The following is a 72,089-nucleotide window of genomic DNA, read 5'->3' as shown; positions in this document are numbered from 1 at the left end:
CCACGGGTGCAACGATGGCTGTGGTGGCAGCGTTGGAAAACATCATAGACAGCAGGGCGGTACCCACCATGAACACGAAGAGCAGGCTGTTGACAGCGTTACACGCATGTCAGTGTGGTATGATATATGGACCATCCAAAAGAATGACAATTCATGTTTTTTTAATGCTTTCTCGCAAATGCTTTACTGTTCACTGCATGGTGGCCATAGGGCGAAATTTCCGGAAGCGAGAAGTTTGCCGTGAAATTAAATAAAGAGCGCTGTTTAAGAGTGCTATGTACTTATTGGAGCGAGACGTACGTAACATCGTGAATTTCATACTGCATAGCGCACTGCTGTGTCTTTCTATGTATATACATATTGTCACAGGTAATGGGGTGTGAGCCATAACTGTAGCGTGAAATCTCTTGGAAGTAGAGAAAGAAGAGAACTTTGCTTCCTGGTCTGGGGGCGAGCAAGACATCGATTCGTCACTGTCTGTTATTTCGTTCAAGGCACTGGTAGAGGCGCTGGATAAATGCGCCTCGGCTGCAGATTTTCAGCCGATACACCAAGCTACTTGAAGACAGCTACAGCTCCCACGGCAAGAAGCAGTCGCCGCCTCCGAGGACTATCCCCCGAATACGGTCCTCTCTTTTAAGACGAGATTGCAACTTCGACTACCAACCAGGCGAGTCAAACCAACGACGGCTATTCTTTTCTCCCGCATGTTTTTCGTGCGCCGCAAAAACCACACTCATTTCATGGGGACATTTATGAGGATGTTGATAACTGGCTTGATCACCTCGATCGAGTTGCCAACATCAACGAATGGGATGAAGCTCGCAAGCTGCGGAGAGTTTACTTTGCGTTAGAAGATTCTGCCAAAACGTGGTATGAGAATCACGAGGGTTCCTTTGCAACGTGGCAAGAGTTCAGCCGACAGTTTCGGGATGCGTACCGCAGCAATGAAAGGAAAGAGAGAGCGGAGCAGGCCATCTCGTCTCGGAACCAATCACCTAACGAGAGAGTTTCGATGTTTGTCGAGGACATGCTTCGACTCTTCAAGCGTGCCGACCCTGCAATGTCCGAGGAAAAGAAGGTGCGGCATTTAATGCATGGGGTGAAATAGCAGCTCTTCGCTGGACTCATGTGCAATCTACCAACGACTGCGGCTGAATTCATAAATGAGGCAACCACAATGGAGCGTACTCTCCAGCATCGGTCGTCACAGTATGAACGCCACGACGTGACCACTGCTGCATGCTCTATTGGGGCTGACAGCGAAAGGCATGCCCTTGTAGAGTTCATAAGAAGCGTCGTGCGGGACGAGCTGCGCCAACTCCAAGCAGCGGGACCCCAACCACCCGTAAATGCTCTCGCAGACTTAATCCGAAACGAGATCCGACAGGTGGTCACCCCACTCGTGCCAAAAAGGCCTGAAGCCCCTGTGCGGACTTATGCGGCGGCTCTGCGATCTTCTGCACCACATGCTCCTCATCTCACCACGCGGACTATGGATCAAGCTAGCCATCGATTCCAGGGCGCCTCTTCGACTCTGCCACCCGCCTCAAGGTTTCCGAGTGCCCCAACTTATCATCCGTCTGGATCGCGACAGAACGCCACAAAGGCTAGCGTGTGGCGTACGTCAGATAACCGTCCACTCTGCTACCACTGTGGCGAAGCGGGTCACGTCTACCGCAATTGCCAGTACCGACAACTTGGTCTCCATGGCTTTCACTCTGATGTTCGGTGCCCGCGTTACGGTGAGCGTCCCCGGGACATCGAAGCGTACCTTACGGGCCAGCAAGCTCCTCGCCTTGGTCAATGACCCCAATCACGATCACCATCACCTCGCCGCCCCACGTCACCTAGCATTCCCTCGTCATCTTATGCTCCTTTCAGAGGCCGGTCACCGAGTCCCTACAGGGTAAACTTTAAACCGCGGCTCCTGGGGGTGATGCCGCGTACGTACCAACGAACTGTCAAAGAGCCTCCCTCGACGCGAAAACCCGACGAAGACCATTCTGACTTTCCAGTCGTTTCCGAAAGTCATAAGACTGTTTCCGCCGACATCACCGCATGCGTCGATAATCACGTCGTCACTGCCCTCGTCGACAGTGGCACCGATTATTCGGTTATGAGCAGCGCCCTGGCACTCCAACTGAAGAAGGTAATTACCCCTTGGCAAGGACCCCCGTTGCGCACGGCAGGGGGCCACCTTGTCACGCCGACTGGAATGTGCACAGCCCGTGTTCGAGTCCGTGCTTCGACGTTCAGAGGGTCTTTCCTCGTATTACCTATGTGCTCCCATCCACTCATTCTGGGACTGGGCTTTCTTCGCGAACACGGCGCAATTATTGACCTACGAGGCTTGCAAGTGTCGTTCGAGGACCCGTTTCATCCTGAACCTAAGAACACCCGCTTATCGAAGGCTTCCCTACGTGTATCCTCCGAATCTGTTACTATGCCTCCCCGCAGCAGCCTCTTTGGCAACGCTGAATGTGACCAAGACGTCCCCGATGTTGTAATTGCAGAAGGAAATTTCTCTCTACTTTTTGAACAACAAATCTGCGTTGCCCGAGGTATTGTTCAGCCTAGGAGGAAGCAGGCTTGCCTATTAGTCACGAATTTCAGCGAGGAGTATCGCCATCTTACCAAACACACTGCGATCACATACCTTTAAGATATTGCCGACGTCCCTGGTCTGTCAACATTACTGCTCTTTCGTCGTGTGACAATTCCGCCATGACATTCGCAAGCACTTTCGACGTAAACCAGGGTCTACCATCCGCACAACGGGAACGTCTTTTGAAGCTACTCGACTCATTTCGGGACTGCTTCTCTACGACTTTGAAAGTGAATCAAACACCGCTTGCCAAGCATCGTATCATCACCGAGCCTACCGAGAGACCCATTTGACAGCACGCCTACAGAGTCTCGCAAAAAGAACAAGACGTTATACGCCAACAGGTCCAGCAGATGCTCAAAGACGATATCATCAAGCCATCGACCAGTCCCTGGGCGTCCCCTGTTGTGTTAGTAAAGAAAAAAGATGGTACTCTGCGATTTTGCGTCGACTACCGAAAGTTGAATAAGATCACGAAGAAAGACGTGTATCCTTTACCACGAATAGATGATTCGCTGGAGCGCATTCGCAACGCTCGTTACTTTTCTTCCATGGATCCACGCAGCGGCTATTGGCGAATTTCTGTTGATGAGCGTGACCGCGAAAAGACCGCCTTCATTACTCCTGACGGACTCTACGAGTTCAAGGTCTTTCCTTTCGGCTTTTGCTCGGCGCCAGCTACTTTTCAAAGAATGATGGACACGGTTCTTTCTGGGCTAAAATGGCAATCGTGTCTTGTCTAACTTGACGATGTGGTCGTCTTCTCGGACACGTTTGAGCAGCACGTCCAGCGCTTACAGGCAGTTCTTCAGGCGATTCGAACAGCTGGACTTTCTCTCGAACCTGAGAAATGCCACTTTGCTTTGGAGGAACTGAAGTTTCTTGGTCACGTTGTCAGTCACGCTGGTATACACCCAGACCCTGAGAAAACGAAAGCTGTTGCCGCATTTCCTGTCCCAACGAACAAGCCCGATCTCCGCCGATTTCTGGGATTGTGCACATATTACAGACGCTTCGTCAAAGGCTTTTCTAAAATCGCTGAACCACTAAATGAACTTACAAAAGATGGCATACCGTTTGTTTGGGGTCATGATCAGCATCACGCCTTTGACATGCTACGAAACCATCTCCAAGCCCGACCTGTACTCGGTCACTTTGACGACAACGCTGCCACAGAGCTATGCACAGACGCCAGCAACGTCGGACTTGGAGCTGTATTGGTTCAATGGCAAAATGGTGTAGAGCGCGTGATTGCCTATGCAAGTCGAACACTATCATCCGCAGAGAAAAACTACTCTGCAACAGAAAAAGAATGCTTAGCCGTTGTTTGGGCTATAACAAAGTTTCGCTCTTATTTGTATGGTCGACCATTCAGGGCAGTTAGCAACAACAATTCTTTATGCTAGCTCACCAATCTCAAAGATCCTTCCGGTCATCTAGCACAGTGGAGCCTTCGGTTGCAAGAATTTGATGTTACAGTCATTCACAAGTCAGGACGCAAACACACTGATGCTGACTGTCTTTCACGTGCGCCATTTGGAAGTACGAACGCGGACGTTGAAGAGAATACATTTCTTTCCTCTGTATCAGCAACCGACTTGGCTCAACAACAGCGCGACCACATGGAGCTAAGCCCGCTGATTGACTACTTCGAAGGCCGAAAACGCAGCCTTCCTCGAAACTTCGCACGTTCGCTGGCCTCGATCTGCATCAGGGATGGAGTCCTCTATAAGAAAAATTTCGACCATATCCAGGTTACTTACCTACTGGTTGCGCCGACCTCGCTTCGGGACGATATTTTACATGCTTGTCACGACGAACCATCATCTGGACACCTTGGCTACACGTGCACATTGGAAAGAATTTGCCGCTCATACTACTGGCAACGCCTCGCGAAGACAGTCAAGCAGTACGTCCACACATGCCGCGACTGCCAACGCCGTAAAACTCCACCTGTCCAACCAGCAGGACTGCTACAGCCTATCCCCACGCCAAAACCGCCATTCCATCAAATTGGCATTGACTTGCTTGGATCGTTTCCCACGTCTTCGTCTGGAAACCGGTGGATTGTGGTTGCCACCGATTATTTAACGTGTTACAGCGAAACAAAGGCCTTGCCCTGAGCTACCGCAGCCGAAATCGCCCAGTTTTTCGTCACCAGCATCGTACTTCATCACGGAGCGCCAGCTGTAATAATTACTGATAGTGGTATAGCTTTCATCGCAAACATGCTTCAAGAAGTGCTGAGACTAAGTGGTACAGAACATCCGAAAACCACGGGTTATCACCCCCAAACAAACGGACTCACTGAACGGTTGAACAAGACCATTGCAGATATGCTGTCAATGTACGTGGCCGTTGATCACAAGAACTGGGATGATATACTCCCTTACGTAACTTTCGCTTACAGTACAGCAGTCCAAGAGAATACAGGTTTCACCCCATTTCGCTTAGGTCATGGTCGAGAGGTCACTAAAATGCTCGACGCAATGCTCCTTCCCAACCACCTGGGCATGTTCAATGCGGACGCTGCCTTGTTCGCTCAACGTGCCGAGGAGGCCCGTCAACTCACCCGACGCCGTATTCAGGCTTGCCAAACTGCCGACGCATGCCGCTACAACCTTACACACCGAGAGGTTACCTTCAAACCAGGCGATGAAGTTTGGGTGTGGACCCCCATCCGACAGCGTGGTCACTCTGAAAAGTTGCTGCGGCACTACTTTGGCCCGTACAAAGTTCTACGCCGACTCAGTGACGTTATATACGGGAACGTCTTGAGGTGCCCTGAGGGCACCTCAAGACGTTCCCGTAGGTTTTCACAAAGTGATGTGGTGCATGTGTCAAGGCTCAAGCTTTATTTCTCCTGTCAGCAATCATACCTGGACGGACTTACGACTCAATGACTATTTTTTGTCACCTTTGATTCTTTTTGTTTGTCTTGTGTCCTAACTGCTTTCTTTATTGAGTACTTCTATGACACCAGCCCATTTTTTTTTGCCTTACGACGCAGTTAGATTCCATGGTAGCGCTTTTTCTTTCTCATTTTGTTTTCAACGCTCATCACCAGCATCGAGACGATGCTTTTCGAGGAGAGGGAATAATGTCTCAAGTAATGGGTATGAGCCATAACTGTAGAGTGAAATCGCTTGGAAGTAGAGAAAGAAGAGAACTTTGTTTCCTGGTCTGGGGGCGAGCAAGATGTCTTCCTCGCTGTCTTTTATTTCGTTTGTGGCAATATTCTTTTTACAACTACGCCATGCAATTCAATGTGTTTATCTTTGTATTTTTTATAGATTTCTGCATGTGCCGAGAAAGGCCTGCCGTATTTATAATTAAAAATAACGGCAAACAGCCAGCCAGCTTTAGCATTAAGCTGTGCATATATAGGGCATCATTTACTACAGAGGAAGCATCCCCCTTCTTTAGGACATGCCCGCAAGTTGCAAAAGGTATAGAATTCTCCCGTTATCCCCCCCCCGCCCCCTGGCCGCATGCTTCAGCAGCCCCCAGTTGGCAGCTGCACTTGGTTATGACATATCGTAAAAAAAGGCAACACTTGTCCCCTAAAGAATGTCCGCGAACCATGACACCACCGCCGGTCCACACTGCTGCACTGCCCGGCTCGACGATTTCACCTCAGTACCGGTCCCGCAACGGCAACGTTGCCGTCGGCGCAATGAACCATTACTCGCGTCGATACGTCTTCTGGTTGCGAACAGCACTCACAAGGGCGCCGGACTGCAGGCAGCTGCGCAGGTCCCAGGCATGTCCATCGCCCGATGCTTCAACCGCATTCCTAGCCAGCGGCGCTCACGAATGTGCAGAATACAGGCAGCCGCCAGTTACATTACTCCCGCTGCGTACATTCGAAACACTCGAAAGAACAATGCAGCAGGTCAAAGGGCTTCGGGCTCCAAGACTCATTTCACAAATTTCGTGCCGACCGGTGGTGCCCCCGCTATCTCCGACGACATCGTAGCTCTGGCCGACTGGCTCGCCCTACGCCGTCTCCTGACGCCGACAAGAGCTGTCGCCGAGTGATGCCCCGTCCTCAGACTCCTGCGACCGTGTCCATCTTCCCTAACTTCTCCTTACTTCCGTATGTGGCTGTACCTGTGCCTCTCTCTTTTCGCTCTCTCTATCTCTATACATTTTAATCCTATCCTTTTAATCCTTCCTTACCCCCATCCTTCATGGACTACTGTTGAGGTGTCCTCCCCCTGAGATACAGTTACGGAGCTCACTTTTTTTTTTCATTTAAGAATCACCCCCCCCCCTTCGGGCTTCTCGCCCACGTGGTACGATGGTCAGTACTGCTAGCAAACACATCGGTGGCGGCCGAGACGCCAAGCAAAAATCACAGCATATCCACAGAGTGAATGATGAGGAGCGAGGTGAAGCATACGTCAGTCTGTCCAGGCTTCCGTCCATCCGTTCGTTCTTGCTTCCGTCCGTCCACGTGACCATCCATGCACCAATTCATGCATCAGTCCGTTCGTGCGTCCATCCGTCCGTACGGCCCGCGTGTCCATCCACCCGTCTGTCCATCTGCTAGCCTGTCTGTCCATCCGTCCGTCCGTGTATCCATCTAGTGAACAATCCAAGTACTGCCATCTCCAATCTCGCAACACCTGTGGCACACACCCGCTCTAGAGTGGGTATGTGCCATTGGTGGCTACATACATACATACATACATACATACATACATACATACATACATACATACATACATACATACATACATACATACATACATACATACATACATACATACATACATACATACATACATACATACATACAAGGGATAGACAGACCCACGCCATAAAAAGCTTCGCCCCTAAAATGAATGGTGCTTTTTTTAACTCATGCTTTGCAAGATAAAAAAACGGCAGCATATCCACGGAGTGAATGATGGAGAGTGGGGCGAAGCATTCATCCGTCCATTCGTTCTTACTTCCATTCGTCCATGCGTCCGTCTGTGTGACCGTCCGTGCGTCCATTTGCCCGTCCATGCGTGCGTCTATTCATGCGTCCGTCCCTGCGTTCGTCCATGCATCCGCCCCTGCGCCCGCCCATGCGTCCAACCGTCGATGCAGCCATCTGTGAGTCCGTCCATGCATCTGTCTGTGTGTCCGTTCGTCCATCTATTCAACACTCCAAGTACCACCATCTCTCATCTTTTCAACATATATTCCCGATATAGAAGCACCGCCATCCAGCGGACATTCCAAGGACTAAACTAGAGGTGGCACACGCACACTTTCTTACGGCTTGCGGTTCTTGTCTATTTACCACCTTTAAGTATCTCGATTTCATGGTATATACTAGTTCACTGTATTCATGACACTGTGGCCTAACGCTCGCTAAACCTTTTTAAAACGAAGGAGGTTACGCCCAGCAAGTATAACGTAGCAACCCTTTCTTGTCAGATGTTTCTCAATGTACATACCAATGTCTGCTAATAGGGAATGAGAGACAGGAGAATTCGGCTTTTAGTTAACGCGCACGCTAAGAATTTTTTATTGTTCAACAACGCACAGGAGGAATCTCCCACCGGCACCACCTAGCAAGTCAAAACGTAAGACTGGTTACACACTACGACTACGACTACGAGGGACGAACGGGTGCCGCTATAAGGAGCTCCAGCCCTAAAAAAGTGAGGAACACAGAGTGCAACACCTGAACGTCACGATCCTCCAGTTGTACCACGTGCGACAGGTGGCTGCGCAGAGCTTTAGGCCTAATGAGTCGCTTGACAACTACCGACATTCACCCAGCATCCTGCCTATAGGCTCAGAAGAGGCAGTTGCAAGGAGACATCAGCTCAAGAAGGTGGCCCTATACTCACTCGCCGCACACAACAGCTTACCGAGCGATTGGCACCCACCGTCCCGGACGGTGTCACGACGCCTTGGCGTCGAGCCGCAAGACAAGATAGCAATGACACTTGACTACCTGAGCCCAAAGAGATAGAAGAAGGCATTTACAGATAATCGGACCACCCACGAAGCTCCCGTACTCGCTCGCTTCGGGCTTGGCCTGCAAATCCCGTGTTCTAAGCTTTGCTCACCCCAGAATGCAGACCATATGGCTCTCGTTCGTACTGAAGAACGTTTTTAAAACCACACACACACACATACACACACACACTCACTCACTCACCCACCCACCCACACACACACTCACTCACCCACCCACCCACACACACACACACACACACACCCACACACACATCACTCGCGAGCAGAAGAAATCACAGCATATCCACAGTGAATGATGATGAGTGGGGCGAAGCGTCCATTCATCCGTGCATGCGTCCGTGCGTTGGATCGCGTTCGAGAATGCAGACGGTGCGCGGGTAACACCGACGAGACGCGAGCCAAGAAAGCCGAGTGCAAGTGTCTTCAACGCACCCACCACTCTGGTCCGTCCATGCCCCACCATCGCTCCGCCACGTACGCCGACTGTCCAGGAGACTGAGAGTCAGAGAGGCACTCGTTCGCACACTCAGGCAAAGCGCGTGCACGGCAGCCAATCGGAGAGTAGCGGCACTTCGGAGAGTAGCTAAAAGCCACTATAACTTTAAAAGAGTGGCGACAAAGTAACGCCATCTAGGAAATAAGACGAGAAATGGTCATACATGTGTAAAGAGGTTTATTGGGCGAACCAAACGGGCAGGTCGGAGATTGGAGATAGCGACAGGACGAGGAAGATGGAGGAGCTCGAGCGCCGATCTCGTGGTGCCTTACTCTGCGATGATGCTTGCTGTTTCCTTTTGTTATCATCATTCCTTCATTATAATTGCCCCCGTCGAGAAAGATCAAGCCATCCTGGCGATCTAACAAGTAGGAACGAGCGGGTCGAAGTACGGCTTCAAGCGGTCCACGTGAACAATATCGTGTCCACGCCGACGATGGTCACCGGGTGGCGTAAGCGGTTCGATGGCGTAATTGACGGGCGATGTGCGCTCTACCACGCGGTATGGGCCATGGTAATTTGAAAGTAGCTTGGTAGACAAACCAGGTGCACAGGGTGGTACATACAGCCATACAAGGGTTCCAGGGGCGAACTTGGCGGCAGGAGGGTGGTCGTCATCGCGGGCCTTTTTCTGGCGTTGCTGGTCAGCCGTAGTAAACTGCTTCGCTAGTTGGCGGCATTCTTCGGCGTGACGGGCGGCTTCAGACACGGTCGTGCACTCAGATACATCTGGTGCGTATGGCAGCAAAGTGTCAATTGTGTGCGATGGTTGACGTCCGTATAGAAGGTAGAATGGAGAAAAGCCGGTGGTGACTTGGGTAGCGGTGTTGTACGCGTAGGTCGCAAACGGAAGAACCAGGTCCCAGTTCGTTTGGTCAGATGCCACATGCGTCGCGAGCATGTCACCCAGGGTCCGATTAAACCGCTCAGTCAGGCCATTCGTCTGAGGGTGGTAAGCAGTACTCATCCGGTGTACAATATGGCACTGACGGAGAAGTGCTTGGATTACGTCGGATAGAAATACACGGCCCCGGTCACTGAGGAGCTCGCGAGGAGGGCCGTGACGCAACACAAACCGATGGAGGATGAAAGATGCGACGTCCTGAGCGGTCGCCGTAGGAAGAGCAGCGGTTTCGGCGTACCGTGTCAGGTGATCTACAGCAACGATAGCCCACCGGTTACCTGCTGTGGTCAATGGCAGTGGTCCATAAAGGTCGATTCCGACGCGATCGAATGGGCGGTCAGGGCACGCAAGCGGCTGGAGTGGAGCTGCTCCTGCATTCGGTGGCTGTTTTCGTCGCTGACACTCGTGGCAGCCGCGAATAAACTGTCGAACAAAAGTAAACATCCCACGCCAGTAGTACCGCTTCCTTAAACGCTCGTAGGTCTTGAAGACACCGGCGTGAGCGCATTGCGGGTCGGAGTGAAATGATGCACAGATTGTAGAGCGCAGCTTTCGGGGAATAACGAGCAGCCACTTCCTGCCGTCTGGTGAGTAATTGCGCCGGTACAAGAGGCCACCTCGAATGGTGAAGTGCGAAGCCTGGCGTCGCATTGCTCGAGTGATGGGAAGTGTCGGTACCCCAGATAAGACGTCCAGAAGCGAAGTTATCCATGGATCGTCGCGCTGTGCAGAGGTCATTGTGTCGATGTCAAGAGCGGACAGCGCGTGTTCCATAGAAGATATAGAGGCAGCCTCAGTCGACAGTGGTGATCGCGAGAGCGCATCAGCATCAGCATGTTGGCGGCCGGAACGGTACACGACGCGGATGTCATACTCTTGAAGTCGCAGAGCCCAACGAGCAAGGCGACCTGATGGATCCTTCAGCGACGACAACCAACATAAGGCATGATGGTCTGTAACTACAGCAAAGGTGCGGCCATATAAGTATGGGCGAAATTTCACAATTGCCCAAAGTATGGCTAAGCACTCTTTTTCGGTAACACTGTAGTTTACCTCAGCCTTGTTGAGCGTTCTGCTGGCGTAGGCGACGACATACTCAGGGGATCCAGGCTTGCGTTGAGCGAGAACTGCACCAAGACCGACACCGCTGGCGTCTGGTTGGATTTCAGTTGCAGCCGTGGGATCATAGTGGCGCAATATAGGCGGTGATGTCAGGAGACGGCGAAGAGTGGTAAATGCGTGATCACATTCGGAAGACCATGATGAGATGTCGTTGGCACTGCTTAAAAGTTGGGTCAAAGGGGCAATTATGGAGGCAAAGTTGCGCACAAACCGACGAAAGTAGGAGCACAATCCTACGAAGCTGCGTAACTGTTTTACAGTCGTTGGTTTGGGGAATTCAGCAACAGCGCGTAGTTTAGCCGGGTCGGGAAGAACACCATCCTTTGATACGACGTGACCGAGAATGGTGAGCGTCCGAGCAGCGAAGTGGCATTTCTTTAGATTCAGTTGGAGCTGCGCATTCTTCAGACACGTGAGGACATGTTTCAGGCGTACAAGGTGTGTTGCGAAATCGGGTGCAAAGACGACGATATCGTCGAGGTAGCAGAGGCATATGTTCCATTTCAAACCCCGCAGAACCGAGTCCATCATGCGCTCGAATGTGGCCGGTGCATTGCAGAGGCCGAAGGGCATGACATTGAACTCATATAGCCCGTCCGGTGTCACGAATGCTGTTTTTGGACGATCACCATCTGCTAAGGGCACCTGCCAATACCCCGAACGCAAATCTAACGACGAAAAAAACTCGGCACCTTGTAAGCAATCAAGGGCGTCATCAATCCTGGGCAAAGGGTATACGTCTTTGCGAGTGATCTTATTTAAGCGCCTGTAATCAACGCAGAAGCGAATTGCACCATCCTTCTTCTTAACAAGAACGACAGGTGATGCCCATGGACTTTGGGAAGGTCGGATAACGTCGCGCTTGAGCATATCGTCAACGTGTTCGGTGATAACCTGACGTTCTGTGGCGGAAACACGGTATAGTCGCTGTCGTACTGGCGCGTTGGGACCTGTGTCGATGCGGTGGAAAAAACTGGGAGTTCGGCCAAGGGTAGGTTGAGCAACGTCAAAGGATTCACGAAACTGGTAGAGCAGCTGAAGGAGCTCAGAGCGTTCAGATGGCGATAGTCCGTCGGCAATCGATGAATCGAAAAGCTCGCAAGGTGGTATATTGGAAGGGTTGAGGGCACTTATGGCGTCGTAGTCACCGGAACAATCTGGCGGCATGGTAAAAATTTGTTCTTTATCAATGGCATGCACGTGTCCAAGAGATTCACCTTGAAACAGTTCAACGGGATACGGAAGGGGATTGATGAGGCAAAGAGCACTGTTTCCTTCAGAAATAGAGAGGGTTGAATAAGGCAAAAGAAGTGATCTTCGACTAAGGAAGAGGCTTGATGGCTCAAAGAATGCAGCTTCGTTCCTAATGCCGTCACAGAACACGGGGAGCAACACAGCTGCTGTCGGAGGAATTTCAGTGCCTTCTTTGACGACGAGTTTGTGTACGGCGGGCTGAATGTGGCTGGTTGGTTGGTCGTAAAACGGGAAAAGTTCAAGCTCCGATCTTGCACAATCAATAACGGCATGGTTACGCGATAAAAAATCCCATCCAAGTATGATGTCGTGTGAGCATGACGACAGGACAATAAACTCAACAGTGTAGTGGTCATTCGCGATCATCAGTCGGACAGTACAGGCGGCTACAGGCTGAACCGGGTCCCCATTCGCTGTTTGCAAGGACATCATGTTAAGAGGCGTCGTCACTTTACGGAGCTTGCGGCAAAGTTTAGCGTCTATCACGGAAACGGCAGCACCAGTATCCACTAGAGCATATGCTCGAGTACCTTCTACAAAAACTTCGACAATATTCGACGGCAATGTCCGAGGACTTGAGCATTTCGACAGCGCAGTTCTTGCCTCCTGAACTGCGGCGGTTAGTTTCCCTCGTGTTCAGGAGCTGGCCGACGACGCATGGGTGACAGGGAGCGACGACGGGGTGAAGGTGAGCGACCAGACATAGTACGCGGACATTCCCGTGAAGACGAGCTTGACTGAGGGTCAGAATTTTCCAGACGGGATGGAGAAAGGTCCATGAAGCTGTTCTGTGTCCGGGCGTCTGTGTATCCCGGCACGCGACGACGGCAGTAACGGGTGATATGGCCAGGGCCGCCGCACGCAAAACAGATGGGCCGGTTATCGCGCGTTCTCCAAGTATTGGCGACGAGGGGACCAGTCCATGCGGCAGACGGGTGTGTCGAGGCTGTGGTGGCAATGGGAGGAACCCAGGCGGTGGACGGCTGAGTCGGGGCTGAGGTATACGGCAGTCCCTGGAACGACGGGGGGTGGTGTCGCTGCTGCCGCTTTAGTGCCTCAGCGTAAGTAAGAGGCGCGGTGACGGTGGGCTGCTGCAAGGGCACCGGCATAGCCTCGGAAATCTGCTCCTGGACCACATGTCGGAGCATAGGAGCCAATGGTGGTGGGTGTCGCAGTGGCTGTTGGTGCGAGAGCTCCTGGCGTTGAGCAAAAGGCAGCAGAGAAAGCTGCCGAGCCACTTCCTCTCGCACGAAGTCTTTCATTTGTGCGAGAAGGTTTGCCTGGTCAGCCATAGCGTCCAGTGCGGTCACTGGTTGGATTGTCTGGAATGAGCGTCGCGTCTGAGCTCGTTGCCTCCGCAATTCATCATAGCTTTGGCACAAAGTCACTACTTCTGCCACAGTGCTTGGAGACTTCGCGAGAAGCATCTGGAAAACGTCATCGTCGACGCCCTTCATAATGTGCTGTATCTTCGCACTCTCGCTCATGGAATCATCGACGCGCCGGCAGAGATCAATCACATCTTCTATATATGATGTGAAAGTTTCACCTCGCTCCTGTGCCCGTGTGCGCAGACGTTGTTCGGCGCGTAGCTTCCGTAAGGCAGGACGACCAAAAACGGCACGTATTGCCTCCTTGAAGGCGGACCAATTCGCGAACTCGGTTTCGTGGTTCGTATACCACAGCTTGGCCACGTCGGTGAGATAAAAATTGACAGTGCCTAGCTTAGCAGCGTCATCCCACCTGTTGGGTCCACTGACTTTCTCGTATGACGACAGCCAGTCCTCGACGTCCTGGTCTTCGGTGCCGGCAAAGATCGGGGGGTCTCGCTGATGAACCGGGCCGGGGCAAGTAGTGGCCGCGAGAGGTATTGTTTGTTGGGCAGCGTCAACTTGCATGGTCGACGGCAGGGTGCGAGATCGGAGTTCCAGGTTGTAGGCGATGTGGTTACCCAGCACGATCCACCAAATGTAAAGAGGTTTATTGGGCGAACCAAACGGGCAGGTCGGAGATTGGAGATAGCGACAGGACGAGGAAGATGGAGGAGCTCGAGCGCCGATCTCGTGGTGCCTTACTCTGCGATGATGCTTGCTGTTTCCTTTTGTTATCATCATTCCTTCATTATACATGTATTTTGCATTGTTTCTCGTCTCTTCTTCTTTCGGTTACGTGTGACTAGTGACAAGGTTAGAAGCTTCGCCCTGTATTGACACGCATCCCGAGGGAGTACGGCCGCTAGCGTGGGTCCGGTCTTAGCGAACCGCAGGGCACGCGTTAACCGTCGCCACAGCGACAACACAGTACTGCACAAGGTCGCAACACTTTATTGTCTGTGGCAACACGAAAACGCAGTACAGCCCATTCGTTGCAAAGGCGCGGCGGGAAAGCAAAGGGGCATACCCACGCCACGGGCGCAAAGTACCACACAGGGTGCCACGAGCACGTCCCCGTGGTAAAAGTGATTCGCGGAGACACAGGGACCAAGGCCCGGTTGCTCAAGCGAGGGCAAAGACGCTCGCATTGGCTTCAGAGAGATACGGGTTAGCGTAGCCTGGCCGCGCACTAGGAACCCGCACCACTGCTCGGCCTAGCGTTCGGAAGGGGGGGGGGGGGGAGCGGCATAAGGTAAGCGTTCGCCCCTGGCGAGAGGCGCTGTTGGCGAAATCCGAACGAGCCCCACAGGGAGCTGACGGACGGAAAAGAAAAGCATGCTTACCCCCATGTCATCCCCGGAGAAGCCCCTCTCTACTCCCGACGCGCGCGCACAACACCTCTTGGGAGACTCTGCGCGCGGCGCCACAGTCAACATCCGCTACCGGGTGAGGGGGTTAAACGTCACTCCGCTCTCTCGGCGCGACAGACAGCGAAAGAGGGAAGACGTGTCGGGACGTGAAAACGGCAGAAAAGGCGGCAAAGCCTACGCAAAGGCAGCGGGCTAGCCTCAATTCCTACAGCCCCTAAAAACTCAACGTGCCGACAAGTTCGAACACGTCACAACAACCAATGTCCTCGGGGGATGTGGAGGTGCTAACAACCCCTGTAAAGTTGTTTGCGCCATGTGGCACACGTGTTTCGCGCACAGGCCACATTTCGGGTTCACAACTATCGAGCGGTAGGTGGCGTTGTGTTTACGGGCGTTTATTGGTGGTTTATTACCACCATCACCATAATGATGAGCGCGGTCACGCTGGCAGTGACACCTGGAGGAAAGCCTGGGTGGCGGCACATGAGAGATAAGTGGTTCTCTTTGGCGCGTGGTGGTTGGTGTGAGCGGTCGACTCTTGCGGCGGGTCCTCAATAGACAGCACCACGGGTCGTCTGCCGTGGGCCCTCGTAGTGAGTCGAGCGCTGGCAGCGCCGCCTTGTGTGTGTTCTTGTGTTTGTGATGTTAAGTGGTGTAATATTGTGAAAGGTTGTTTTAGCTTGTTCATCACAATTGATGTATAATAATTCGGCTGACGATATCATCGATCTAAAAGTAGTTAAAAATGTGTGTTGTTCAATTGGTTCGTTCCGACCGTGTATACTGTGTCCATTTACTCCAAGAGCGTGGTGCTCTACAAAGCTAGACCCCACAAGTATTAAAAAGCCCTCTTTGCAGAAATTCCCGTGTCCATGCCGGCGTCATTAGTTGTGAGCGAGAAATCAGCGTTGTACGTGAGGCGAAAAATCGAGAAAGATGCAAATAGACTAATAAAATTCTTCGGTTCGTGTGAGAATCATACGCTCAACTTCTGCTTCATATCCAGCCTTCGGGACACCTAGAGATGGATGAATAGATGGATGCTATGAGCGTCCCCTTTATAACAAGGCCCTGACAAGTGTACCGCCAGGCTCGCATAAAAAATTTTAAAAAAAGCTGGATGGATGGATGTATATGGCTGTACTCTTTAGATCGGGCGGTGGCTAGCGCCACCAAGCCGTAATACTTAATGAACCAAAAACTAGATTTATTTTTTCCCCTAAATAGTGAGGTTGAGGATTCGTACTTTGCAGTGATGGGTTTAATTTTCACTCGTGCCTTGACTTGCGTGCAGTCGATACTTGATTACTTGATTACTTGAAATCATGCGTGCGGTCGATACTTGATTACGCGAGTAGCGTATGGGACCCGCCCACTGCCCTCGATAAAGATAAATTGGAAAAAGTGCAAAATATGGGCGCCAGTTATGTCCTGGGAAACATTATTAAGAGCCACAACTTCAGCATGACGCGCTGCAAGCAAGCTTTAGGATGGGAACAGTTGGTCACACGCCGGGCTAAGCAGCGTCTGAAGCTTTTCCATGATGTATATTTATCTCGAACTTGTATTCCTCGTGACAGTTACATCTTTCCACCTCATTACGTGTCTAAACGAGTCGATCACATTTACAAAGTGCGGGAGTACCGATGTAAGACAGCAGCGTTCAGTAATTCTTTTTTCTCTAAAACGGTTACCCACTGGAATTGATTACCTTCAGTGACCGTTGCCGCTGTTGGTAGTGATTTATTTTTTCCTTTGTTAGAGTCAAGTGAATTGTTCAGTTGATGACGGGTGTCTTGTTGTGCGCTATACATATTGTATTTGTTTTTCTGAGTGTTACCCGCTGGCATTTTTCGTACATTTTTGTCAATCTCCGTTACGTTGTGTATTCAGTGTACTTCCTACTATCTGGATAGGCTGTACTGTACTTGCCGCAAATTGAGCTTGTGTTCCGTGCTGAAATCATGTTGTATTTCCCCCACTGTAATGCCTTATGGCGCTGTGGGTATCAAATAAACATAGACTTTAGCCACCAATCAGATAACCTCCTTCTAGTTATTTCTACCCGCTTAAAGTCTATTTTGCCCTCACTGTCCCTAAACCCCAGTGCTTTGAAAAACTCTGCGCCATCATCCTGAACTATAGGATGAAGTCCTTTACAGAACATTATCAAGTGTTCCGCAGTTTCTTCTTCCTCTCCACACGCACTGCATACCGTGTCTACCCCTTCCTATTTGGCCCGATATGTCTTATGTTGAATTCCAATGGCGGAGTCGGTGCAGCCGACCGACTTCGCGAGCGAGCACTCGACTCTGGCGTAGAGCAAATCCTCCAAATCCGCCATCGGAACACAACCCGCCCTGCTGGAGCAAGGCAGAAGCTGCCGCGTTACCCAGGATACTTTGCGCGTGGTCTTTTCCGCTGTCTGTTTCCCACGTGGTCTACCAGCATCGCCGCATCGTTCGTTTGCTTGTTCAGCACTATTAACCTGTGTGGAATGGATATCACGCCAAGCGTGCAACAGCTATTGTCCGCACGCTTTGCCGAGGTAGCCGAGCCGTCCATGCCGTCCGCCATTATCAACACAACTCGCGCCGCGCCAGCCGCGCCCCCAAGCAGGCAAACGTGTTAAAGGAAATACGTCACGCTGAGTTCCGGTCCACTCCACCGATTTCGGCGGAGCAGTTTTTCCTGCTCCATGGAGGGACTCCCGCTCTGAATCCCCTCCGGCTCTCTCATTGGAACTTTTGACTCTCGCTCTCACTCTGTCATTGGAACACACTTGCTCTGAAACGAGCAGAAAAACTTGCTCCGACTCCGCCATTGCAATTCAACATTAGTTCGCAATACTCCCGTCCTGGCCTCAAACAGTAGAGAACTACCTCGAGTATTATCATAGATCCTTTCCTTGGCAATTTCCTGCTTAAAAGTTCGATAGATCTCTAGTGCAGACTTCTTAATCATGCCAATTCTCCACATATCGGTCTCGGCTTCCTTCACCTTCTTCTTAACCGATAATTCTTTTTGGTTTGGCCACCTGCTGCTTTCTAAGTATTTACCAGTCAATTTTCTGGTTCGCTTCCTCTAATTTGTATCGACATTCTTCATGTAGAAGTAGCTGAATACCTTCCTAGTCCAACGCTTCTCCGCCATTTCTCTCAATCGCTTCTCAAATTTTATATTGCTGCTAGCTTCCCTGCCCTCAAATAATGTACATCCCATATAACCTTGTACTCCCTGATTTGGTGTATTCTTGTGAGCTCCTAAAACAAGCCTACCTATTCCATGTTGCTTAATTTCTAATCTTGCTTGAACTTCTGATCTCATGCACAAGACCGCATTGCCGAAAGTCAGACCAGGAACCATGACCCCCTTTCCATATTCCTCTCACAACATCATACCTGTTGTAATTCCACAGTGCCCTCTTTTTCATTACCGCTGCATTCCTGTTACCTTTAGTCGACACGTATATTTCGTGTTCCCTTAGGTACTCTGCCCTATTGCTTATCTATGCGCCCAGATATTTGTATTTATCTGTTATCTCTAGCGTGACCTCCTATATTCTAAGCTCACTACCTTCATTGTCATTAAAAATAATGACTGCTGATTTTTCCTTACTGAATCTCAAATCTAACCTATCTCCCTGATTACCGCAGATGTCCACCAATCGCTGCAAATCTTCCTTGTTGTCGGCCATCAGCACTATATCATCTGCGTACATCAATGCTGGTAGTGCCTGTTCAATGAGTTTTCCTTGTTTGACGAAAGAGAGGTTGAAGCCCAGTCCACTTCCCTCTAATTTAGCCTGTAATCCTTGTAGGTACATCATGAATAATAAGGGTGACAAGGGACACCCCTGCCTAAGCCCCCGTTTTACCTCTGCAGGCTTGGATACCTGTTTTTCTCACTTTATAATTACCTTGTTACCTTTATTGATATCCTTTAAAAGATTAGTGACTACATCATCCACGCCTAGTGTGTCCAGTATTCCCCACAATTCCTCTTGAACCGCGCTATCGTCTGCTTCCTTGATATCCAAAAAAGGTAGCCACAGGGGCCTGTGTTCCTTTTCTGCTATTTCGATGCACTGCGTCAGTGAAAACAGATTGTCTTCCAGCCTCCTGTGTTTCCGAAACCCATTCTGCAGTTTCCCCAACACCTCCTCATCCTCTATCCATGCCTGCAGTCTTTCTTTTATAATCTGCATCGCCAGCCTGTAGACCACTGATGTCACTGTTATAGGACGGTAGTTGTTTATGTCAGCTTTGTCCCCCTTTCCTGTATAGATCATGTTCATCCTGGCAAGTTTCCATCCATCGAGAACTTCTCCAACGATTATTATTTTGCTCACTGCCTCTCTCAAAGCCTGCTTAGACTTTGGACCTAATGTCTTTATCAGCATAATTGGAATGCCATCTCGGCCTGTTGATGTACTACTAGGTACCCTTTTCTCAGCCCTTTCCCACTCTTGTTGTGAAAATGGAGTCATTGCGCCACTTGATTAATCCTTGTCTATTGTGGTGCATAAAGCAATTTTTCTGTCTCCCTTGTTCTTATATATTCAATAGCTTTGTCCCCTTCTACCCTAGCCCCTTGAGCTGTAGTAATAAACCTCTGCTCTAGGCTCGTCTCATTTCTTAGGGAGTTTAGATGGTTCCAAAATTTCGCAGCTGCCTTTCTATCTTTTTTATGTACTTCTATGTAAAGCATTGGAAGATAAGCAGGGAGGGATGACACAGGTAAAGAAAATATGTCAAGGGTGCCTCGTGCCTTTGAGCACTCTTTTTTTTCGTTGAATACACAGCTTTTCAGTGTGATCGCGCATGTTTGTGTGCACAAGAGGCGGCCTCCCGTGGCGGCCCCAGTAACTATTGAGCGCGCCATGTTTAAATCTGCCAACTGAGAGATGGATGGCTTTGTCATAAAGAGGTTCCACTGTATATACAAAGGTGTTCTCAGAATCACTAGGTGCCAAACCAAAACTCTTTTATCACGTACTAGAACCTCCATGGACACAAGACAAAAAAAATTGTGCTGCCCCGTTTCACCCACCAAAGGTCAATCAGCCGAGTCTTGGCTGCACCAACTCTGCTGGCCCTTAAGCGCAGTATTTCTACGTCCAAACAGTAAAAGCTGCGCTTAACTAGCTACGGTACCGAATTTTATACCTTGCTGAAGCGAGAGCCTTTGCTTGATTCCTTGGAATAGCTGCTGTTGCTTCCGCCAAACATACGCTTGTACATGGCCCTCTCGACGCAGTCTTGTCTTTCTTTGTGCCAAATGCGCCGTGAGAGCTCCTGCTGGATGATCTGTAGACAGAGGAACAGTGAACAGAGGAACAACGGGCATAAAAGAAATTACTGAGCCAGTGTGATGCTGACAATTGAGAACTGTACTGGAACTTTAACCATTGCAGGTTCATTATTAGGCAAGAAAATGAAAATTGGGATTTAGCTCTTGAATTTCGAGCCTGAGTGTCAGCGTGATGTCAGAGACTTTATTCTTTCTTCATAATCAGGCAGGAATGGATCGATAGAATTTTCCTGCTCTTGCTATGTGCCTTCTGCACCTCTCTTAGAACGTATTGCAATCGAATTTCAAAGATACACAATTTTGTATGCTCAGCAGATTCCATCAAAATTTATGAAGCCGTGGTAAGTTGGGGTAAGAACTTTCATTGCTCTGCGCAGAGCCATTCTTTGATAAAAATCAGGACAGCAACACCTCCATTTTCAACTGAAGCTTTGACAGTGGTTGCCATGATTATGGCCATAAGTACCATAGTTACAGCTGCACGTGGCAGCCACTGGCCAGTGGCACGGAATTCACGTGTTAAGTTCTTCATGACTAATTCAACTAAAGAGGAGAAAACACACGTATTTCAGTGAATGCACTGCTCGCTGGTGGTAATGCTCACACTAACTTTGCTAAGTTCCACTGGTTTTTCGCGCCAACAAGGCTGAAGGAAGGAAGCTAGCGAACAAATGCCGAGAACGATGTGCCAGCGATGGGGCGTCAGACAGGCGATCTAACATCGAGCAGATCACAGCTCTGTGCCCTCGCCAGAGTGCCACTGGCCTCGAACCCTTGGAACAGATCAGAGCTTCAGGTGAAGAAGAATGCAGCGCCCCCCCCCCCCAAATTTTGAGTGAATGAAGGAACAGGACCCGCCCCTCTTATTCAAACACAGCCTAGCGCCGTCACCCTTGTTTTCTTTCTGCTTGCTTTGCGGCTTACAAAGTGTCTTCTCGTGGTAAGCGCAAGGCTCTTGGTATTGTGAAGGACAACTTGCTGACAACAGAGAAATCGCTTCTCCCTTTGGTGATCTCTTTAACGAGCCCCACACTGAAAACACAATGCTTAATGAGTGAAAAAGTGTCATTTTAGAAGCCCTTATGAGTTTACCTACAATACCACACATGCAATGCACACCTTAGTTTACTGAAATCGGTTTCCTACAATAGTTAGTTTTTTCCACCTCAGTAAACTCACCTCTCTTTTCAGCAACGGTGCGCGTGACAATAATCTGTGAGATTTTTTAGGCTACAGAGCATGTTCGCTTCTGCTTAGAGAAAACAGACGATGTCAGTGGGTATAGAAATTTCATGATGATGATGATGAGTGCTTTTTATTGGCGCAAGGGCCAATTGATGGCCAAAGAGTGCCATTTCAATAGTCTAGAGATATGAACAATAATATGATGCGTGGCTGTAAACGGGCCTTAAAATTCCTCACGCTAACGCGGGTTAAAACATGGAAGTAATAAAAGCATGGCAGTGGTGTGAAATATGTGCTGTGAAAATGAAGGGCAAAATGTGATGATATTATTATCATGAAGGAGATGTAGTCACTGAAGCCACGACCACGGTACAGAGGTCGTGCTATGGATGACCTCGAAATATCAGGTGAACGCTATGCACATCTTTTAAAAACGTAAGAAGTGTATGCAGTTTAAAAAGCAGATCACTACCGATGAGAATCCCAAGGTGTAGTGGGAGCTGCTGTCGGTAGGGCAGTAAAAAATGCTTTTTCCTTAGAGCGTCAAGCTCATTGCACTGGACGAGAATAGGGAGAACCGTAAGTGGTTCTCCACATCTCTCACAATACGGTGCATCGCCAGTAGACAAAAGATATAAATGTGTAGAGTATGTATGTCCTGTTCTAAGCCTAGTTAGTGTTACTTCTGTGTGTCGGGATTTTGATAGTGTCGGTCAATAACCTAGTTGCGGCTTAATAGCATGGAGTTTATTGTCTGTGTGTTTATCCCACGTGCTCTGCCAATACTGCCTGAGCTTTCGTTTTAGAAAAGGTTTTAGGTCAAGTGCAGGGATTGGTATTGATCCATTGGGAGTGGTGTCTTTGGCGGAAGCGGCCAGCTTGTCGGCCAATACGTTCCCTTGTATCTCACGGTGCCCTGGCACCCAGCAGACGACATGCAGTTTTTATATGTACAGTGTGCACAGAAGTGAGTGAAGTGACACCAGCATGGGGTTCTTGTGTTTTTTAGGAGTTTTCAGGGTTTTAGGCCAACTTAGGGAATCTGTGTATATTACAGCCTTTTGTAATTTTATCTGTTTGATGTGTTTTATGACCGCCAGTATTGCGTAAGCTTCTGCTGTGGAAATGCTTGCATCAGGATGAAGAACGCCGGCCTCGGAAAAGGATTGGCCTACCGCTGCATATGACACAGAAGTGTTTGACTTTGACGTGTCGGTAAAGAACTCAGGACATGTATATTTATGTTGTAGTTCTAGAAAGTATGTATGTATGTGTGCAAGTGGTGCGTGCTTTGTGACTTCAACAAAAGATGCACCACAGTCTATAAGCTGCCACTGCCACAGTGGCAGATATGTTGCAGGAGCCCTCAGACTGTGTTCGAGAAGAGGCACACCTCTTTCTTCGGCCAGGCCTCTTACACGGAGCGCGTAGGGCTGCCTAAACGAAGGACGGTTCTCGAACAAGCCAGAACAAGACAAATCATTAATTGTGAAATGGGAAGGGTGTTTCTTGTCTGCCTTCACCTTCAAAAAGTACAAAAAAGACAGGAAACATCTTTGTAGGTGGAGCGACCATTCATTCGAATCCACGTACAAGCTCTCCACAGGGCTAGTTCGGAAAGCACCTGTAGAGAGGCGAATGCCTAGATGGTGGACGGGGTCGAGAATCTTCAAGGCTGATGGTGTTTCCGACTGATAGATTATAGCACCGTAATCTAGACGTGTGCGTATGAGGCTTTTATGTAAATTCATTCGACATTTCGTGTCAATACCCCATGTAGTGCGTGACAACACTTTCAAAATGTTCATTGTTTTTAAGCACCTGTCCTTTAAATATTTGATGTGTGGGATGAAGGTTAGTTTAGTGTCTCGTATGAGACCAAGAAACATGTGCTCGGTCTTCACTGGCAGAGGTTGACCATGCAGGTCAATGCCGGGGTCAGGATGGAGGCCCCTCTTTCGGCTGAACAAGACGCAAGTGCTCTTTTGCACGTTGAGTATAAACCATTCTCATTTGCCCATTGAGATACCTTGTTCAACCCTAGTTGATCTTGATGTTGGCACATTGAGATGTTGCACGATTTGTAATCAATCTCATCATCGTCGACAATCATCATCGACATATATGCAGTAAAAAATATTACGTGGGAGAGACAGGTGCAAGGAATTCATTTTAACTATGAAAAGTGTACAGCTCAATACACCTCCTTGTGGCACTCCTGTTTCTTGGACAAATACCCGAGATAGGACAGTGCGAACTCGCACACGGAATGTACAGTTGGACAGGTAGCTTTCGATAATTGTCAGCATTCTACCCCGCACACCTAAATGTGACAGGTCTCGCAATATGCCAAAGCGCCATGTAGTGTCATATGCCTTTTCAATATCGAGGAACACATAAAGAAAGAACTGCTTATGAACAAAAGTGTCGCGAATTTGTGCCTCGATACAGACAAGATGGTCGGTGGTGGACCGAGCCTCTCGAAACCCACACTGGTATGGGTCAAGTAGGCCCTTAATTTCAAGGAAGTGCATCAGGCGCCTGTTAATCATTTTCTCAAAGACCTTGCAAAGACAGCTGGTTAATGCTATTGGCCTGTAGCTGGAAACTGAGGCCGGGTCCATGCCTTGTTTTAAATTGGTATAACGATAGCTTCCTTCCAGGCTGAGGGTAGCTCGCCGGAAGACCATATCGCATTGTACAGAGAGAGGAGAGCTTTCTGGGTTTCAGTGGCCGGGCAGGTGTTTTAACATTTCATATGCCACACGGTCCGTGCCTGGGGTAGATTTATTGCAGCAGGTAAGTGAGGCTTGCAGTTCAGCCAAACAGAAAGGTTCATTGTATGTCTCATCTGTTGTGGGTTTGCGCTATAATCTCTGTTTTTCTATTCTGGGTTTGTATCGTTCGAACGCTTTACTATAGTGTGATGAGCTGGAGACCTGCTGGAAGTGCGCCCCGAAAGTGTTTGCCTGGTCTTTAAAGCTCTCCCTTTGTGTGTTCACTAGAGGAAGTGTGTGTACTTGTCGTCCTGCTACCTTACTAACCATGTTCTAGACTCTCGCCTCATGTGTGTATGAATTAATGCCTGACAAAAATTTATGCCAACTTTTTCCTCTCGCCTGTCGGCGCACCCTCCTTCCTTGCGACTTGATCTTCTTAAAGCTTATAAGATTTTTGGCTGTAGGCGAGTCTCTAAGCAACTTCCATGCCTTATTTTGTTCTTTGTGCGCATTACGGCACTCGTTATTCCACCATGGGACTCGTCGTTTTCCTGATGGTCCACATGTTTGTGGTATACATTTCGTTGCAGCATCAATCAAAAATGCTGTCAGGTAGCTCACAGCAGCTTCTACGCTTAACCCCTCCATGTCAGTCCAAGTTAGGAGAGTCATTTTTTGATACTGTTCCCAATCGGCTTTGTCGGTAAGCCATTTGAAAACCTGTGCAGGACATATTTGTTATTGATGTGCTGATAACGATAGGAAAATGGTCACTGCCGTATGGATTATTATTGACCTTCCATTTAAGTAGAGGCAGGAGTGATAGGGATTTTATGCTGAGGTCTATGGCTGAGTACGTATTGTTAGCGATGTTGTAATATGTTGGCTCTTTCCGATTCAGAAGGCACGCACCGGAAGAAAAAAGAAACTGTTCAATCAAGCGGCCTCGCGCAACGCAGCGAGAGTCACCCCATAGGCTACTATGAGCATTAAAGTCCCCTAGAACGAGATACGGTTCTGGAAGTTCAACTATCAGTGACTGAAACTCGTGTTTAGTCAGTTGATGGTGTGGTGGTTTGTATATGCTGCAAATTGTTACCAATTTCTTGAAGATGACAGCTCGGACAGCTACTGCTTCCAGGGATGTCTGAAGGGGTAAAAGTGTACAGGCTGTTCCTTGGTTAACAATTATGGCAACACCACCAGAGGAGGCGACAGCATCATCTCGGTCTTTTCGAAAGATAACGTAATTTAGAAGAAAGTTAGTGTGTCTTGATTTTAAGTGTGTCTCTTGTACACACAGCACTTTTGGTGTATGTTTGTGTAAAAGTTCTCGGATATCGTCGAGGTTTTTCAGTAGGCCTCTGACGTTCCACTGTATTATTTGTGGCATTTTAATCTGTGTGGTGCTGTGTATACAAAGGTGTTGCCTTAAGTTACAAGGTCCTTAGGAGGCCCTGTAATTCGTAGTCTTTCGTTTTTAGTGTGCTCCAAAGAGCTACGCCTCTGCTTCGGTGTCTCGGGCGCCGGAGGAGTCGTACTTGTATCCATCACCTCTTGTGAGGTGGAGGATGGTGTCTGCTCGGCAGGCATGTTCACAGAACTTTAGGAACTACCTGCGCTTGCAGTGGTCCGAGGTCCGGCAGACTGGGGAGCCTGCTGGCCCTGTTTGTTAGGTGGTGGAGCAGTACTGGCTGCTCCAGCCGGGAGCGCTTGTGGCGCGCCCGCAGTCTCACTCTGTGTGACTTTTGCGGGCACGGAAAGATGCGGCGTGGCGCCCCGGCGCGTCACATCGGCAAAGAAGGAAATGGACTGGTGGATGGAGAACCGTTTACGTGCTTCTTGAAAGGACAGATTGAACTTCTCTTTAATCTCAAGGATTTGTTTTTCTTTCTTCCAGATTGGGCACGATCTCGAGTAGGCAGCATGGTCTGCTTCACAGTTCGCACAACATGATGTGTTTGAATTACAGGTATCTGATGCGTGCTCGTTAGATGCACATCTTTCGCAAGTATTACGCCCTCTGCAACTTTGTGACCCATGTCCAAAGCGCTGGCACTTGAAACATCTGCGAGGGTTTGGCACGTAGGGTCTGACACGGAGCTTGCAGTATCCAGTTTCAATTGAATCGGGTAAGTCACTGGTACCAAAGGTGATGATTATGTGTTTCGTGGGTGTTTCCTTTTTTTGTTTCCGTATAATTATTCTTTGGACTTTGACTACATTCTGGTCTTGCCAGCCTTCAAATAATTCACTTTTGGACAGTCGAAGCAGGTCGTCATCAGAGACCATGCCGCGCACTGTATTCATTGACCTGTGTGGGCCCACTGAGACTGGGACATCCCCAAGCGCTACCAGTTTAGGTAAGTTGTCGTATTGGAGCTTGTCGCGGACCTCCAAAAGGAGGTCGCCACTTCCTAACTTTGTTACAAGGTATCCTAGGCCGATTGCTTCGGTGAGTGTTTTCGAGACAAGAAGAGGTGAAATTGCTCGGACTGTTTTGTTCTCTTTTTGGCTATGAAGGACATGAAACTTGGGAAAAGACTGCTTCGGTTTGGAAAAAAGAAACCGTTCTTCGGTGCGCCACCTTTTGGGGTGGCGATCAGAAGAGGGGGGGAAAAAGTTGGCCATACAGATTGTGTACAGTTCGGCGGCGATGGTGGCCACCCACCACCGAGCCCAACAAGGGTACGCTACAAAGTTGAATAGTGAACACTTGGAGACGCCATCCATGCATCGCCGCTGTAACCGAATATAACTACCCAAGGTTGGTTAACTACACAGGGTTAACCCTCGCCGCCAGAAAATTGGGAAGTAAACGGAAGAGAGAAGATGACAGGACAGATAGAAAGTGAGAGATAAAGACGAAGATGTAGGTAGAGAGAGATAGGAAAGGGCGACTGCCGATTTACCCTGTGTGGGTCAGCCCAGGGGTGCCGTCTACGTGAAGCCGGGGCCAAAGGGGTGTGTTGCCTCTGCCGGGGGGCCTTAAAGGTCCAATCACCCAGCGTCAGCTCAACCCCAAAGATCTCCTTTTCCCCGGATACGGCAAAGCCACGCACGGCTAGGCGGGGGAGTAGAAACTCCCCCGTTAGCTCGGGTCCGTGGTGTCCCTACACACCAAACGCCTACTTGCGCAGGCGCCCCTGTGGGCCGGTATAGAAATTTGAATCGAAGCATTACTAACAGTCAAGTTGCTTCTTCATTTGAAACAGTACTCTTTTTTTTCTATTCTAAACAAGCTAGTCATTCATCATAACCTGCGCAGTCAAGTGTCGAAGTTAAATGTGAAGTCTGAGAAAGTTACACAAACCTTAGTATCAGGCTCCACCTTCAAGGTTTTCTTCAAAACAGAAACAGCTTCGGAATAATTGCCTTGGTCAGCCAGTATCTGTAAAGAATCGAAAAAAAAGTTCATGCTCTATTCCATGGCCTTGTAATAAGAAGAATTTGTTGTTTACAGCACCAGCAGGCAGTGAATGCGCTGAGAAGTTCCCCCGATTGTTCGGGCAAGTGTGCAACACTCTTCTTCTGCCTGTTCAGAGATGCACATATATACCCTATAAAGCTTAGGGGTAGAGCATCCCAAGCAAGATTTGAAAGTCACAGGCTCGATCTACTTTTCTTTTTTTACATTTACATTACAATTATCCATAGAGCATCCCCTATAGTTACCTCTACATCATTGTCACCGAGTTCTCATCATTATCATGTTTAACAAAGAAAACAAGCCCTAAAATTTAAACTTACAATTTGTTGCTATAGCATTCATTCCTCTGCTCGCCCTTCTGCTGAAACAATGCACAAGAAATGCTCGGCTACCTCTGTGAACACATGCCCTACTTCGTGTTATACAAAATTCTAAAAAAAAAAGATCAGCCCTCTTTTTTTCATTTTTTTGTTATGCCTCCATTTCACTCAATTTTGGTCATTCCCTCTAGCTGAACTTGCAGGTACGGTCTACTGTATAGTTTAATTCATTGCGAGTCATATACCATTTCTCCATGCTAAAGGTGATGCGAGAAGGCGGAAAACCCTAAAATTAGTTTGTGAACGGTAAGCTATATCCTTTTTTTGTGAACTTTTGCTGTAACGAAATGCCAAGGCTTAAATATTACCGACCCCCCCCCCCCCAGCCTAACTGCAGTATGTGAACTAACTGGGTCGAGAAGCTTGGGTTGCATCAAAACTTTCAAATTACATTGGAACACTGTCCTAAATACCAGTAACAACAGCTATGGTACGATGTCTTAAATACAGAGTAGCACTGACCTTTCCCTTCCGGTACAATGCCTTGACATTGTTGGGCTGCACTTTCAGAACGAAGTCCACCGACTTAAACGCTGCATCATAGGCCTTCATCTGGTCAGAACAGAAGTATACAATGAATGTAACAATTGTTAAAAGAGCACACAGCATAAAATGAGTAGATAAATGCAAAAAAGTCTGTCATAAGCTATTTCATTTCCAACACACATTTTGATCCAATATTTTGACAATGCAACTCGCTTTTTGTCAAGTTATTGGTTTGTCAAAAACACAAGCTATCTTTTTTTTAATCGCTCAAACGTGAGCCTTCCTTTATCAGCTCTTCGAAGAAAAACAAACTGAGATTATTCAATGAGAAACTGCCTCGTGCAAAGTGGTTATAAAACTAAAATGTAACACTTTTCACACTCTTTTCACAAAAGTTTGCTTAACACAGAGTTATACAAATTTGTTTTGCCGCAAGGGAAGAAGAAAGAAAGTCACCCTAGCCCATTCGCAATAAAAGAATGATGACTCATTCAAGTGCCTAACTATACTCATGCTGCACTGTTACAGTCAAACCCCGCTACAACGAAACTCATGGGGCACGGAAAATGTTTCATTGAAGCAAGAATTTTGTTGTAGTGAAATTAAAAAAATATAGCTGATCTGAGCTAGCAAAACAAAGAAATGTTTATTTTTAAAATTAAAAAGTGTCCGCTGCTCTCTATTCTTTCCCAGCAGCGCCACGACGCTATTTACAGTCATGCACAGTGAGGCCATGGTAAAAACCATGCTGAAACAATGCCTACAAGTGCTTTCGTGAATGTACCAAACAGTTGCATTTACATGTTAACACCAAGCTGTCCACCGTCAAAGTGTATCCGACAACGCCGAGATGGAGACATGGCATTGTGGAGCGATGACTTTTGCCTTATTCTACGCCATTCTCATCATCCATCACTCGCGGCTAGCTGATTTGGTTGATAATACAGATGAACAGCTGCTATGATTAGGTATCACACTGGCCAAGCGCGAATAAAATGATAGGCATTGGAATCGCAAAAGGCATCGCTCCGCGGTTGCACCCAGCAACTGCGGCAGCTGCGTGAAGGAAACCATGAACTGAGCGACTGAGCTTCAGCTTCGGATCATCTGCAGCTCGAAAGCAAGCCAGTGGCAAAAGCAGGGCCTGGCAGGGCCGTCTCATTGCCATCGCTATCGAGCAATGGTGGCGCCCATGCTTGCTGAACAGCGGCGGTTTTTGGTGGTGCCAACGCGTGTTTTAGACTTCGTCGACGTATTTTCAGGTTGTGCATCAAAATGTTATTCACTGGGTTTCCTGTATAGCAATAAATATATGAACCTGGAATTGCATCATGAAATTTCGTTGAACGAGATTAGATAAAAAGGTGTTCATTGTGGCGACAATATTTATGCATTGACTCCTATGGACTGCTGACGGGGAACCGTGAATTTTTTGTTGTAGCGGAAATTTTGTTCTAGCGGCAATTTCGTTGAAGTGGCGTTCGTTGTAGCGGGGTTCGTCTGTATGCATTTGTGCATCATCACGATGTATGCTCTCTAGAGCCCTCTACTTTACTCCCCCTGTCTTATCTCCATGTGCAGGGTCATGAATTAGACCATGTCTGATCAACCTTCATGACTTTGCTTCATTCATACTCTCTCTCTCACCACTCATGGCCATGGCTGGGGCTTAACAGACCCAGTGATACCCACTATATAAATTTATAAAAGTTAATGGGAGAACAGTTGATACCGTAGCACAAATGTCTATTAAAAGTAAATGGATCAGTATAGGAATAAGAAACAACTAAATCATAGAATACGTCTACCACACCTTCATCTGTGTTGCTGTTAGGTTGTTGTAGACTTTTAAACGTGTATCCAGTAGCAACTGGAGGTCGGCGGGTTACTCCGGTAGGTTCTGCAAGAATCAATTTCAGTGTCAGTGAATGAATCATTATTTGCAGTGCCGTAGTGCTTACAGGAGAAGTGCAAACCAATCGGGAATAGCAGCCATATAAAACGTTTAATCCGTTGTGCTCCTACTTCAGGAGCTGCCCAGAATCCTGTTCACAAAAAATGCACTTGAAGTGCACGTGTTTTCGTCTTGTGTTTACCGGTAATTTAAGCCAATCATGCACCATCCAAATGTTAAACAAATATTTAGTTTCTTGAAACTTGCACAGAGATGTGAACACTCTTTACTTTCTATCCTGTAACTTGCACCACCTTTTAAATACACAACCATGTTTAACAGCGCTTGACAAAACTATTGGTATGAGTATTTCTGGTGACACAGTTTAACACAACCGACTTGACTTGTTTATGCTCACTATCAAAAACGTTTCTTACTGCTACTCCACGAGAGCTACACAGTCTCAATTTACCTCTCTCTCATTCGCATTTATTTTATTTCACTGATACAGGGTGTATGCCTTAACTTGTATAAGAACTATTTGTGCCATGCACAATAGCACAAGTACTAATCACTTATGGCGACCAATTATCGCTTCAGCAAGTTAGCCAAACTCTGCCTTACCAGACCCATGTCGTCAAGGAAATCCAATGCCCTGCAATGAAAAGAAGAGTTAAAGAAAGTGATCAAAAATAACACAAACACACCGCCAAGTACAGCATGAAGATATATGCGATAAAAAATAAAAGAGGAACAGCTTCCTGATGTCCTTTTTTAGCTTTTCTCGAGATGATACAGACCAGGCTGGTTTCTGTTAAAACCTTGGCTCGATGAACCAGTGTATGTTTGGAGGAATCGGAACTGCACGAACCAAATATTTCAAAATGTTTGACCGCTGTCATTTCCTCACTAGGACTATCACTGACATGCCCTTAACTCAAATTCTTGAGCCTAAATATGACAGACCACCACAAATTTGACTTTGCTAATTACAATCTCTCAACCCATCAAAAAATTTATCTTGGCTGTGATTATGATGTCCCACCAGGTATTATTGTAAGGGATTCTGTATGATTATGAGACTTTCTTCAACATGCACGTAAACATTAAGTACTAGCCTTGTGTGACCAGATAATTGTAGATTCAAAGCAAATAGTGATTTGGTTCAAATAATTTCGAATTGAATTTAAGTAGTATATATCACATATTATATATAAAAATGTGTATATTAGTTATTACCCAACAAACTTACACAATATTTCAAAACCAAAACAAAGCACGTGTCATTCATTTTGCTTTAAAAAAAGTGGAAACAACTTTGGTAGCTGGATTCGGCTTTGGTGGAATGCAAGTGATAACCTGTAAAATGTATTTAATTACAAAGTTTACTATACTTAGAGCTGAGCATAGCAAGCTTCTAAACTTAGAAAAGTAAAAATTTATGAGAGGGTAATATGTTCATTTAACGCCAGCGCAATTTCTTTCCTGGAATTGTGTAATCAAGGTACAGCACTCCCCCCGTAGAAGTGGTTTCACAGCGGTGTTTACATGTGGGCTAATATATACACACCTATTAGTTTATTTCGAATTCTTCGAAATTTTCCGCAATTTAAATTTGTCTCAAAGTGAATTCTAATACGTTAATACTCGTTCGAACATTCGAAGTGCTGAAATATTCGCACAAGCCTAGTAAGTACAGTCAAACCCCTTTATAAGAGACACCAGTATGCCTACAGTAAAATACGGGGGAAGTGTTTATGTTTGTAAGAAGGAAAAGAAGAGAAAAGCGAGCCCTGTAACTGTCTGCATCAGGGTGCGACACATCAACAGTAGCTCACAAGGAACGGAGGTAAGGAGGGATTAAAAGGATAGGAATAAAGGTGTAGAGAGAGAGAAAAAAAAGATGCGCTAAGCCAGCGAGCGAGGAGATATCGAGGGGATAGAAGAGATAGGAAAGATGGAAACACGGTCACAGGAGTTTGAGGACGGAGCACCACTTGCGAGAGCTCTTGTCGGCGACAGGAGATGCTGTAGAGCAATTCCAGTAGGTCAGAGCTACGCTGTCGTCGAAGATCGGCGTCAGGAGATGACGTAGGGTGAGCCCAGTCGCCCAGAGGTACACTGACGTCGGACTGATTGGCTATGAATGAGGAAAAGGAAGAGAAAAGCGCTGTCCCGTTACTGCCTCTCGTAATGAGGGCACCTCCACAGGAAAGCGCAGGTAAGGGGGAATGGGAATGAAAGAGACAGAAGAGAAGAGGTAAGAATGAAGTGGTAAAAAGCATTCGATCAGTGGTCTCGCGCACGCGTGCGCGAAAACAAACGCGAAAGCGCGACGTAAAGAAAGGCCCGCCGAGAAGCCGGGGGGGGGGGGGGAGATGCGCCCGTGAAAGGAAAAGGGGAAAGGAAAAAAAAAATAAAAAAAATAAATAAAAAAAACCACCAGACAAGTGGAAAGAAAGTAGGGCACTCCGGATCTGATAGTGAGGTGGAGATAGTGTATGCTGCAAAGGCTTAATGCGCCCACATAGAGTAGGAAGGGGAAAAAAAAATTGAGAAAAGGAAAAAAAACAAGAAGAGTAGAATAATAATAATAATAAAAAAAAGAGCGTCAGGCAGCTCTGAGCAGCCCATGTAAACAAGTACACGTGGAACTCGGAGCAAGGGAAAAAAAAAAAAAGGACGTGGTGCTCAGCGCGATGTAGCAGTAAGGGAAGGGGAAAAAAAAAGAAAGAGCGGGGTAAGCCTACGCGCAAATAAAGTATGCCAGACGCAACCGTCTGGGACTTACCATCAAGAAGGCCAGCGGCACAGTGATGTGCACGATTTATAACGGACCCGAGGCGGCGCCGGATTCTTGATAACCGGGTGTGTCCACCAGGTTAATTCCAAACTGTTGGGCACAAGCCTCAAAGGTGAAGAGGGCCCAAGAAGCCACATTTCGGTCATATCCAAGTGGTAGGGCCCTGAGCGCCCTTCCAAGTGCCTTAGCGAGGGCGATCAGGTGGTCGTTCCTTTTTTGGTCCTCAGGTTGCTGCGAGGTTGCAGCAGCAGGCTCCATCGTTGCGCTTGTGTTGACGGTGACGGGAACCGGCGGTTGCAAAAAAGCGCGCGGTGTCTGCGTCACTGTCGAGCGCTTTTGGACGACAGTTGGGGCCGGCTGAGCTGTGGCCGAGAGCGGGGCAGTCGTCGTTGTTGTGGGGACGACGGGCGCACTCGTTGCAGGACAAGGGGCGGTATCCGACGTGGTGTCGGAGGTACCGACGAGCGCATCCCGGAAGGAGCGACCCTTGATGATGGAGGGGTTGCTGCCAGGGGTCCTGGCGTGCTGCAGGGCTTGGCGGCGAGTCACCGTGCCGTCAGTTGAGGCCATGATGACCGCAGCCTTGCGATGAACTTGCCAGGCTGGACAGCGGGGCTCGGTTGCAGGGTGTTTCCCGCCGCAGTTTAAGCAACGGGGGTGTGCTGCACACGACTCCGGGGCGTGCTTGAGGCCGCAGCGCAGGCACCGTTCGTCCCGATAGCAGGTGGCGGTTGCGTGCCCGAAGCGGCCGCAACGGGAGCATTGCAGAGGCCGGGGCTGTCGGGGTCGAACTGGGCGCCTTTGCTTGTAGAGCAGGATATCCGGTGGAACAGTAGTCCCAGCGAAAGTGAGGTTGAGGCAGTTGCCTCTGCGTACACCGGACACGATGGGCACGGGTGAGGCAAGGTTGTCGGCGAGGTCCTCGAAGGGGATCGTGGGGTCCACTCCGAAAACCATGCCAACGCAGGTGTTGAGGTCGAGTTGTTTGGCTCGAACTTTCGTTGTACAAATCGTTCCGACCTGGAGTAGGGCAGTCAGATCGGTGTTGGTATGGCTGTCCACAGCAACAAGGTTGCGCCGGAAATTCACCCGCACTCGCTTGGTGGCTGGAAATCCCGAAAGGAAGGCGGCGATTGCATCCCTCGAAGCAGCCAGGAAGTTAGCCTTCTTCCCGACAGGCCGAAAGATGATGGTGGCCGCACATCCAATCGGAGGAAGGTCGTCAACAAGTTGAGGACCGTCGGAACGCGGGAGCGTGCATGGGGACACGCCGCGCTCGCTGGAGCCAGACGCCGTTTGCTCGGCGGCCGGAGTGGTTGAAAGAGATGAGGAAGTGTTGCTGCCAGGGGGGTATCCCTCGCAGATAGCCACGGCCGTGGCAGGAGACGAGCTAGATCCGGTATTCGCCTTCCCTTTGCTCGAAGCCGCGGAGACAGCAGCAGTTTGATGGTTGCTGGCTTTCTGCGGCAGGGGTATTTTAGAGCTGGCTGGCTTGGCTGGGGCCTGCTGCTGCTGCTGAGTTGGCACCGAGGACGATGCCGAGGCTGCCGGAACGGCATCCTGCTGCGTAGTTCTTTTTCTGGTGCCTCGCCGAGGTGCCATAGGTAGCCCTTAAAAGGGCTGCGCGCGAGGAGCGCGGAGCGAAGTTCGGGGTGAGGACGGGAGCGCAAAAAAAACACGTCCTCCTTGCTTGAAATCTCATCGGCTCTCCACTGACGTCGGACATCCTGAGGGCACAACCGGTCGGCACGGAATCCAGCGAACGACGAAAATACGGGGGATAGGGAAATGCATACGAGGTACCCTGCTTATAATAGACATCTCATATAAAAGACCAGAATCGCTGCCCAGAACATGCCTCTCATAAAGAGGTTTAACTGTACACATGCATTTTTTTTTTGCATTCTGCCGTCATCAAAAATCAGCTGCAGTGGCCAGGAATCGAGAAACCATTCTTGAGCTTAGCAGGGCAATGCTTTTACTAATCAATAGGCTATCATGGTAGATGAAAATAACAGTGGTGTAGGCATGCTAACCGTCTCCAATAAAGTGGCTGCATAGTACTGGTCCAGAAAACGCGGGACATCGAATTCAGTGTGCAGGATGGATGTCCCCATAGCAATAAAAAGCTGTCCAAAGGTGACAGTAAGTGGAGAAATACTTCCCTCATAGGTTTTAATAACTTTTTTCCAATTGGAAAAAATGACAGCACACTGCATTTCGACTTCTCATAACTTGGGTTTGCATTATATTTGGGTACTCATTCTTCTAAATGAACACATATGTGCCACTAAGTACCGTATTTACTCGCATAATAGGTGCACGTTTTTTTCAGAAAATCCTGTTCCAAGTTTGGGGTGCGCCAATTACGAGAAGTAAAATTTCCTAAAATTTTGTTACCAACTACAGCACAGACCGCTGATAACGCATATGCAGCCGAAGTCACAAATATCCACGCTTACAGCCAAACCAACTTTCTCCAAAAGCTGCAGTAGCGCAAAACCTCTTCAAAATGCAGTGTCCCGTGTCCGCGAATCAATCGAGAAAGGTGATGCATTCAAATTTCCAAAAAATCGGAAGAACTGCGTTGGCAACGAAAGGAACAGAAAAAAAAAAGATTACGCAAAGAAAGCGCCATGCACTGCGGCAATTCGCTGATTACATTTCAGGCCACATAGATCATTTGGGCACGTAACGGTACCGATTTTACCGATTTCACGGGCTCCCACCCCATATGCAAGACATTGCAAAAGCTGCAACTGAAGTTCTTTTTCCATATATATAATGAAAAAACAGGAATTAATAAAGAGAAATACTTTAAGAAACCTCATTACCCTTCATCTAGAACTGACCATGTTTTTAAAATAAGAGAATTACGCACCCGGACGAACCTGTTCACGAATTCATTTTTTGTTAGAATTATTAAAGAGTGGAATGGATTGTCTGCCATGCAAGTGTGCTGTAAGAACGAAGAATTGTTTATGTCGTTTCTGTAACCCCCTCTCCGCGAATTCATTTTTTGTTAGAACTGTTAAGGAGTAGAATGAATTGTCTGCAATGCAAGTGTGCTGTAAGAATGAAGAATTGTTTATGTCATTTTCGTAACCCCCCTGCTGTAACGCCTTTGGGCAATGCGGGGTAACCTTTGAATAAAGAATAGAATAAAGAATTGCAATTGAATTGCGAACCACCATTGGAGTGTTACAAGCACCATCCAAGCACCCTTTCCTTCAAGTAGAGCCAACGAAGGAGTTACCTTGACCCCGCCCTACACTGCAATATGATCGCCCGCTACTGTCACCGAAATGCATGAAGGGTGATTAGGCCTAGCCTACAGTTCGGCATGTTGTCGCGGGAAGTTTGCACAACGTGCAGATTGGGCATCGGAAAGATCGCACTGAAGCACTGGTCCGAGACCAAAGTACGTGATCCTATTTTTATGTTCGTGCCCAGGAAATCAACAGGGACAAAAGTCTGCTGAGCTTGTGCGTTTCCGCTTAGTGGAATATCAAACCCAAAAGCTCGCGTCGGAAAGTCGAAAAGCTTATAAATTTGTGGACAAGGTAGCAAACGCGGTAATGAGGTTTGTTTCGACAGAAAACTTAATGCACACTTGAAAAGGATACGATCGCGCGTTACAGACAGAGGGCGCGCAGACAGCTAGCGGCTGGAGCTGCATACACGCGTCGGTGCAAAAGCTACTCCTCCGGTGCCCCCGCGACTGCCCTTCTTTCTCACTTGGTGAGCCCGCAAAGCTGGTTCAGTGCTGCCGTGGTCATTTCTTGTTTTTTCTTCCTTGTTTCAATTAATGCAACAAGACGTCGATTGGCAACTGTTCAAATATGGTGATTACGGCCAAGTTGGATATGCAAATATCATGCACGAAAATAAAAAAAAGTGATTTCTTGCGACCAAACTGGTTGTGCACCTATTATGCGAGTGTGCCTATTACGCGCATAAATATGTTATGTAGATAGGTCGTTTTCATCAATCTCAGTCACCACTGACATGCTCAAGTTGATAAAAGTAGGCTGTACTAGATACAGCCAAACTTCACCGTTTACACGAATGAATGCGCCACCCTCAGAAGCTACCGTAAAATCCCGAGCAAGTGCCCCTTTCCCTTCTTTGAGAAATTTCAAGTATGTCCACTCTTCTCCCCTCTTATCATTGACATTGTTTTATTCACCGTTTTTATTTGCCCAACGAGGATGAATGAAAGCAGTGAATATATTTGTATTCAAGAAAGCATTTAATTAGAAGCACGGGCATGCAATTTTTATTCTCAGCCCCTTTTCTGCCACCATCCCGAATTTTGATCCCTGATCAAGCAAGCACTCCTTCCCCCTCCAAATCTTTTAGAATTATCCTTCATCGTAGGGACGGTGCTTGCTTGGGATTTTACGATGGACCAGTTTTGTTAGCAGACAAAAGAAACAGCCAAAATGTAGCCTGTGCAGTGCACTGCTACAGCCATTGAACAATGTAGTAAAAGCTCTTTTTGTAGATGTATCAGCAATGTAGCTGGTAAAGACTGATCAGGAATCTTTCTATTACAGCAATTGTGCAGTCTTCCCAACCTATAATCTTATAATACACCGCCACACAATTTACCAATAAACACTCAATTAACGGTTCTCTCACCTCCTATAGCAGTGTGCCGCCTTAGAGTGGTCACCACGGCTGTACCAAAAGTTTCCCCTCTCACGTTTCGCATCACTGCGAACAGCCGAAGAAGGGTCACATCAGTGAAAATTTGGAAGATGTGAAATGACGACACCAGGTTCAATAGTAGCTTATACAACACACAGAATGCAAAGAGGAACTACAGTCGAACTCCGCTACAATGAAACTGACGGGGCGCGGAAAAAATTTTGATGATGCGAAAATTTTGTTGTAGTGAAATCGGAAAAAATATAGCTGATCTGAGCTACGAAAGAAAGGAATGTTTATTTTCAAAATTAAAAAAATGTCTGCTGCTTCTTATTCTTTCCCAGCAGCATGACGACGCTATTCTCACCAATGCATAGCAAAGCCATAGTGAAAAGCACGCTGAAACAACGCCTAAAACTGCTTTTTTGAACGAACCAAACAGTTGCATTAATACGCAAAAGCCAGCAGCTGTCCGCCGTCAAAAGTATCACAGAACGCCAGATGAAGGCAGGGTATTGTGGAGCGACGAATTTTGCATTATTCTATGCCAATCTCATCATCCATCATTAGCCGATTTTGTTGATAATGCAGACGAACAGCTGCTCTAATTGCTTACCACACTGGCCAAGCGGGAACGTAATGATAAGCATCGAAATTGGAAAAGGCATCGTGCCGCGGTTGCACCAAGCAGCTGCGAGAAGGAAACCATGAATTGAGCGACTGAGCTTCAGCTTCGGACTGTCTGCAGCTCAAAAGCAAGTGAGTGGGAAAACAAAAATAAGGCAGTCTCATTGCCATCGCCATCGAGGAATGGTGGCGCCCATGCTTGTTGAATAGCGGTGGTATAGCAGCGGTTTCTGGTGGTGTCAACGCATGTTTTAGACTTCGTTGATGCATTTTCAGGCTCTGAAAATGCATCAAAATGTTAAAGATTGGGTTTACTGCATAGCAATAATTATTAGAACCTGGAATTACATTGTAAAATTTCGTTGAAGCGAGGTGATTGTAGAAAAAGTGTTCGTTGTGACTACAATATTTATGCATTGACTCCTATGGACTGCTGATGGGGAATCATGAATTTTTCGTTGTAGCGGAAATTTAATTGAAGCGGCGTTTGTTGTACCAGAGTTCTACGGTATTGTGACGACGGCATATTTATATTGTTACGGTGCAACATAGACATGAACCAGGGTGATGGTCGCCGAAGATGAAGACCAGAAAACGTAAAGCTGGCGCATGGTACTTATCTGCCATATCGTCTGGCTGACGATCAGCTGCTTGAATAAACCTCGATCTCGCCTTTGTCACACTTGGTGGAGGTGCTGGGTAACCACCTCGCAACGGAACCTCGCAGCGGCCGTCGTTTGAGGGGTAACTCTGCAACTATGATGAAAAATACGGCGTCTGCATCTGCCCCCGGTTTTCCTGTGGCTGGAGATGACGCGGCTACTACATCTGCTCTGGCAACTACAATCTTCGTGCTTGAACCCCCACAGGATCCTGGCACATTTAGCTGTTTCGGCGATCCACATGAAGTGAACAATGAGGATTGGCTGGCAGAGTACGAACGTGCGAGTACTCGATGGGGTCCGACTCTTATGCTGGCGAACCTGTTGTTCTACCTTAAGGGAACCACCAAAGTGTGGTATGAAAATCATGAAGCAGAACTTGGGACCTGGGAAATGTGCAGGCAGAAAATTTTGGACTTGTTCGGGAAGCCCGTTGGACGAAAGATGGCTGCAAACAAAATGCTCGCGTCTTGGGTGCAAACGTCCAAAGAATCGTACATCTCGTACATCGAAGATGTGATTTCTTTGAGTCGTAAAGTGAATGCCGAGATGCCGGAGGCCAAGAAAGTTGGGCATATTCTTAAAGGAATTGCGGACGACGCCTTCAATCTCCTAATATGTGAGAATCACTCAACCGTGGATGCCATTATAAAGGAGTGCAGGCACTTTGAGCAAGCTAAGAGCCGGCGGATCAACGGTGCGTTTGCCCAGCTTCCCAACATGACTGCAACGTCTTCGTACGAAGATCGCGCGAAAACGCAATCACCGGCACCCATTTTACCAGACCAGAAGACTAAAATCGTAAGAAGCGAGATTGAAGCCATGGCTCCTGCTCCAGCTTACATAGGTACAGCTGATACGACACCAGTTACTGCTCCCATGGTTCAAGCCATCGTTGTGTTAGAAACTCGCCAGCATCAGCATCCACTCGGTGTGCCCTATGACCAGTCCACAGCCAATCTCACATTGCTCGACCTCTTACTGTCCACATTGCTCGACCTCTTACTGATCTTCTAAAAAAAGAACGCTCCTTTCACTTAGGGTGCCAAGCAAGCTAACTCTTTTTCTACGCTTATTTATCTACTGACTATGCCGCCAATACTGGCCCATTTCGACCCTGCTTCGCATACAGAGCTTCGGACCGATGCCAGTGACCACGTAATTGGGGTGGTTCTCGGTCAACGACAGCATGGCAAGGATCGAGTATTTGCTTACACCAGTCGTCTATTTTCGCCCGCCGAGCAGAAATTCTTTATCACAGAGTGTGAATGCCTAGCGCTAGTGTGGGCTGTGATTAAATTCAGACCCTACCTATATGGCCGAACGTTTTCCGTAGTCACGGACCATCACACTCTCTGCTGGCTCTCATCACTAAAGGACTGTCTGGACGTTTCGGTCTCCGGGCACTACGTCTTCAGGAATATTCGTTTGAGGTACATTACAAGTTGGGGCAACTTCACGCAGATGCAAATGTCATCCACGTTTGTCACGTCATCCAGTTGACGAGCACAAACTACAAGACCCTGACTTAGGCCCCTGTGTCCTGTCCATCCGCGCTTTGCTTGACATCGCCAGTGAGCAGTGACGGGACCCATCATTAGTCGCTATTATTGACCATCTAATGTCCCCATCACCCGACCCGTCTGTTCGAGCTGTATGGCAACATCCTGTATTGTCGCACCTTCAATGCTGATGGCCTGGAACTACTTTTTGTGCTAACTTGCTATCTACGCAACAATGTTCTGGAACAACTTCATGATGTACCAACTGCCGGTCACCTTGGTGTCTCTCGTACATACGATCGAGTGTGAAGTCACTTTTTCTGGCCCGGTATGTACCATACTGTGGTTCATTACGTCGCTTCATGTGACCAATGCCAACGACGTAAGCGCCCCTCGGTACTGCTTTCTAGCCACTTAAAACCCATCGACATACTCATGAAGCCATTCTTCTGTGACCTGCTAGGCCCTTTCCATACGTCCACCTTGGCTAATAACTAGGTTGCTGTCACCACGGATTATAGCACATGCTTTGCCATCACTCGAGCACTGGCAATGAGTTGTGCCACCGACGTCGCTGATTTTCTCTTGTACGTCGTCATTCTACATCATGGCGCTCCTCGACAGCTGCTTACCGATCGAGGAAGGTACTTCCTTTCACGTATCGTCGACGACATTCTCCATCCCTGCTCCGCTCACCACAAGCTTACCACCGCCTATCATCCCCAGACGAATGGATTGAACGAGCGTCTCAATCGAATGCTTACTTAGATGCTATCAACGTACGTTTCGTTCGATCACCGTGACTGGGACAGCGCACTGCCATTTGTCACCTTTACTTATAATTCTTCACGACATGATACAGCGGGTTATTCACCATTCTATTTGCTATTTGGTCAGCATCCAGGGTTACGAGTAGAGACCCACCTTCCTTTGACCAGACCTTTGTCTACTACATACGCCATGTTCTAGCACATGGAGCTCGACAAGTCACCCATGACCGACTATCTTTGTCGCAAGCAAAGCAAAAAGATCATTACGATAGCCGACATCGAAGCATCCACTTCATACCGGGATCTCTGGTACTCCTTTGGTCACCCTGCCGCCAAGTAGGCTTATCCGAGAAGCTTCTCTCCCGTTACAATGGCCCCTACAGAGTACTGCGCCAACTTAGCGACGTAAATTATGAGATCGCACCTGCGGACTCAGCTTCTTCGACCATGTCACCCCAGACAGACATCGTACAGACTGAAACCATATTGCCCTGCTAGCTCTTCATCGCATTGGAAAGCGCCGCGATGGCGCTTTTACCATGGGAGGGTGATATTATGGTGGAACATAGACATCAACCAGGGTGGTGGTCGCCAAAGATGGAGACGACGAGAAAACGTAGAGCTGCCCGGTGGTACTCATCCGCCATATCATCTGGCTGACGATCAGCTGTTTGAATAAACCTCGATCTTGCCTCCTTCACAATATCTTACAGCACTGAGAGTGAGTTCAGATTTCTCGAAACCAGACTTAAACAGAAAGCTTTTATGAAGCGATTGAAAATTTAGAAGCTCCATGTATACAGAGTTCAAGAAGCTTGTCTTGAACACTAACAGTGGGCACCTGACAGCACTGATGACATTTGCCAATAACACCATGTTTCAAAGAGCCCTAATTATAGCATGCATGGCCACTAAGAATGAATGCTTAAGTGTGGCTCATCTCAAACTGCTTGTTAGAGTACACAGCATCGGAGCTTGCTGGAACATGCTGGAGCGTGCATTCGAAGTGTTTTAGACTAGTGTGTTGACCACTGTACTAAATGACTTTAATGCTGCAATTACAGGACCCTCAAGGTAATTAAATGAAGCAAGTTTGCTTAGACAAGAAATCCTTTGCAATCACAAAGTTGATTACAGTACAAACTTTGATATCTGCTGTTGTTATCTGCAAAAGTTTAACGTATTGTCCAAACTTCTTAACCCAATCTATTTCTGACGTCTCGAAGATGCCTATTATAGTAGGGTGGTTCATTATATGCATCAACTGCTACATTTAAAACAGTAATAAATGTTACCTACAACTAGATTGATGAGCAACACATCGAGCATGGTCAGACATAGCACAAGCCCAAAACAAGCAAGTAGACTATAGAGTCAGTAACAAGACACAAGCCATGAGCAAAATGTTAGTGCCCTGCAACATACAAACGTACCCAAAGGAGAGGCGTTCTTGGAAAGGCAGGTCACTCTCATCCTTGGCAGGATAGGTGTCCAGCAGTTCCACATGAAAGCGCAGCTTTGCCTTGGGGGCACATCTGGCTCCCTGAAATGGTGAGAATGGCCTCTTGAGCAGCTGCCACAGTAATCCTCACTTGCCCAAAGCTGGCCATATCTAATACAAATGCACAAAATCTACTGAGCTACAATAAGTCTGGGAACAGAAGCTTCCAACCCGATGCACATAAGAATGTGATAGCAAACCTAACAGTTATGTCTGAATCGTATTACTTTTGAACAATTAGTACACCTTTAACTAAGTGTCACTGTTGGAATGTCATTCTATTTACACAAGATGTCCTTGTACTGTGGTGTGCACGCCAACGAGTGACTTGATGAAGAAGCTGATGAGGACGCTGAGTCACGTGCTAAAGAGGCAGGGCACGAGGAGGGAAGTGGGAGAAAAGGAAAGGAAGGGGCAGACAGCGCGAGTTGTTCGAGAGTTGAATGGCCGGACTCGAGTGCGGTACCCGAGTGTTGCAGTCCACGAGTTGACGCTGAGGGCGTCACGTGACTGCCAACTTCCTCCGTTTCCAAGCGCTTCGTATTGGCAAGCATCTAGCAGCAGCCTGAGCCAACCTCTCCGAAGCTGTCTTTTACACGCTCAGCACCTCAACTCAATGCTATCGATGCCTCAGCGATATGCCCGACCGTACCAGATGGACATGGAAGCAGGTGAGCCTGTGTCCACCCCGAGCGCTTGAATTTTGGTACTAGTTTATGTTTTCGCTGTGTTTGAATAGCTTGTTTAAGGGCGCATGTTTTGCATGTGTATAAAGCGTTGTTTCTAAACCTGCAAATAGCCTTGTCGCTTGTTAGGACTGTTCTCGCTCCCAACCATACATACCTTGAGAACCATATACATTTGCATGACAAGCACCAATGAACGTGTAAATTCTACCGCAAATCTATTAGGTGTAACGATGAATGTAGTGGTCATGCAAAGCTCGGCAAACACATTGTCAGTGCTAAGCACGAGACGCTTGGCCCGGACGTTGTCGCTAATTTTGCTGGCTAGGCCTACGCTCCTACCTGGTCTCAAATAACAGTTCTGACTGTCTCAGTTCTTTATTATAATTGGCGGAGTTTGCTGGGTCTCCTTGCAATCCTGGAGTTGCGAAGCCGGACTCGACCTACCGTCATGACCACTGCATCTGCCACAAGCCCTCCACTTATAGCTCCCCAGGCCATCGTGTGCTCCAGAGCGGTCCGTCAGCGGGATCCTCCCATATTCAGCGCCACTGACGATCACGACGTTGACGACTGACTGGCTACTTACAAACTCGTGAGTGTCTTGACTAAATGGGACGAAGCCACGAAACTGGCCACTGTCGGCATTTACCTCAGTGGCATTGCCCATTTGTGGCTTCGGTTCATGAGACCGACGTTCGCACCTGGACAGCATTCAAGGCAAAGTTCAGCGAAGTCTTCGGTCGTCCTGCTGTCCGCAAACTTCATGCGGAGTGCGCCTTCAGTCGAGATCGCAACTGCCTGGTGAGAATTTCACAAGTTACATAGAAGATGTCATTGACTTGTTTAAACGCGTCGATGCAAACATGACATAGGCGTACCGCATCAAGCATATTTTTAAGGGTATCGACGAGGATGCCTTCCAGATGCTCATTTCAAAAAGCCCTGCTACTGTCGCCCAAGTTACCGAGCTCTGCCAAAGCTATGATGAGCTCCGCTGGCAACGTCTCGTCACCCGCCGTACTGTCCCACATCAGGAATCGATGTCCGGCTTCACTCCCTCGCAAGACCCCGTCCTCCTCTCGCAGATCAAAGATTTCGTGCACGAAGAAGTTGCCCGCCAACTCTCGATCATCTCCGGCCTGCCGGAGCGCAGTGCGTCACTTAGCCCTACACTACGGACTATTATACAAGATCAAGTATCTGAGGTCCTTCCTCCGCAGCTGGTGCCACCAGTCAATGCACCATTGGCGTACGCCGAAGCAGCAGCACGACCACGACCACAGACATTCCAAGCGCCGCCTCCACTGCCTGCTCCTGCTTATGCCGCCCAGCCGCCACGACCTCCAGTCCGCCGAGTCCCTAATCCATGGCGTACTGCCGACAACTGACCGATCTTCTTTTCGTGTGGTCTACCTGGACACGTCGCACGTCTGTACCGCCGCCGCCCACTCCACTCACGTGAAAACCCACGTCCATATGAGAACGATTACACGTACACTCCCTACACTCCAGACCCCGAATTGTACGCTCCTCGACCAAGCCACCGACCACCTCCTGATCGCCGATCTCCTTCTCCCCGTCGACGCTCGCCCTCCCTGATGCGCCGACGCCCCCCTACAATCGACGCGGAAAACTAAATGACGCTGTTCCAGAGGCAAGAACTGCATTCTCGTTGCAAAGCACAAGCCCTCTTCGTTTGACACCGAATGTAATTAATGTCGCTCTTGAAGGTGTACCCGCACTTGCCTTATTGATACTAGTGCCTCAATTTCTGTCATCGCCGAAAAAGTTTGCCGTTCAATTCGACAAGTGACAACGCCTTACTTGGGTTCATGTCTTCATACTGCCACTGCACAGCCTGTGTAGCCTGTGGCTACGTGTACTACCAGACTTGTAATTCAAGGAGTGCCCTACACAGTGCAGTTCGTAGTACTCCCGCACTGTTCTCATGACATCATTTTAGGTTGGGATTTTCTCTCTCATCACCAAGCCGTCATTGATTGCGCCCATGCCGAAGTTGTTTTTTGTCCCCTTGGTGATGTGCTACCAGGGCACGATCGCCCTTCCTACGCGAAGTTGGTCATTAGTGACGACACCCGGATCCCTCCACGTGCTACTGTCTTCGCACCTGTGTCGTCTTCAGCCGTCGTCGACACTACCGCATTCTTCACGCCTTCCGCTGCTTTCGTTCTTCGCCACTTATCACCGCTCCCAATCGCTCTCCTTACTCTTCAAGGTGGTGTGACCGACGTGCCTTTGGAGAATCCGTTCCCATTCACAATTATGCTGCTTCGAGGCGAATGTATCGGTTCGATAGAATCATTCGAAACCATCGCTACACTTGACGTTCCTGATGGATCATCGGAAGTCAGCGCCCTCTCCTGTAGTTCCGTGAATGACCCTTCCACTACCGACATTTTCAACCGTGCCATCGATGAAGGCCTGAACCCAACAGAGGTGTGAGCTTTTGAGCCTCCTTGACAAGTTTCGGCCATCTTTTGACAGTCACAGCGCTACTTTAGGTCGAACATCTACCGTATGCTACCAGATCGACACAGATAATCACCCACCACTACGGCAGCGACCATACTGAGTTTCGCTGACTGAACAGCGTGTCATCAATGAACAAGTAGGTGACATGCTAAAGTGAGGTGTCTTTTAACTATCAAACAGTCCTTGGGCGTCGCCGGTTGTTTTATTTAAAAAAAAAGGATGGCAAGATGCGCTTTTGCGTAGATTATCGTCGCCTAAACAAAATAACACGAAAGGATGTTTATCCTTTGCCTCGAATCGATGACGCCCTCGACTCTTTACAAGGCGCAGTGTTCTTTTCCTCCCTTGATCTACGCTCTGGGTACTGGCAAGTGCCCATGAATCTGGATAATAGGCCACAAACTGCCTTTGTTACGCCAGAGGGCTTATACGAATTTAACGTGATGCCATTCGGCCTATGCAATGCGCCGGCAACATTTCAGCGCATGATGGACACTATCCTACGAGGCCTAAAATGGAACACGTGTTTGTGCTACTTAGACGATGTAGTGGAATTCTCGCCCGATTTCCTCACGCACCTTCGTCGCTTGGAACAGGTTCTACACCGCCTTTCTGCAGCTGGCCTCCAACTCAACTTGAAGAAGTGTCACTTTGAAGCACGCAAGCTGACTATTCTCAGACACGAAGTGTCGAAAGATGGCGTTCTTCCTGACCCCGCTAAGCTACGTACTGTTCGCGAGTTCCCGAGGCCCGCGTCTCTCAAGCAGCTGCGTAGTTTCATTGGGCTTTGCTCATACTTCCGCTGCTTCGTCCGGGATTTCCCCTCGATCATGGCGCCTCTGACAAACCTACTTCAAGGAGACCGCAATCTATCTGCATGGTCTCTAGCCTGCGACAGTGCCTTAGCGAAGCTCCAGAACTGCTTACAACACCACCCATACTGCGTCATTTCAATTCAAGCACTCCCACAAACATCCACACTGATGCTGGTGGTGTCGGTCTTGGTGCTGTACTCGCCCAACGAAAGCCTGGTTACCAAGAATATGTTGTTGCATACACGAGCCGCACTCTCACAAGAACAGAAGAAAATTATTTGGTAACTGAAGAAGAATGCCTAGCGATTATCTGGGCCATTACGAAATTTCGGCCCTATCTGTATGGCCGCCCTTTCGACGTTGTTACCGACCACCACGCGCTCTTGCTGGCTATGCTCCCTCAAAGATTCCTCCAGACGCTTGGCACAATGGGCTTTATGGCTCCAAGAGTACGACATCCGTGTCATTTATCGCTCAGGCCAGAAGCACACCGATGCCGACGCTCTTTCGCGTTTGCCTGTTTCTACTGATATTGCGAGTGTCTCCATCCAAGACAACTTCCTTCCACTATCAGGACCCATCAACATGGCTGCGGAGCAGCGCAAAGATTCGTGGATTGCGTCTCTGATGGATTACCTATTTGAAACAGTCGCCCACCCGCCATCTCGAGTGCTACACCGACAAGCCTCAGCCTCTCACTTCACCATCCGTGATTGAATACTTTATCGCCGCAACTACCACCCTGACGGCCGCAAATGACTACCGATCCGCAGTGTGCACACGCCTGTTTGTTTAAAACCTACGCCAGGCTACGTTTTCGGTTTTATTGCGCGGCATGTACACATTTGTTCAAAAGTACATTTGATCTTGCACAAGGTGCCAACGTTGCAAGCACGATCCTAGCCGTCCTACTGCACCAATGCAGCCGTTATTGTGCCTAGTGCGACCGTTCGACCCGGTTGGAATAGACCTTTACGGTCCTTTATCATATACATCAGCTGGGAATCGCTGAAATATTGTAGCGATCTACCATCTCACGAGATATGCAGAAACGGCCGCTCTACCAGCCGCGATGGCACGTGACGTTGAGTCTTTCCTGCTGCAATGTTTTGTTCTGCGTCACGGCGTTCCACGTGAACTTTTGAGCGACCGAGGCCGCGTCTTTCTCGCGGATGTTATTCAAGAACTTCTTTTTGAATGCCATGTGATTCACCGCTGTACTACCGCATATCGCCCACAAACAAATGGCTTGACCGAGTGTTTCAACCGTACTCTTGGCGACATGCTTTCTCTGTATGTCGCCTCCGGCCACACCAACTGGAATCTTATCCTTCCATACGTAACGTACGCTTACAACACGGCACCTCAAGCGACGACAGGCTTTTCTCCCTTCTTTTTACTTTATGGTCGAGAACCATAATCTCCAACCGACACCATTCTCTCCTACCGACCCGACTCATCCGAAGGCGCACCAGTTTCCCAAGCCACTCTGTATGCAAAAGAATGTCGGCAATTAGCTCGCACCCTTACAACACAAGAACAAGGGCTACAAAAATTTCATCACGACAATGGACGGTCCAACTACAAGTTTTCACCCAACTCTCTTGTTTGGCTGTGGGTGCCCCCCAGTGCTGCTCCTGGTACCTCTACAAAGTTTGTCAGCAGGTACCATGCACCTTATCGCGTCATAGAACAAACTTCCGCTGTTAACTAACACATCGAACCCCTCACGGCCACTGTGGACCTGCGTCGCCGAGGCCGCGAAATCGTACATGTGGATCGCTGAAACCGTATCACGAACCATTTGTCCTCATGACACCTTATAACACTTACTTGGCACCATCTTCAGCGAAGGGGAAATATGTAATGATGAATGTAGTGAGTCATGCAAAGCTCGGCAAACACATTGTCAGTGCTAAGCACGAGACGCTCGGTCCGGACGTTGTCGCCGATTTCGCTGGCAAGGCCTACGCTCCTACCTGGTCTCGAATAACAGTTCTGACTGTCTCAGTTCTTTATTATATGGGCAAGAGAACTGACATGACCTTTGTGTGAGCTCGTCGAAGAAAGCTGCTCAAAATTCTGCTCACAATATATGACTGTAATCTATAATGGCAATCTGTAACAAGACAGCAATGAAAACATATCAGTGCGTATGCGTGAGCATGGCCGTCTCACCTTCCTTGGTCTCTATAACCCAGCCTGGACGGGACCACAATTTCAGTAATTTCTCCTTTCTCCATAAGGGCAAGTGTTACGTCCAAGCCTGCAGAATAAAATGTCACAGAGCTTTAAAATGCACCAACACAACACGAGTAGACAAAGGAAACAGTGAATATTTGTTCTGCAAGCATTATATGCTGCAGACGTTGCCGTAAAATTGTCCAAGGTCAAAGTAGCTGTGGAATACGGCTATTCAAGGCTTACATCCTTCAACTCTTTCCACCATGCTGGTCATTTCTGATAACCACCTTTTCTTAATTTTTTTTTTTCAGACACGTGAACCCCACGTGTCTGATTTTCAATGGCGCATTTTCCTAAGCTTTTGACAATCTGACAGAGATGACGCTGCTTTGTTTGTCCTTTAATGTGACATGTTACATTTGTTTTCCTCCTGCTACTGTCATCCTTAAGGCGTGCTAGACATTGGGGATGAGGCATTTTTATAGATATATAAGCATGTGCTGTTCCTGCTAAGTGTTCCTGCCATGATATTGAGTATGCTTATTAAAGTTTCTGTACTTGATTTGTTACATCCTATCTATCAATTTGAGTTATGTGTTGTAATTGCTTTTCTTATGCTTTATTTTACATTCTGTATTGAAGTTTTTTTTCAGGTGGCGCTTTTGTGATAAAGTGATTTTTCTAACGTTTTCCCTGAAATAGTGTGACAAGACCATGCTAAATTATGTTGTGTTATGGTTTATTTATTGTGTTATTTTTTTATTTCTGTGTGTTATTTATTGTGTTATATATTTATTTCTGAAAACATATGCGACAGATTGAGCGGCCTGCGTGCCAAACTGTATTTAGGAGCAGAGGCCCCATGTCAGGCTATATAGCCTTTAGCCTCTGCTCCCGATCCTGTAAGAATTTCAGGACAAATAAACTTCAATTCAATTCAATTCAAGTTGATAGTGCAGGAGAGCATGCTGTATGAGTAGCTAATGCTGACTATCAAAATGAAGAGCTGTTTCCGATAAAAATGCATGAAAGAGTTAGAATGACCAATTCATTGCCGGTAGCCTTGGTTATTTTACTGTACATAAGCAACTGTACACAGGCACCCTAGAAAATGGAGAATAATATCAAGAACTGAACCTAAAAAATGAAATTTAGGAGTCACATGTGTCATAACCACGATATTCTAACGCGTAATAAAAGGTGCACTTTAATGAAACAAAGTGATTGGGGCGAATTTGAGCCCAAAAAACAAACAACTCAATAAATTCTGTGTGGCCGCTTGAGACGACAGTCTCTTCTAAATTCTCAACCTCTTTTTCTTTTCTTCTATCACGCTATACACTCAAACATTGATATAACCAAGCCGGATATATTAAAATATCTGTTAAAGCGAGTAAATGAAAAATATTCTTCGAATAAATATAGTGTTAGGAAATTAGCTTTACAAACAATTTTCGGATATAACAAACCTATTTTCGTATAAGATGAAACTTGTTATAATGAGGTTTTAGTGCACTAGATCTGTTATTGTGATTCCTTGCCCAGCACGATGCTTATATAAGGTCTTTATTTTATGCAGTTCGAGGCTCTAGCATGGCACTATGATAAATACTTGACTGCCAAGCAGAGGGCCTGGTTTCAAATCCCATCCTATCCAAAACATTCCTTTTCTCATTGCATGCAAGAGCAGTTACACAAACTTTCAGCAGTAGACAACTATGCAAGCAAAATCAGCTGCTCTCTCGTAACAGCTTTCCCCGTAAAACATGCTCACCTCACCTACCACAGACAGTTTCCATGTCCCCCCAAGATGATGCGCCAGTTGTTATGTTCCTCGAAGACAGTGCCATCCTCTAGTGTGCCTTTCATGTTCAGCACAACCCAGTTGGACTGCTGCGGCCTAGAGTCTTTGCCCAGGCCCGGCTTGATTACCTACACTCAAATGAGGTACAATAACCTTCTTTTATGAACAGGAATTCGGACAACTTTCAGCATTACGAGTTCCTGGTATTATTTTCTTTGCCGTTAAAACCAATTGCATACTCTGCCTTTCACTTTATTGACAAAGAAAACTGAGCCTGCACAACATGATCCGGAACCCAGTACAACCATCACAACTAAGATAACAAGATACTGTTCTGCCACTCAGCTGTGTACTGTGAATACTCTGGTGTCTGGGCACTTTACCAACACTCATATCAGTGATGCAATGCTTTATGACTATGTCCAAACAAATCATTTGCGTCATTGAACAATTTTCAATTACTTGTGCAACAATTTTTTTAATGATTGCTGCTAATATTGAGACGAAATTACTTTACTGTGTGTGGCATTGGCATAGGTCCAATTAGAAATTGTTGTGCAAATCACCTTTTGAATTTAGTGGCCTTGACCAGTCCATCTTTCAAGCATCTCTAGGAAGTTCGTCATGTCTTTAGTGGTTGACTGCTATGTGCAAATTAGTTGATGTTAACGAGGACTTAAACTGATATACAACTTTAAGAGGTCCTGCAACAGTTTTTCAGCATGGTCAGAAAACAGTGCCAATTGATCGTTACGGCTCCCTACAACACACAAGCCAAACACTACAGCGAAGCATGCGGCCCTGGAATTCACCGTTCATTCTCAAAATCAGCTAGAAATCATTCCCTCTTCTTTCTACAAATGATACCATGTATTTAAACTTACGGCCACTGACTGATTTGAGCATTGAGGACTGCATAGGAACTGCAACCACAGCGGCAAGCTGTGAATTTACAATACACTCACCAGGAACAGTGCCAGGATTTTTGTGAGGGAGGGCCACCGACGACAAGCGAGTTTCTTAAGGGGGGCAGGTAGGCTAAGAACATATGTGTTTGTGTGCTGACTATGCTTGCTGACTATGTGCTGACTATGTGTGCTTGCTCTTGGGTGGGGGTGGGGTGGCACAGGGGGGCAGGCATAAATTTTGGGTGGGGGGGAAGGCTCCAGCCCACCCTTGCCCCCTACTGGTGTGCCCCTGACGCTCACGACCTACTGAAAGTAAGACGAACATTCGGGGGAAAAAAAAGCGCTCAAAGTCATAAGTCGCAAATGACGTAACTCCATGTCCTCGTGCCGTCTATTCCTGCTTAGCTTACTCCGCACCCATCGAGACCAAAGAAAAGAGAAAGCAATTAAGGGAAGCGACAAATCTCTGCAACTCTGCTCGTACTTGACGAATTCTAAAAATTTTTGCGGCAATCAATTCATGAGGTAATAAACTTCATTAGTGAAGCCGTTCGATGGTTACTTGGAAAAGTGTTGCACGGCCCGTTTAACTATTGTTGTTCAAAACTCCAGGTGATGCCATAAGCATATGAATGCCAGTGAGATTAATTCTAGAGAATAAATATGCAAATGGAAGAACAAACTGTAAAGTTATTCATAGGCACATAACTTAAACATGTGGAATATCATGAGAATAAGTGCTGGCTTTATGCTCTAGCATTAACAAGTTCAGTCAACACTTAATGTGCCAAATGTGTGTAAGGAATGAAACGTTACACAATGCATAATCCAAACCTAGCTTGGAGTCGACTTGCTGCTTTTGCGATGTACTTCACTAAAATAGCTACTCCAATTAATATGAGCCTGTGATGCATAAAAGAAAAAAAGGAGCATAAATAAACCAACAAAGGTGACTAGAGTTGTGCATGGTGTTTACAGTTTCAAGCGCCGTGGACTAACTGATGCAAGGCAAACAACTTGTGCAGCTCATGAACTGTTTTTCAACAGGACTTCAATCTTGGCGAGTTGGTTCACTGCAATGTCTCAGTCACACTGTACGTTCCCATTGCTGTTTTTCAAAACTGCAACAAAAGCAAGAAATGCAGGACACATACAAGAAAAGTTTCCCAATTTCCAGACTCTCAATAAATTCCTCGCTCCATAACTGCTGCAGAGGCAACGTATGGTGGAATTATCAGCAGTTCAGCAATTGTACGTCTTTCATACTGTTTTTGAAGAGGCACAAATCCAGGCATCAGGGAAATGTGTGTATTGTGCAAGGAAATAGCTATGAGGGTACAGAATCCTTCTAGCTGTATTTAGCACACAGCTTACACACTGCCCATAAGCTGTGGACATGTTCACTAGCCGAAACACAGTGACCGACCATATTACAAGAGCATATAGGGCTTGCTGGTACATAGTGGATGAGCAATCCCACAAAACGACACTGTGAAAGAAGTGCTTGTGTTATCACACTCCTGTCCATGTCCTCATTTTGTGCTATCATGCTGCGGCAAAACATGATTGCGTTGCTGCAGCCACCTGTGTGCAAGAAATGTATCTAATTTGTGGACATGTCGAGGCACTACACTTTCTTTAAACATGGCATCTTCCTGCTTTAGACAAAATGGGGAGCCTAAATGACTTTCCCCGGAATACCTTTTAAAAACGTTTACGTTCAATAGCAAATTTTGCGCAAACGCAACACAGGGCTAGCTCGCTTGCGACGAGCACCCTTGGCATTTTATTGCCAATTTTCTTTTGGGGGGACTAACCAGAAAATTCTGAGCAACAGCTGATCACAAAAGCAACCGCTCAACAGCAAGCCTTTCAAGCAAAGAACCTTAACGGCATACACCCGTCGCACGATTACCCCATGCACAATATGTCGTTTTAGCGCTTCTAAACTAACCTTTTTCTTGAGTTACAATTTTTCTTGAGTGCGATTACAATTTTGTTTTCCTTCTTTTGGTCGCCTTGTCAGCCGACGACTCGTCGGCGCCAGCGTCAAAGCTCTCCAGCGGCGGCATGTCTGAGTCATCGTCGTCGTCATCCCCTGAACCATCAATTCTCATGGCCCTCGAACCACTGGAGGTCTCCTCACTGCCGTCGCCTTTGGCGACCTCGGCAACTGCGTCCGGACCATCTCCCTTTGGACCCACTCGGAGCTTGACGTCTTCGTCAATTTCCGTGATTACAGGTATTTTTTACGTACTCTGTCTTCTCAAAGAGAACAGCACTTGAACTACGGAGTTTTCCAAGAGACACACTCCCCACGCGGCACGGGATTGGGGTTCTAGAACTTCCAGAAACTTTGGATTCTGCCGCTAAAAACAACCATGAAACGATGCACTTACGATTCTACTGATACAGATGGTTGACCGGGCCTTCGATCCACCGGTGATCACGGTTTCGACAAAAAAACAAGGGCTGTGACGTGCCCACAGCGGACCGTCCGACACTAGCACCGTTTTCTTCATGGCGGTTGAAGAGCCAGCCAGCTTGTTTCGCCGCACGGAGCGCACGCAGCCAAGCAAAGCCCACGGGCCAATGACCGTAGGGTTTTATGGTTTTGGTAGAGTCGTGGGTAGAGTCTACTAGAGTGTTTCTAGTTGGGTGGTATATGGTGCTCGTAGGAATTTCGGCACCTACCCACTCAATGGAATGTCCCCACTGGTGCGCGTTTTTTTTTCTTCTGTGAAATCTACAGCTTCGATCGTTTCACCCTTGGTAAATTGTTGGTGTCCCCTGGTGTTACCTCCAAAAGCAATTCTCTAGGGTAATCAACATCTTATTTGAAGAAACGTAATGCGTAAGATCTAAATTAAAGCGAGTGCTAGGGTGATGGCGATTGGGGCTTGAACCAGCTTTGGTGAAAATGAGGAGCGATAAAGAAAACTTTATTAAAACGTCAGTCAATTACGCCAGGCATGACCCGTCGCTCCTAGCCCTTGGTGGGAATCCCTTGGGACACGACAAACAAATGACAAGAGAGGCCTACGTTTTACAGTAGAAGCAAAACCGGTACCAAAGAGCCCAGAACCTTACGATTTTGATAATAATGTAGGTTGAGGCAAAGCTGTTTTACAGCATAGGCAACCTATTTGCAGAAAAAAGCAATGTATCACAGGTATCGGGCAATCCCCTCCACTAGTCACTGCAAAGGCGTAGCCAGAAATTTATTGCAGAGAGAGCGTTAAACCACCCTGTATGTATGTATGTGTGCATGCAGATACACATACATACAAAAGTGAGAATTTATATTTTCTATGGGGTTAAACCTCTGCGCCAACGCCCTCCCCACCCTAGCCCTGCCAGTGCTCACCTCATCCACTAAAAATGAAGGCAACACATAGACATCCAACACCGATGTATGTGCCATGCGAAAGACAAGACTGAGCATATGTCGCAGTCAAATCAAATGTTTAAAGGAGCATAAGGCAAATTTAAATGGGCATTTCTGAACAGAATTCAGTTGCATGGCGTGCGATCTGAAAATCCTGTGTTATTTGTGTGTCTCAAAAAAATTTGATCATACAAACCACCAAGACTGATGGGCAAAACGAAAGTTTTTTTTCATGACTCCTTCACAGCGGTTTGTGTAGTCAAATTTTTTTGTGACATGCACTGACTAGCATATTAGGTTTTACCGATGTTTCTCCTCAGTGTCATGCGTTGAACAGCTTTGCTGGTCCTCAATAGCTCAATTTTTATATGTAAAACAACCACCTGGGACCACACCTGGACTTATGAAGACTGAGTGCACCATTGGTCACACATAATGAGTAAACCTACGAGGGCATTTTCTCATCTACTCTCAAATCAGGCCAGGAAATTTTTCGGAGAGGGGGGCATTTGCTCAATGCCTGACTGTAGAAAAAAAACAAATATGTATATACTGATTTTTATTAAAATAGCCCCTCCATCAAAATTTTGGTGGGGGTATTTTTCGGAGGAGGCATTTGCTCAATGCCTGACTGTAGAGAAAAACAAGTATAAAATTACTGATATTTATTAAAATACCCCCTCCATATAAATTTGGGTGGGGGTATAGTTGTCGAATAAGTAATGAACAACCAACGCCTCCTGGAACAACATGCATAGCTGAGCATTCTGTCATGGCCTGTTCAATCTATGTTCGCACACAGCTCCGCAGTTATAGTGTACAAAATTTCTAAACACCGGCTAAATTCATTGTAGACTAGCAGTATACACTGGCATTAAACCATAATTCTTCAAGTAAACTTCAAATTTCAATGAGAACAATATGCTTTGTGTACTTCCCTTAACACAAGGCTGCATTATCCACTACAATGCAAGCTATCTATTTTTATTGCACTGTTGTCCAATCACTCTATAGTTTAACTAAAGCAAATCGTGCATTTAGATTTAACACACGACTGCTTAAAGAGCATATGAGAATGGCAAAGGTACATTGAATTGGCCATTCTGAAAAAAAAAGAAAAAAGGAGGGGAACGGTATGCAAAGTTGCAAAGGCTTTATCGTAAAAGGTTTTTCCTCGACGGCAATGCCTCTGCAGTTAAACTGGAAGTACTGACTGCATTAATGCTTCAGTGAAATTTATTTCTGAATTTCTGACTTCCACAGCAATGCAATCAGCTGCACACATAACTCAATGCCACAAAAAAATTCACGTCACAAATGCACCAAAGCATAAAAGGAGCTACGGTCGTGTGGAAGCCAAATGTTATATCCTGGAAAAAAATTAATCTTGCACGACTAAGATTGAAATATAGTAAAAGATTGTGCTTAACTATAGCATATCTTGCAAACTATAATTTACAAACATTAAGCTGTGAAATAGCCACAGTTGTAGCCATTTGTTATTCAATTTTTTTGAACATTTAGTTTAACATTTTCCAAAATGAAGTCCCCAAGAAACCTTTGATTGTTTTTGTAAAGACTCCTGTGTTTTCTAGGAAGCTCTATACATTGCCAGTTTCACTACCTCAACAGCTGTATTCTCTTGCGCTTCTGCTTCCATCAGAAGCTGCTGTGTTTCAGTTTCAGCCTCACTCTTGCCTGCCTCTTCGCTCTTCTCTTCTACACTTTCCACTTCAACTTCGTACTCCACAATGAAGTCCTCACTAGGATACCGTTTGACAACAATATGGATTTCATTTGTGGCATCTGCACAATCTGCTTCGGCATGAAAGTTGGGGTGACAGTTCTGATAGTGCGACTGCAGCGTTTTGTCCGAAATGTATTTCTTTGACTTGACTTTCGTATGGATCTGCATGGGGCACTTGAGGTTGACCTGCTTTGCAAAGCGGCGCGGACACAAGCTGCAGGCGTACGGGCGTTCACCCATGTGCGTCTGCATGTGAACTTCAAGCTGATTTATGGAAGTGCACCGCAGGTTGCAGGTGGGACATTCATTTTTTTTTTGTTGCGTGTCCCTTCATGTGCTTCACCAGATGCTGCTCTTTGGCGAATGACCGCTCGCACACAATGCAGAAGAAAGCGTACGCGTCCGAGTGAATCTTTTGGTGCGCCCCCAATGCTGCACGCGACAAAAAACTGCGGCTGCATTGGTCGCAGCTAAAGATTTACTGATGGCATTTTTTCGCGTGCGCCCTGAGTCGTGTGATGTTCGGGAATGCCTCTTCGCACTGTGTGCATGGGTGAGCCCGGTCCGACTGGTGCGTCTGCAGATGTGTCCGCAAGTTCACAGACTGTTGGAAACGTTTGAGGCAGACTTCGCACTGGTAGGGCCGTTCACCCGTATGCGTCGTGCGGTGAGCGTTAAGGTTAGATATCTTGGTGAAGCGTTCGTTGCACACATCGCACTGATATGGCTTTTCGCCTGTGTGGATCATCTTGTGCGACCGGAGCTGACTGTTAGTGTAGAAGCGCTTGTGGCAGAGGTCACACGCGTAGTCTTACTGGCGCAAGTGGATATTCATGTGTGCCTTGAGGTTGGAGGCAACCGTGAAGCTCTTGTTGCACGTCGGGCACTTGTGATCCCGCCGGCCTGTGTGGGACAGCAAGTGTATCTTGACATGGCTCGAGCTGGCAAACTGCTTCCCACAAATCTGGCACTCGTGCGGCTTCTCGCCAGTGTGTGTGCGCATGTGGGCACGCATGTTGCTGTTGACAGCAAATTCGCGAAAGCAGATCTCGCACTGGTATGGCTTTTCGCCGGTGTGCACTGCCATGTGTGTCTTGAGGTGTGTAGAGGTGAAGAATCCTTTGTTGCACACTTGGCAGACGTGCTTGCGTTCGCCAGTGTGGATGCGCCGGTGAACCTTCAGGTTGCTCGACGCGGTGAATTGGCGGCCGCAGATGTCGCACTGGTGCGGCTTACGTCCAGCGTGAATCAACATGTGGGTCTTCAGGTTGCAGCGCGATGTGTACCACTTGTTGCAGATGGTGCAGCAGTGGTCCTTCTTGGCGTGGCGCGACACAAGGTGGGTGACATACTCGCTCCAGTTGCAGAACTTCTGCTTACACAGCTCGCAGGCATGGACTTTCTGCTCATTCGTTTGGTGCGACTGCTCATGTGCTGCCAAGAGGAACTTTGAGCTGAAGCTGCATCCGCATATGGCGCAGGTGTGCCCGTGACTGGTTGCCGGGAGCGCTTCGACTACTATAGACTCGGGGATCATCGACATCTTCGGCGAGAGTGACTTCATCCGAAATTATCAGGTCTTCCAAGACCACACTCCCGGGAAGTGCAACGTCTTCGGATACAACCACAACTTCAGCCTTACTGCCATCAACCTGAGGCTGCATGACAGCTGCCACCATGAATGGACACATGTTTCCATCTGCACTGTGGTGTTGCTCTATCTCGCCCTGAGAGGAAAACTGCTCGTCGCAAGCGCCGCACTGGTAGATCACAGAGTCACAATCTAGCTGATCTTCCATGGCGACCTGCACAACGAAATGAGTACACAACATAAATCTTTGTAGGAGACATTTTTGTAAAGTCCGCTGTCAGAAGTCCCATAACTACAATCATGTTACATGGCACGAGCAGAAGAATTGCAGACGAGAAAAAAAAACACAAGCAGTAGGGTGTAGGTAGTGGAACTGGAAGCGTAATTTTATGCAGCGAGCGTCATCACGTAATACGGATAAATATATTGCAGAGGTCCGACTCCCGTTCAACAGTTTTGTTACGCTGTGCGCTTAATCGACAAATCATATCGCTTGTTGAAACGACAAATGATGCTGACAGGTCTCGGCAACAACGGGTTCGCCTGAAACTGCGAAGGTGTAAAAGGGTTCCGTTCTGGATGAGCAGCTTCTGCAACGAGTACGTCGCAGTTAAATAATTTAACGGGCCCTCAGGCGACTGAGTGTTTTCGCGAACCGCCACAAGCCTCCCTCGATGACAATCCGACCGCCCCGCAAGAATCGCCACTGCCACCGATCTCGTGGTGTCGAATTTTTCAGCGACTTGGCCACGCCGCGAATCCGTTCCTACGAGGAGCAATCACCTGCAGTTGTAAGAACGACGTGACAGCTCATCAACGTCTTCTTAAGGGACGAGAAATTGACGCAGGCATTCACAGAATACTCAACACTTCTTTTGTGACTTGCGCAGCCGCCTTGCACAGCTGTGCGTGCGGTGTTTTGTCGCGGGCAAAGACGATGATTTCACCTTGAGTGAACATATCGCGTCGTAAAATTGTGCAAAACAGCTTCTGAAACTAAGTAGGCACGTCAATAATTTTTCACCACGTGCATACTGAGCGGCAACGCTAGAATTTGTGTGCGCCCGTAAGACTGCTTCTGTAAGGGCAATGCCGAGATAATTCCGCTAGCGCATTACCATCGCCCCATATTGGTACGCACAGTTCGCGGTCAGCGGTGAAACGTTCATGCCAACGGCCTCGGGACAGTGTGGAAAAAGAGAATTTTCTTACTTTGGCGTAATTGAGATGGCTAGTTAAACATATTTTGGCACGCCATACGTGCCAGCAACGTCGACAGTGGATAAGCCTAGTTCTCAACGTTGGCAAGGCCCTTTTTTTTACTTTTTTTTTCCTTGCTCTTTACGTGATGCTGCGAGAGATGTTACCGTCTACGCCATCTGTTGAAAAGACAGTGGTTAGGATGATATCGAAACGCACCCATAGAAATAAAGTTGAGTGATATCAAGGTTCGTGCTTGCTCCTTTCAACACCAGTAGAGTAACTCGCTATGCTGCTCAGAGCAAAACCATAGAGAAAGAAAAAGACGAAAAGGACACTCCGAGAAACCTGGCCTCAGGAAGTGCGTCACGACTACGTAACGAACTAGTGCTCTTACCAAACGTCAGAGAACGCAAGCGCAAAAAAAAAAACAGTTATAATCAATGCAACAAAATTTTTTTACAAAATAGTAATTATACGCCCAAATTTGGTATGTTTTTATACATAAAAACAATTTATTTAACACACCTTCCGCGATTCTTTTTCTTCAGCCGTACTGTCATAAACACCATCCACCCAGCGACAAGCCCATGCATGACTGACAGCGGGAAGCTTTCGTCGCTTTCGTCAACGTCGGCTGCGTCGGCGTTTTCGTGCGTGAGATAACAGGTGAGGCACGTTTTCAAGCGAAGCTTGTTGAATGACATGTTGTTGGGCTTGTTGGGTCTTTTTTTTTCAGAAAACGGTTACACCTGCGCGAATAAGACACCATGCAACAAACATAGAAAGATGCACACACACACGTTGCGCTTCGTGTGTGCGAGTTTGTTTCTTACGTGGCGTCTCATTCACGCAGTGGTAACCTTTTTCTGAAGCTTGTAAGGACGGGGAGGTTCGCTAAAAAGAAAGTTTGCGGCTCTATGCGGCGGCTAGACGGGAACATTGTGCAACGTATGTAGTATAGCAAAGGCGGCACGGCGTCAAGCCGAGGCGACGCGTGCTGCGTCTGTGCGCTGAGCATAGCTGGGCAGCTAGGTCATAGGCTCAATGGCTCGGTGCGAAATATTGAGAAGCGTTCGCTGGGCCTCGCATGCTTCTCGACGCGTTTCCCGAAGGCTCGGAACACGAATAATTCTTGGTGTGCCGGAGGCAAATCTGGACTAGCCAAGTGGCCATCATCTTCGTTTCTTCGCTAGCCTTGTGCCACTAGTGCAAGCTGCCCCCAAATTTTTTGACGTTTCCAATATAATTTTACCGCACAAATTTCAACTACGATTTTTCTTCCCAATGTACTGCTGATACTGCGTACGCACGAAGGTGTTCTAAAGTTCCCAGGTTGCGATACCATTGCATTACAAGGGATAGCGGCCTGGAAACTTTTGAAGATCTTTGTACGCGGTCTTAGCGTCTATCTTTGTAAGTCAGAGTTTTATGGGTCAGAGCTGTATCACTGGTTTTGTATTGTGCATCGATTAGCTAATCATTCAAAGGGGTTTGCTGGTACACTTATGACGTGCACATATCTTTTTTGTAATTTGACAGCGAAGCATCCACTTACTAACATTTTCAGACCGCGCTGATTCCATGCCGTCCGGCGGTCCAAGCTACGGCAGCTACTGCTGTGTATCGTGGTGCTTCAACAATGGCAGAACCCACAAGAAGCCTGGGACGAGTTTCTTCCGCATACCACGGGACGGCAGGTGTGTTAAAGCTGTTGTGTGGTTTGCATGTCTTTAGGCTTACTGTTCGTACTTGCTCAGTGAGGGTAACAATAAAAAATCACTATTCAAGCACTTCCCCTTTCAGCTGATAGTTCATTGCCAATGCAGGATGAAAGCATGGATGCAGTATGCTGGACGCGATGATCTCCTGAGTAAGCTGGCCAGCCTATTGTACGCAACGTACAGGGTTTGTAGCGACCATTTTACTGCTCAAAGTTTCATGGACCCTGGGCACACAAGGCTTACAAGAATGGCTGTTCCCAGTGTGCAACCAGCTGCACCATGTAAGTGATTGACAAACTCAAATACGTGCAATAGCAGCCACTTGTATTGAATCAGTGGCGACAGTTAACCGCGAAGATCTTTGTAGCCGATGGAGAAACCTCACTATAGAAGTAACACTTGGAAAGTCTTAAATTTTGTGAATTGTGGGCTATTACCTTCCTAACAGCAGCTTTACATTTCTGTCGTTTTTTGATGCTCTTGACCTGCGCAACTTGTTTTGAAAGACTTTAAAGGGCTATTTCTCGTTATCTTCAAGCCTGGGTGCACATGTACATATACCTTTCATCAGTGAAAGCTGGCACTGTTGATAATTCCAAAAATCACAAATTACTTGTTTCCTAGTTGGTGCCTTCTCTTTTCTTCCACGTTCGACCAATTTATGCGTTTGAAAGAGCTGTTTAAGTTTCCCAATGCTACAAGCTTTGTAACTTGTACCAACTACGCATATATGCAGGTTCTCTGAGCGTCGCTTCAAATAGTGACTGGGACATGACTGCAGAAGCTGCACTGCAAGGTGCGGATAAGCTTCAGTTTGTGTTATTTTAAGCCTCTTATTGACACATTGTCGTAATTTCATTTCTTCAGGACCTGCGGTAGAGGCTTCAAAAAGCGGCTCCCACACATTGAGGTGCCCCGATGAGCAGGGTGCGTTCAGTGTCGCGATTTCTTTTTTTTTTTACCCAAATTGACTGTTGACCAAATCTCTGCAGATGGCAGCTCCGTTGTAGCTGGTGAAAGAATTTCTGCTTACTTCGTCTTGCCGGAGAAAACCTTAACCAGTCATTCAGCTGTCACAAAAGGAACTTGTGTGACTGGTAAGTTGTATGTTCACTTCAACACCAGAGTGGATTGATATAGAGACTTCCGCAGGCCGCTCGCAAGATTGTTCCGACAGCACTGTCCGAGGCACTGAACAAGCTTCACAAGACCCTTCAGAAGACGTCTCCGCCAACAGTTCCATGCCTGAGTGCACTAGAGAAAATGGTGACTATGCTTTTATTGCAGCTGTTTTTAATGTGCTATTTTATGTTTAGGACATTCTGAGGAAACTATCCTCAAAAGGACACTACGTGTGCACTTACAAAATGTAAGGGTGGGCTCTCAGTGATTTTCATTTTTTTGTGCATTGTCAACATTGTGAATGGTTTGTTTTTAGGTAGTGGAATCGAAAACTTTGCACCACAGAAAGTTGTGCACCTTGGGTCTGAAAGAGCGAGGAAAGTGCTCGTATGGGATTAGTTGCTCTTCGCTTTTACATCCATTTTTTTTTGTTTATTGCAGTGCGTTCCTGTGTGCCAGCGACAATGTCTCCATCAATGAAGTACAAGCAAACCATTAAACATCTGCAAGCCAAAGTAGCAGCACAGCGAAAACTATCAAAAGACTGCGGAGACAGCCTTACCAAGCACCGTCATCGACTTCAAAGGCCCTTGGAGTTATCCGACCGCACGTCACCGAGGAGGTTTTTAAACTTCTTTCTGCACATGTTCGCTTGAGGCCCAAACGCAAGGGCAAGCGGTTTCCCGTGTGGTTCAAGAAATTCGCTCTTCACTTAAACTTGCGAGGTCCGCGAGCATACCGATTTCTGGCTCCATATTTTTCTTTGCCCTCCCGGCGTTCATTAAAGAGGTGACTAGCTAATGTAAAGATGACTCCAGGCATAATCCCAGGAATCCTTACTTCAATTGCAACAAATACTCAAGCTTGGAATGAACGGGACCGAGTGTGTGCTTTAGTTTTCGACGAAATAGCACTCAAAAAGAATTTGTACTATGATGCTGCAAGAGACGTTGTCCAGGGTTTTACAGATGATGGCACTCATCGCACTTCAACTATTGCTGATCGAGCACTGGTTTTTCTTCTTGTTGGTGTTTCAAGAAAGTGGGTTCAACCGGTTGTTTTTACTATAGGGCACACATCAACACCATCATCTGTTATGCATAACTTGCTGGTGTCACTCATTTTGGAGCTTAGGAGCATTAATATTGCAGTGAAAGCAGTCATTTGTGACCAGGGCAGTTCAAATGTAAGTCTCGCTAACCAACTAAGAGTGACTGTAGCAAAGCCTTTTTTTGAAGGTAATGGTGAGCGGATGTATTACATTTTTGATGTTCCGCATTTAATTAAAACAACGCGCAATAATGTCCAAGCACACAAGTTATACATTGGGGATGACATCGTTAACTGGTCGCACATTGTAAGCCTTTACCAATCCTCACATGAGTTGCGGTTGCGATTGGCTCCAAAGTTGACTGAACGGCACGTTCATCAGAAACCTTTTTTCTGATATGAAGGTCAGCAGAGCAACTCGGGTCCTCAGTGCATCAGTTTCGATTGCTATCACGGCAATGGTGTATGCGAAGGTGCTGCCTGCCTCGGCCATCACTACAGCTCAATTTTGTGATCGTATGGACAGGATTTTCGATGCCTTGAACAGCTCGAGTAAAAAAAGAACTTCGCAAAAGCTGCGGCATGCAATCATGAAAAATGATTCAGAGCTGATTGACTTCCTCCGAGGCCAGCTTCCCTGGATTGCATCATGGCAGTTTGTTGGCAGACGTCAACCACAAACCATCGTAGGTTGGCAAATTACAATTCAGGCTATTTGTCAACTATGGGACGATCTCTCCAAAAATTACAATTTTGAATACCTGTTAACACGCAGGCTTCAACAGGATTCTCTGGAGAACATATTTGGCCACATTAGGCAAAAACAGGGTTGCAACACCAACCCCAATATAGCACAATTTATTTGTGGCCTGAAGCACATCTGCATAAAAAAACTCTTCAAGCTGTCAGAATACGGAAATGTCGAGGATGATGAATGTGACCTCCTCCAGGAGCAGCTCTCGCCATTCTCTCTCACCAGTGCATCTCTTGTGGATAATGAGGAGTGTGCACAGCCACAGCCTGACGACTTTCCCGCTCTAGACGATCTCTCTAAACTTGCGACCAACATTCACTCCCATATTATCGATGACTCCGCTGCATATTATGTACCTGGTTTTCTCATCAAACACTTCCTTCGGAATGCATGTGACTGTTGCCTACAGTTACTGAAAGATGACAGTGAGACGCTTAAGGGTACCCACCAGTATTTCACAATGCTCAAAGCATACCACGTCCCCAGCAAACTTTTTGGGAATCTCACTGTGCCATCAGAAGCAGTTTTTGCATACGTACAACTTGAATCTCACTTTCTTGCCATGATTGAGGCCACTGCACATCACCTGAAAGTGTGCGATGTTTTGTATCACCATCTGTCAAGTGTTGGCGATTTTCATTTCTGCTCTGCTGGGTGTCGCGCGAAGTTTCTGAAAATGTTTTGCCGGGTTCGTTTATGTTGGCATGTGGGTTTTGTGAACCGAAACTTAGATAGGGTTAGGTTCCAGTCTTCAATCTCGGGCATACAGCTTGACAAGTTCAAAGGTTAGCAATTAGCGGCGGGTTTACACTAAAGTATTCGAGTTGAGCCGAATCCTGCAATAGCTTTGTTATGTTATTACTTCGTTACAGCAGACTTCATTATGGTCTTATATGCTTATATTCAGTTCAACTGGACTAACCACTCCTTCGTTGCATACATTGTTTTGGTTACCCGCTATAAGGAGTAGGGACACTGTGTATTCGCTCGAAGTGATTTGCATAACCTTAAAAAGAATGTTGGGTATCCTGTCTGTATTTTTGTAGCAAATGCGGGCGGTACACTTTACTGTGGGTCGCTTGGTCACTGTGTATGCTTTATCTCTCCAGCTCAAGTAATATATCGATAACAAAACCACTTGTTGAAATGTCTTCGAGCGGGTAAGGAACACAGTATGAAGTGCGCACGGTTCACGTTAGCACGCTTTTCGTATTTTAGCTTCTCATCAACCTCCTCATCTGGCCCATCAAAATTTTCAAAAGAATACCCAAACTTGTAGCGTTTGATGGGGCTGCGGACGCTGCCATTTTATTTTTATATAGCTTGTGAGTGATAACAAAAGATGTAGAGCCTTTGTGAAAAACAATGAGCCAAAGTGGTTTCCTTCTGCTATTTATTAGCCCTGTAATACCGCTCTCGTAGCACCAATTAAGGTCCACAATTCTGGATAAGTGATGACTACAATCTATTTTAGCTCCCAAGCGTCACAGCAACACCCAGACGCAAATCACTTGGGATCTTAAGTTTTTGATGAAGGCGACGCATAAGAAGAGCCACAAGACCTGCCAGTGTTGTAGCATAAAGTTTGTCTTTCACGTAGTGAGCAAGCTGCAAAGCCCTACCTTTCTGAGGACAAGCAGGCATCAAGTCTGCTTTTTTTTTTTTCATTTTGGGCTAGCTGTTCTTAAGCACAGCCAGCACACTGCACCTTTGCCTTTCTGCTATATTGTGTCGTGTGGTTTCTGTGCGCTCTTTTTTTCTATGCATTATTTCGGTTAATCCCAGGCGTGATTCGCGACTTCATTGCTGTGTATATGTCACTTCTTTCTTCATCAGCATTGTGCGCTGTGTTTTTGCCATAGATCCTTACTTACCCACTGGCCCGGTGTGTCATACTCACCAGCTTCTCGGCTTCTGCCAATTCTAGCGATGTGTGCGTTGTCTGTATTCTCTGTATTTGTTACAATATTTGTTACAATTTATTTGTAAGGAGAGATGCATTTGTTGTCTACCTTTGTCATATTGTGCTTTTTATATTCTTAGACTCTACCTTGCCTTTGAATAAAACATTGCGGATACTCTGTCTCTTTGACTGATATATACATTGATCACTTGTTCCAAAAGAAAAACACAAGCGCGATGAATAAAACCGTAGTGAATTATCATTACCTGCATCTCTTTTTATTATAACTTAATCGAAATAAAAATTACGTCACGTCCAATTCGCACGAACCACTGAACAAAACAAAACAGGGAATCGCTAAATCCAAACGACCTACAAAAACTATCCATTTGGGCGATGAAAAGTGGTCTGAAATTGTGAACTTTCGTCATAGCCAAACGTCGGTTACGCAAAGTAATTCAAAATTTGCGCCAGTGAAACAGAAACGGGAAGCGCACGCCACTTGCTCTCACCAACCACCAGGTGTGCTAGGGTCGATTGGGCCGCTGGGGTCTACGGGAGTGTCCCCTCTTGACCTTTTTTTTTTATTTCTCTATGGCAAAACTAGCTACCCCAGCCGAACGGTAAGCACTAAGGCGTAATTCTTCGCGTTTTCCCACAGGTTGCTATTGAACAGATAACAATGACATTGGGGCAATGATGGCATCATTTGGCTTTCATAGTTTAAGTTATCCGATTCGTAAACATTATAAAACCGAAATCTTGCTACAAATAACAGCAAGTTGTGCTATTTCACATTGTTGTAGAGAAATAAGCTCACCTCCGAGCGTCGCCTGGTTAGCTCAGTTGATAGAGTATGAGACTCGCAATCACAGGGTCGTGGGTTCAAGTCCCACAGTAGATTTTTTTTTATAGTCAACTCAACATCAATAATCGTCCATTACTTTTCGGCTGCATAAGCTCCTTTCGTGTGCAGCCAACGACGTCTCCTAAACGCGGTCATAGTGAACCGGAGTGACGGAATGTCGGGCTGAAAATGTCTTCACTGGCATCTACTTGCAGGGTGGTGGGTGGTTGCGAAAGAACACTTCCTCCCCTCTCAAGACAAATCAGCATATACCTACTCCCCTTTGCTACACCATAACTCACTCTCTCTCCTAGATGCGATGCAACACGTGTTTGCACCTTCAACGCATAAATCCCGCCGATATGCGCGTGTCATTGCATCTCACACTTCTACGCAAAAAAAGATTGTGTTTCATGTGACTTAAAAACCTGGAAATGAATGAAAATGTAACTCAGCAATCACTGCATGTTCAATGTTGCATATTGACTAGAAGTATGCCAGAAACCATTCATGATCGAGTTAAACTTCGAAACTTTACTTCACCAACGCAGTAAGTTTTCTCCTGCTCATAGATGTTAGATTACATTCTTTTAGCGCCGAACGTGCTGACGCCCATCTCGCTTTATTTCACTTTTTTATTTTTATTTAACATACCTTACAGGCTCTCGTTAGAGCATAGGGTAAGGGGGGCTTACAGAAAAAAAGAAAGAAAAATGAGAACATATACAGTTCAAATATACAAATTAATGCAACATAACAGCGACACTAATAACAGTAATAGAACAAGGAAAATACAGTCACCAAGTATATGCACCTCCATACAAATGTCTATGAAATGATGCTAGATGTAGTGAGAGAGTAGTTTCTCGTGGAACGCGTTGTTGTTAGTGACTGAAACTATCTCGTCGGGAAGATCATTCCACAGTGAGATTGCCTGTGGCAAAGCAGATAAGTTGAACGCGCGAGTTCTGCCAAAAATACGCTTAAAGCTGCGCTGATTTCGCATGCGTGCAGACATGCGATCCGGTGTGTGTAGAGGGAAAGCGCATGGATTTCTGCTATTAATGTACTTGTGAAACAACACAAGGAGGGCTATCTTGCGGCGGATATCCAATGGTTGTAAACCGATCTCGCGTTTAATTTGAGATACACTGCTGTGACATTGGTAGTTCTGAGTGATGAAGCGGGCTGCTCTGTTTTGAATGGCTTCGATCATCTGTATTAAATAGTTTTGATAAGGTGACCAAACTGGTGAGGCATATTCTAACTGTGGACGTACGAATGTTAAATAGGCTATTTTGCGGATGCTCGATGTGGAGTAATGGAGATTTCGACGTAAATAACCTAGTGTTTTGGATGCCTTGGAACAAATAGAAGTTATGTGGGAAGACCATGAAAGTTTAGAGTCAATAATAACTCCTAGATATTTGTATGATGTTGTTCGAGATACTTCACCGTTTTTAATATTGTATGAAAAAGTGTAAATTGAGGTTTTTCGGGAAACCGACATTATTTTACATTTTGAAGTGTTCAAGCTCATTAACCACTTATTACACCAACTGCAAACGAGGTCTAGGTCACCTTGAAGGGCCTCATGATCAGAGGGAGATGTTATGGTTCGATAAATGACACAGTCGTCTGCAAACAGGCGTATACGGGATGAAATGTTAGTCAGCAGATCGTTGATGAAGATTAAAAAGAGTAGAGGGCCAAGGACGCTACCCTGCGGCACTCCTGAAGTGACTTCTGCGATATCTGAATGAGAATCATTTGCAAATGTGAGCTGTTCACGAAATGAAAGAAAATTTCGAAGCCATGATAGCGTTAAGGAGTCCAATTTAAGAGAAGACAGTTTGGAAATCAGACGACAATGGGCGACACGGTCAAAGGCCTTCGAAAAATCGAGGAAAGCGCAATCTGTCTGTGTGTTCATGTCCAAGTTAGTCTGTAGATCTGTTGTGAATTCAAGTAGTTGTGTATCGCAAGAGAAACCTTTCCTAAAGCCATGTAGGGTGGAACTAAAAAAATTGTTTGATTCAAGATGACTGTAAATATGAGAAGCAATGATATGTTCAAGTAATTTACAGCTGATGGAGGTTAACAAGATGGGACAATAATTTTCAACCTGATCTTTACATCCTGCTTTGAATATGGAAATAACTTTTGCGACATTCCAGTCCCTGACCGGTATACAAAGGCTGTCTGAAAATGTGAAATAATATTTGAGAGGACGTGGGAATTGTATTTTTTAGTATCTTTGAATTGATATTATCTAGACCACTAGAAGTAGAAACTTTGAGGTTGTTGATTAGTTTAGTGGTGCCCTCAATGTTAATATCTACGGGTGCCATGAAAGGGTAATCAAGTTCCGGAAACTCAGGAATGTTAGAATGATCTTCCCGTGTGAAAACAGAAAAAAAATTTTGTTAAATGCAATTGCACACTGGTCTCTTGGGAGAGGTAATCGATTTTTGCCTTTCAAAGTAATATCTGTCACAGAAGAAGCAGGTGATAATTGTTGCCAAAATTTTCTGGGATTGCATTTTAATAATGATGGTAGGTCATGTTTAAAGTACTTGTCTTGAGCAGTGAATAACGCAGAAGTATAACTTTTAAGACATTCCTCATATGAATTCCAAGCAGAGGCACTACAAGCGTGCATCGCGGTCTTATACAGCCTTTTTTTTTTTTTGATTTCTCAAAGTTCGCAAGTATTTGTTAAACCATGGGTTTCTCTTATCATTAGATATGGCAATTTAAGGGACATATTTGTCGACTAATAAAGTAATCTCCTCTCTAAACAATGACCAATTTTCATCGACGGTACGACTTGACAATGAGGGCAAGAATGTGCTGTGATAGAATTCTTCCAAGTCAGAATTCATACAACTATAATTGGCCTTGCTGTAGTCTCTAATCACTTTTGTAGTTTTACCCGCAACTTTGGGGGGAATGTTTATTGATAATTGAACGAGCTTATGGTCACATAACCCTTCAAGGCAAGAGATTTCACCTACATTATCAGGATCTAAGGTAAGTAATAAATCCAAAATATTATTGCCCTGTGTTGGCTAGTTAATTATTTGAGCGAAATTAAAATCATTGATTATTTGAACGAAATTGAACTTATTTCAAGCATGACTGTAACTTTTACTATAATGTAAAAAAAAGACATATATTTCTAAGAAACAAAATAGCCGCCATAACAGGATGTGTGCCCCCCCCCCCCCCCCCGAATCTTTGTGACATTTCTGCCATTACTCATGGACCATCTTACAAAAGCGGTGTCTCTTTGCCAAGCAAAAAAAAGTAAAGTGAATGAAGACTTGGGTCGAGTTGCCTCACGCGTATTTTACAAATATGCCAGCGAACACATAAGTAAATATAAAACAAATGGCGATATTATTTTTCGCCAATACATGCGAGTAAGCTGGCTGTTGTATAATTTGTTATTTTTCTTTGTACGTGTCATTGATGTCATTTGCCTGCAGAATGTTATTTCGTGCTTTTTTCCCCCTGTTTCAGGACAAAACTGGGAAAATCTGGCGAAAACTTCGAAATTCTACTCGGAAGATGTGACTGTTCCGATAAACAGAGTACATTTGAACAGTAGGCTGCATTTTTGATAGATTATCAGCACGTGGCGGCTTCACGCGAGCCGTGATGCCACAATCACAAGGCTCATGCCGAGTGCACGTGTTCCTGTTCTTCTCTTCCCTTTTATCCACCTCTATTTTCAACCCACTCTCCCCTTTCCAGAAAAGCGCTGATGCTTTACCTCATCCCATAGCATTGCTCACTATCGGTCAAGTGGTTTCGGACTGTTCTGGGAACTATAGGGTGAGCTGAGCGGGTGTCACACACACTCTCAGCTCTCCAGTTTAGGATGTGTTATACTCGGAAGATCGCGAACACGTGGCTTCACTACAAACAGAACATTCAGTCACGTACATCTTCGCAAGATGTACTCGATGAATCCTCTGACGCGTATTGCGACTGCTGCGAACCACTCCAGATGCTAGAAGATCGCCTGCCGGCGTGCTTAAGTGCAGGCCGGAAGGTCGCGGGTTCGATCCCGGACGCGGCGGCCGAATTTCGATGAAGGCGAATTGGTGGAGGCCCGTGTACTTGTGTGATGTCCATGCATGTTACACTCCAACAGATGGGCAAAATTTCCAGAAACGTCCGCTATACGTCCTCTCTCATTATCATATCCTGGTTTTGGGACGTAAAATCCCAGATATTATTAGGTTATGACCCCAAGATATTCTCTTCTGAACCAGGGGTACATGGCGCTATATCTTGCGCGTGAAGGCCACCATCTGCCCAGCAATAACGAACACATGTTCACCACTAAACACTGCAAAGATGCAGTGCACGCCCAGACGGCGCACGGTCACCACCTCAACACTGCCGCATCCGTGTGACTTCATTCGCACAAGCAGGTGACATGGCCTCGCGCGCGTCTGTGCAGTAGCGCTGCCCTTGGACATTAACTTCTTTTTTTTTGTATCTTGCATTGAGAGTGTTGGGGACAAAACACTTGCGACGCAAGTGTCGTTTAGCAGCTTCCTGCCGTCTCAGCGCGATGAGAATTTACGCTGGTGTTTTTCAAGGGCTGTTTGATCTTAACTTTCTTAAGCGTCCGTCTAGACTCAGTAACACTCGTACTTGACAACCTGATCCGTGATTTATTATTATTTTTTGTTTTATGTACCACATCTTTTTACAAAACAGAAAAAAAGCTAGCAACCTTTCTATCTTCCCCGGCCCTAACAATATACGAGGACGACAAAAAATAATATAAAAAAGACCACTCCATCGAGCTGGAT

General features: G+C 46.9%; 1 protein-coding gene, 1 non-coding gene and 2 pseudogenes across 4 annotated transcripts; 2 read left to right on the top strand and 2 right to left on the bottom strand.

The window, feature by feature from the left end:
• Positions 1-16,633: 16,633 nt before the first annotated feature.
• On the bottom strand, positions 16,634-54,048 carry LOC142775102 (peptidyl-prolyl cis-trans isomerase FKBP8-like; annotated as a pseudogene).
• Positions 54,049-56,910: 2,862 nt separating this feature from the next.
• LOC142776979 (uncharacterized) lies at positions 56,911-58,916 on the bottom strand (annotated as a pseudogene).
• A 1,493-nt stretch (positions 58,917-60,409) lies between these two features.
• On the top strand, positions 60,410-66,420 carry LOC142775749 (uncharacterized). Of its 3 annotated transcripts, XM_075877690.1 has the most exons (7): positions 60,410-60,526; positions 61,428-61,557; positions 61,687-61,862; positions 62,318-62,377; positions 62,449-62,847; positions 63,145-63,325; positions 66,293-66,420. In XM_075877690.1, exons 2-5 carry the CDS (start codon positions 61,442-61,444, stop codon positions 62,550-62,552), a joined length of 456 nt encoding a protein of 151 aa, XP_075733805.1. In that variant the 5' UTR covers positions 60,410-60,526; positions 61,428-61,441; the 3' UTR covers positions 62,553-62,847; positions 63,145-63,325; positions 66,293-66,420. The 3 variants fall into 3 exon arrangements, 1 of the variants encoding a protein (XP_075733805.1); XR_012886973.1 differs by lacking the exons at positions 60,410-60,526; positions 61,428-61,557; positions 62,318-62,377 and having other exon boundaries at positions 61,584-61,862; positions 62,449-62,678; positions 62,734-62,847; XR_012886972.1 differs by lacking the exons at positions 60,410-60,526; positions 61,428-61,557; positions 62,318-62,377 and having other exon boundaries at positions 61,584-61,862.
• Positions 66,421-67,241: 821 nt separating this feature from the next.
• Positions 67,242-67,314, top strand: TRNAA-CGC (transfer RNA alanine (anticodon CGC)). The gene has a single exon. It is a non-coding gene; the product is annotated as a tRNA-Ala (tRNA).
• The last annotated feature ends 4,775 nt before the right edge of the window (positions 67,315-72,089 follow it).

This window comes from Rhipicephalus microplus, chromosome X (genome assembly GCF_043290135.1).
Source record: "Rhipicephalus microplus isolate Deutch F79 chromosome X, USDA_Rmic, whole genome shotgun sequence".
NCBI lineage: Eukaryota > Metazoa > Arthropoda > Arachnida > Ixodida > Ixodidae > Rhipicephalus > Rhipicephalus microplus.
This window is presented reverse-complemented; position numbering and strand designations above follow the sequence as displayed.

Excerpts from the sequence above, each read along its gene's own strand:
- LOC142775749 (XM_075877690.1), top strand. The coding sequence starts at position 61,442 with ATGCCGTCCGGCGGTCCAAGCTACGGCAGCTACTGCTGTGTATCGTGG. Across the intron at positions 61,863-62,317 it reads TGTGCAACCAGCTGCACCAT|GTTCTCTGAGCGTCGCTTCA; the intron begins GTAAGTGATTGA and ends GCATATATGCAG. Across the intron at positions 62,378-62,448 it reads TGCAGAAGCTGCACTGCAAG|GACCTGCGGTAGAGGCTTCA; the intron begins GTGCGGATAAGC and ends TCATTTCTTCAG.